Source organism: Nelumbo nucifera, chromosome 1 (assembly GCF_055504915.1).
Source record: "Nelumbo nucifera cultivar China Antique chromosome 1, China Antique-T2T, whole genome shotgun sequence".
In the NCBI taxonomy this organism is placed as follows: domain Eukaryota; kingdom Viridiplantae; phylum Streptophyta; class Magnoliopsida; order Proteales; family Nelumbonaceae; genus Nelumbo; species Nelumbo nucifera.
Window position 1 is genome coordinate 46025461 of NC_142649.1, and position 72089 is coordinate 46097549.

At 38.8% G+C, this 72089-nt stretch overlaps 2 protein-coding genes across 2 annotated transcripts; one reads left to right on the forward strand and one right to left on the reverse strand.

The window, feature by feature from the left end:
• The first annotated feature begins 35283 nt into the window (after positions 1–35283).
• On the forward strand, positions 35284–38881 carry LOC104589894 (transcription factor bHLH62). Its single transcript, XM_010248365.3, has 8 exons — positions 35284–36979; positions 37062–37298; positions 37386–37451; positions 37561–37629; positions 37721–37792; positions 37902–38126; positions 38217–38313; positions 38404–38881. Exons 1-8 carry the CDS (start codon positions 35966–35968, stop codon positions 38439–38441), a joined length of 1818 nt encoding a protein of 605 aa, XP_010246667.1. The 5' UTR covers positions 35284–35965; the 3' UTR covers positions 38442–38881.
• A 3425-nt stretch (positions 38882–42306) lies between these two features.
• On the reverse strand, positions 42307–54250 carry LOC104589895 (kinesin-like protein KIN-12B). The gene is made up of 16 exons (XM_010248366.2): positions 53796–54250; positions 53484–53621; positions 53262–53345; positions 53019–53144; positions 52886–52945; positions 52747–52800; positions 52533–52625; positions 50973–51068; positions 50622–50767; positions 50311–50460; positions 50097–50226; positions 48612–49979; positions 48425–48523; positions 48186–48338; positions 47213–48079; positions 42307–42880 (listed from the first exon to the last, which is right to left on the reverse strand). The coding sequence occupies exons 1-16, from the start codon at positions 54114–54116 to the stop codon at positions 42584–42586; spliced, it is 4182 nt and encodes a 1393-aa protein (XP_010246668.1). The 5' UTR covers positions 54117–54250; the 3' UTR covers positions 42307–42583.
• Positions 54251–72089: the final 17839 nt, after the last annotated feature.

Below are 72089 nucleotides of genomic sequence, written 5' to 3' on the forward strand. Positions count from 1 at the left end.
ACTATATTATTATATAAATAAATGCATTTATTTGTTTGGACTCCACTTTACATATAAAAAGGAATGAATCCCAAGGCCACAGCCACCATCTTCATAATATATATATTTTTTTGGTGGATTAAAATGGGTCAACATGTGGTTCCCCACATTTCAACTTTGGCTGCCAATGGGTCGGATTCGAATGGAATTTCATCTATCGGATTCGGATTCAAACTGGATTTGTGTTTGATTTGAATGTTGTATGTATGAACTAGAAATGGTTTTGGTATTGTATAAAAGTAATATATAATTTAAAGAACTTTTATGATACTTGAACTTCTGACTGCAAACAAATAACCCTCAAAATAAACTTATTTACAGCTAGATATTAATAGACTGAATTCCATACTTGCTCATTAATCAAATGGGAGTTTCATTTGGATTATCACCCTGTTTGGTTCGATCCTGACTAAAAGTTGTTTTATGAAAGATGGTACTTTTTTCAACCATTTTCAGCTCTCAATTTATCAAAATAATAAAATTTCAAGCTTGACAAGCATGAAATTCAAATTGAAGTATTCAATCCAGCTCTTCTCTAGGACACTGGACAATTAGGGACAATAGCCCTTAATTTATGTACCCAGGACACCTTCCTCGTAATGCCAGGCAGTAAAGTACCAAATTTGTGGTTGATATATGGAATCCTTTGGGCTGCCACCAAAGCTACCATTTTTATAATTCATGGCGGTTTATTATGTCCCCTTTGGACAAACTAATATTTAACAAAAGCTGTGTGAATGAGACTCAAACCATGGCTACGTACACTCAAGTATTGAATATTGATCAGTCTGCAACCTCTTTCCACATACAGATACAGAGGAACTGATTGAACTTGGGTATCCCATTTTTTTCCTCCATATATATAACTTCCTTCTGTCTCCTTGTTTAATTTACTTAATAAACAAAGTGTTTTGCGTGTCCGTACATAGGGCGGTGGGTTGGTGGGTCCCATCTAAAGGACCCTTTGCCCCATTGGGAGGCCGGGATGTTTGGACATAGGGCAATATATATTTGGCTTTTCTCTTTTGACATACTAGAGGAGTTCTTTTCTGTTGGTGGTAGACAAAGAGCATGAGTTTGCCACTCTGATCTCTCAATATGGGTGTTAATGAATTGGTTTTGGATTGGACCCAATTCAAATCAAAATCAATTTGAATGGATTAGACGGACCAACAAGATTATATATATTGAATTGGACCAGTCCAGATTTAATAGATTAAAGTATTTATTGGATTGGATTGGACCTGATTCATTTATACTGTGTTTATATTGGACTGAGTTGGATTGAGCCAATATCTGGTCTATTGGTAGAAGATATAAATATGTGTCAATCGATCAGGTTTGGATTAAACTTAATCTAGATTAAAACAAATTTGAATAGACTGGATGGTCCGACCAGTCCAAAATGATCAAGAAAATTCATTGGATTGGATTGGACCCAGTCCACTTATGGACTCACATTGGACTGAATCGGATTGGACCATTTGTTTCAATACAGAGAATTGGTTAACCCTTAATTTACATGAGTTTGAGTTCAAGAACATGGGTATTACTTGATGTAATGGTAAAATATCAGGCTATCAAGCATAAGAACAAAGGTTTGAGTTTGAGAATGGCGCCTGCTTTGTAGAAAAGTAATGTATTTTTTTTTGGTGAAATTAAAAAATAATGTCAAAGATTAGGACTATTCCAATTTACACCCCTCCCGAAACCCTGGATAGCTGAGACGAACATTGGGTGATGACCCTTTTTTATATTTTTGAAAATAAAAAATAATGATTTTTTTTTTTTTGATAATTTGGGAAGACAACACAAGACTACAAAACAAAACCAAGGGTTACACAACCCCAGAAGTCCATCAAAAAATTAGTTGGAATGTTGTAGGGGTCTAATGCAAAAAATTAAAAAAAAAAAAAAAAAAAAAAACAATGTTATTAAACTAAAGACTCTGCTCTTCAGGGAGGTATCAAGGGTCTCATATCATTATTTTTACTAAAACACAGCAATGATATCAGCCTCCAGCTCCATGCATGGTTTAATAAAAGTTAATATGCTTCATGGAATATTATCTAAAAAAACAAAAACAAAATGGAAAAGAAAGCAAAAAAAAAGAATATTATGTACATGGTGATGGTTTAGAGATCCCAGACTTACAAATTTGTTCACATTCAAGCCAAAACAGAAGAAGAAAGAAAGAAAGATATTGTTCATTCATGGTCTTGTAGTTCTATTAGATTCTGTTAGGAGACTGTATCAAATGAACAAAGTACAAACTGTAATAAATCAGGATAAAACACACTCACACAAAGTGGTTATAAAGATGAGGAATCTCCTTCTATGGAGATTTCCTTACTCGCTAACCTTTTTCTACAAGTACTGAATACTGATTAACTTCAATCAGTGATTAATTCTCAACGAAATTGGTACAAGCAATTTGAGGGTTGTTCTAGCAACATTAGAAACCATTGATTAGTAGCTAGTATGATGTATTGACAAAATATGTCGTTTCTTCTCTGTCATTTCCAGGAAACTCCTAGAAGAATATTGACAATCTACACATACATGAGAGAGAGAGATTGCTGCACAGGGAGCTTAATTTGGACATGAAGACCTCTGACATCCAAATTTCGTAGTGTAGTGAGAAAGTTGTCATTTTATTGATGATGATGTGGTAAATATCTCAACGTCGTAGACTAATCAAAACCCCAACTTGTGGAATCTTCAGTGTCTACCTATTAGAAATGGGCCCTGCCACACATGGGACACTGCTTTAGACATTACCATGAATGGATTTAAGAAATTTCATGGAAAATATTTCAAAAATTTGGTTTTGGGTATGTGAAAATCCCAACAAATTATGAAAACTTTCAAAGGATTTATTTTGATCCAAATTTTGAAAATAAAACCATAAACTTTGGGATTTTGTCGATTATAAAAATATTGCAGTGATTTCTTTTTCATAAAATAATGTTTTACGCAAGATTTCAAAATGCTAAAAAATTCCAATCTAGTTTCTGTCATGGTTCAAATTTCTGAAATTTAATACCTTAGAAATTTTATATTTTCATAAAAAAAATATATATTTATAATTCAAGGTGGCACCATAATAATACATCAAAGGCTTTGATTTTGTTGTTTCAGCCCAACGCTATGACAAGTGTCATAACAAACGCGATTTGATGGGTGATGCACCTTCATTGGATAAGTGAAATTCTGTGATTAGACAAGGTGAATAAAAGCCAGCTGGCATGTAATATAGTATAAGATATAACTAGTTTATGTGACACCTGGAGGGTGATATACCTCCTACATATAAAGAAACCCTATTTGTAGTGGATAATTTTGGGCTGTCCAAATCAATATGTTTGGAGATGTAGTTATCAATTTCTTCCATCCTTTTGCCATGGAAAGGATAGTAATAGGTGGAACATTTTTTTCTTCTTTCTTGCATAGCAATAGGCTATTAGAGGGAAAAGGCTTTAGGCAGACCATGTGTCCTTCCTATTTGGTTGATTGCAATTATTGAACCCACTAAATGAGAACTGACTCTCCCACATAGAAACCCTGTTAAGGGTGATCCCAATTCAATCTGTATGTTTATAATTGAATCAAATATATGGATTCACCCTATAGTTTTATTTTAACAAATATCTCTCCTGAACTTTTTAAGAAATTCAACAAAAAACCTTTCTTTTCTTATTATCCCAGACAGAAAACGTTAGATTAATGTATCAATTTTTTCCAAATATTTATTCTACCCTTTTATAATAATAACGTTTGTTGAATTTCTCAAAGTTGAGATAGGTTTCTATACTTTACCTTAATACAAAATGGTTTCAAAGAAGTTATTTTCGTTTCAATTTTGATAATACTAACAACAAGGACAATTTGACTAATTTTAGTTTAATGTATTAATGGTATTTAATGTCTAAGTTCAATTCAGATTCAAATATTAATGAATTAAGTTTGGATCTAGGTATTGTATTAATTCATTTGAACATTTTTTTTTTTGCAGCCTGATTGAAGAATAATAAAAGAAATGAAGTTGGTCGAGCCACCTAACATATGGTAGGCTACTTAACTATTTTGATGGTCCTCAGTCAAAAAGGTAGAACCTATGGTACGTACACTGATTTTCTATATTCAACACATGTTGCAACCATAGAAGCACCAAACAACTTTTGACACCGCTAGTTGTATGCAAGCTACTCAATCCCATGTTTGGTCTATCTCTACAATTATGGCACACCTCTTCTTAGCTTGTTCTTAGCTTGTGTTTGGTTAATTGCTTTTAACAGAAAATAAGAGAGGAATTGAAAGTTGATTTGAGAACACTACCAACCCAAACATAAAATTAATTATGGGTTTCTTACTAAGAAGAAAATTATGGGTTTCATTATTACTTCCCTTATTTATAGCTTCACTATCAACTGCATACCTACTTCAGTACAACTTTGTCTCTTCATAACACAGACTCAGAGAGAGAGAGAGAGGTAGGTTGAATTGGAAATGGCATAACTCCACAAGTTACTCTTCAATGTTTCTCTTCTGTCCAGCTTAATTAATCTTAATCTTCAGCTAACAACTTCACTTTTTATAATATAAACACGAATGTTAGTATGATAATTAAATCTATTTCAATCCTTCAGCATTCACTGTGGCCACCCCACGCTGTTTACTGATTAACACCAAATAAAAGGTTTGATTTTGCTGTTATATATAATATTATATTCTTATTATGGGAAGAAGAGAAAGAAGGGAAAACCCCAAAAGTCACTCCACCACCTTCAGTCTATCCATTTCATTTAATTCCCCCTACTTAAAGAAATCTGATCATTTAAAATATAGAATTGTTTATATTAATTTATACAATACTAATATATTATATATTATATTTCTTTTCTTTACAGTCATTCTCCATAAACTATGTGCTTTAATTTACTATTATACTTCACGGAATAGAGAACTGTAGATGAAAGAAGGCACAAAGACAAATGTACAACTGTTGAACAACCAAACAACTCCATTTTCAATTTTTTTTAATCCCTTTTCTTTAGATCTTTTAGATATTATAATTTTACAGGAACTAGTGTTTGCTATTGGATGAATTTTGAAGCTAATCACAGTAGCTAATAGGATGCTCTCACTAATTGAATCATCACTGACACAAACTGTCCATCAAATAAATCAAATTAAGGGATATAGGAATCTTCTATCTTGTGACAGCTCAAGAAAGGTTCCATTCATCCTATATGTTCTTTAATTTGCAATGTTTGTGTTTTCTCAACTCATAACTTAATAAACTTTCGGTTGTTAGGATATAAATGAAAAGCTGATGTGAAGCTAGGAATTATGAACATGTTGTCGCTGTAACTGGTCCCCAATCTCATAAATGGGGTGGATTGGCAAAAGTATCCTTTGGCATTGATGAAGTATGAAATGTGATTTGGAGGATAAATTCGGAAAAAAAAATTGTTTATAGTAAGTAATCAGGGAATTATGGTATATATACTTGGTGATATCATCAAATAAATGATTAAAATTATCAAGTTAGTAGGTTTTTCAATTCAATATTATCTTGTGATTTTGTAATGGTTTAAGTTTGGCAATAACAACAAAATGTCTGTGCTTCTGTTCAGATTATATATCTTAATTCAGACTAGTTCCCAATAGAAAAGAGGCCATGGCTGATGATTATATGAGACAAAAAAAAAAAAAAAAAAACTTCAATGTCATATAGTATTTGACATATCTTATAAGAGCTCTTTTTCTATGGAAGCAGTTACAAGTATTGGGGCTGTGGGAAAAGAAAATAGAAAAGGAAAAAAGAAATGAAAACGGTACGAAGAATTTTGAGAGAATGGAAAAGTATTATATTTCACTGTATGAGCAATCAAATATGTACAAAATATTTATATCAGTACAAAACATAACTGTACAAAAGAATTTTGAATAGGAAAGAATAGATGCGTGAGATATGTGTGTTATGGAGAGAATCAGGTTCCATGAGATCTTGTAGCAATGGTTTCATATTGGACTTAGTTGTGGGCTTTGTTGCTCTTTATCAGCCCCCCCTCCTCCACATACAAGTGAGCTTGTCTTGTAAGTTGTAAGGCTGTGAAATGAGGTCCTAGTAGTGGGTTTGGTAAAGATATCTTCAGACTGTTGAGCATGGCTGTCAATGGGTCAGGTCCGACTCAATGGATCCAAACCGATTGGTCTGACTCTAGGATTACTGATGGGTCAGTTTAGGTTCCTGATCTGTTGTCCTGATTATAATCGGTTTGAAACCAGATCTACCCAGTCTCGAACTGATCGTCCTGAGAATCATGTTTATTATAAACGGGTTCATTAGGTCAGAAACAATTGTCCCGAGGACCAATTAATCCAATTTTAGGTCTAAAATTACAAATCTTAGAGGGTTTGGTTCTATTCTGAATCCTTAATATTTTTTGTCGAATTGGTTTTGGTTCTACCCAAAACCGACCCGTTGATAGGAATACCAACGATTGAAAGCATTAAAAAATCTGAGACTTTGACAATTTGAGCTAGGGGTGAGCATGGGTCAGTTTCATGGCAGAACTTGGAACCTACTATCTTTAGAACGTTATTTGCCCCCACTTAGTTTCACTGAGTTTGCTGTTGGGTTACAGGTAAATTCGTTTCCAGGATACAACAGAGCCTTGGGCGAGAATCTTCAACCAACAAAATTGAAGAGTCTCCAAATAAACCTTCTATGAGACTATGAGTGCTTGGGTTCAAATCTTCGCATCCCCAAAAGTATTTTGGAATTTATTTTAAGGAAAATTCGGTTCCAAGGTAGGTGCCACTAAGGTTGATTCCACCAAGGCCAACCAAGGCTGGTTCATCTAGTCAGTTTGGGTAGGGTAAACCCCTAAACCCTAGAAATGGTCTGGGTGGAGGTCAATTCCAAGAATTTGGAACCAGATCCTACCTTGTAACAGGTCGATAGGGACGGTTCAAGGCTGGTTCAAGGTCAGTTCCATTCGGTTCTGGGTAGAACCTACCCATTTGCTCACCCATAATTTGAGAAATGGTAAAATCTTGTGGTAAAACTATAAAAGCCGAATTAGGGGAGTTTGTTAAAATGTATTTTGAAGTGTTGAATCTAAAAGCTGATACAAAATGACTTTTCCTAGTTTTGAGCCTAAAGGTTTATTAAAGAATGAAGGATGAAGCAATCCATCCAAAGATAATTCCAACCTTCTAGTTTAAATAGTAGTTGAAACAAAATAGGTATGATGGTGAATGTGTAGAAAATAAGATTCAGATCAGAGATAAATGAATTATTTTTTTTCATATAAAAGTTTGAGTTTCTAGTATGCACATATGATTGATCAATTTGAGTTGTATCATTATAATAATGTGCTCAAACGTAAATAAAAATTATATTGACGTGCAGAGTGGTGTGACTAGCATCGTTAAAATTGGCTATAGTGGTGTGACTGACACCATTTCAACTAGTTGTGTTTAGTTTGATTAGCACTGATTCAACTAGTTAGCTGCGAGCCCTTGAGTGAAAAGGGTGGTTCAGTGGTTGTGGTTGGGAGTCCTTGAATGAAGAAGACGAGTTAGTGGTGTGAAGGTTTAAGTAGTACCAGTGAAATTGGTTAGAAAGTAAAAAACCTCCCAGGGGTTTCTTTGAAGACTAGATGTAAGCCAAGCATGCCAAACGATTGTAAATTTTTGTGTATCTTGTGTTTGTTTGGTTCTTATCTTGTTTCCTATTATCTTACACTAAGATTATTCAGAATCAGGTAGGATAACTTTACAAACAAATATTCGTAAGGGACACATTGCTATAAGACTATATAACATTACCAACAAAGTATCCTAGATAATTCTGCTATCGATGAATACATTATTAATTGAAAAAGTTTCAGAAAGATCTCGGGGTGATTCATTAGTTTAAGTAATATTGTTCTTGAGAGCAGCTTGAATTAAACTCATGTACTTAAACTATCCTTGTTATTGTTAGGAATGTAGTGAATTAGTGGTTTATTTTGTAGCCAAAATGAATTAGTCCTAAAATGAAATCATAATTCGTTTACAATCAAATTCACCACCCTCTTGGGTTGTCTTAATAGGCAATAATTTCTCATAGTCAAGAGAAGACTTGGGATTTTACTTAATAGTTAGATCACCTAGTTTAGTGGTAATATTAAGGACAAAACTATCCTGTTGGGTTGTCTTATTGGGAAACATTTTCTCAAAGGTCAAGAGAAGACTTGGATTTCACTTGTACTTAGCTTACCAATTTTAATAGTTACAGTAAAGACAAAAGGATCATACTTAGGAGGCAGCCCTCTAAGAAAATAGTGAGCAAGATCATAATCTAAAACAAAATAGTCGGAGGCCATAAGAGCATTTGCAATACCTTTCGCATGTTGAATGTATTCGGTCATGGATAGGTTACCCTCTTTGCAAGGGCAAGTTTAAGCTTCCAATTCAATAAAGACGAGAGGTGATGAAGTTTTTCCTATAGAGACTAAACACATAAACAACCAACCACTTGAACCAAAATAGGTTTAGTAAGGGAAGATAGTAGCCAACTTGAGATGAATTGATTCTACTCTTGGAGAGAGAATAGGAAGGGTTGGCATTGCACTGTCCACTAGAACCAATGGTCTTAGCCTAGTGCAATTTGGTAGAGGCCTGTTTCGAGCCGATTAACTTGTTCTTTATGCTTTCTATAGGAATGGCTAGTGTGGCAAGTTTATTAGTTAAGATGTGAGCATGAAAGAGGACTGCCTTAGAATGGGATGTTGGTGCTTCAAGGGCTCAAATATAAGGCCTTGACAAAAGAGACCAATAAACGGTAGGCTCGACATGAATTAGTAAACACCAAACTAATCAGTTTTCCCTTTAATAGAGCCTATTGTGGTTCTAACTTGCTCATTGTTTATCGGGGGTTTGCATAGTGAACGTCCTGAGTAAGTAGTTCACCCTTTTGAAAGATATTTTGTTTACAAAAAATCATTAGAGCACCAGTTAGCCTCTCAGCGTTAAAGGTCGGAATAACACCCTTCCCCCAAATTTTCATGTGGAGTTATAAAAAACTCTAGTCTTAGCCCCCCCCCCCCCCCCCCCCTTTCATTTTAAGAGTTAGTAAAAAGCCCCTCCTAGATCCCTCCCCCACTCTTGTACCCACATAAACCCTCCTAAAACCCCCAAGTCAATCTACATAGCTCCCCTACTTTGCATTATAAAATGGGAAGAACTGTTCCCAAGGGAGGGTGCTACGACCAATCTCGAATTGAGGATTCAAAGAGGGAGAAGAAGAGTGAAGAGTAGAGAGGGAGAAAGGGATACAAAGAAAAGTTGAAATGAAGGAGAGAAGAACTCCATTTTCTTCATCATGGTTAGAATCCAATCACCAACTATGACATTCCCATCTCACCTTTTGGTCATTAACAAATTCCTCCTCGCCAAAATGACTATAACCGCCTAGGTAAGTGATGGAGGGTGATTTGACCCGATTTCTTAACTAAGGGATACGTGGCTATGACTCAATGTAAGTGACAGCTTAGAATGAAAGCTTGGCCACAACTCGGCGTAATGAGCTCACTGAAACTCCAACAGAACAGCTCGCCACAAGACAGTTCGCTATAGCTCACTACAAAACGGCTTGCTGCAAGGCAGCTCGCTATTGGAGCTCACTACGAGGGAGCTCGCTACAAAGGAGGTCGCTATTGAGTGACCCGAAGCCTTCAGGAAACTTCTTATCCGATAAGACCGTGCTTGTCATCCGGCCGTTTCCTTCGCTGCAGCAAATGCTGCACCAAGTTTCTCAGCATCACTATCAGCAGCAGTTTCCTTCGCTACCTCAAACCCAACAGCTCCTTCCTCCTCATCATCCGACCGCGCAACAAGTCCGTCATCGCCGTCAGAACGAGCGTCCTTCTCGCCAGGGAGAGACCTCTCAGACCCAGAATCCTCTCAAGAGTCAAGTCTCATCCCACGGGAGGAAGGAAAGACCAGTCACCCCTGCCTCGCCGCGCGCAGTCAGGTCGGGAGGGTCCCAACCTACCAGGCCCGTGTCTCCTCAGCTTTCCGAGTTCTTGGCCCCACTTGTGGAGAACCGGCTCGAGGTCTTGGCTGCAGACTCCAGGCAAGATCCCTCTATCCGCAGCCATCAACAGCAGTCTGTCCCCCTCCCTGCGAAAACTATGCCCGACAATACTGAGGCCAGCAGCACTAAGGTGGAGCCCGCAAAAAAGCAGCGGAGACGTCGCCGAGCTCACCGAACTGCAACGCACAACCTGCCCAAGCTCAAGGGTAGAAGAGGTAAGCTCAGGTGAAATAAAAGCCACTCTGCTCCTCTCTGTACCATCCCCTCTGTCTCCTGAACTCTTGGTCGTCCCAATGCCCAAGGACTTCAAACTACCTCCCCTGGACAAATATGACGGGTCGTTCGACCCGAATGACCATGTTGACGCCTTCCAATCAAAGATGCACTTGGCAAGGGCCAGTGTGTCCTGCATGTGTGTGGCTTTCTCCACCACTTTCAAAGGAGTGACCCGTACATGGTATAGGAACCTCGCACTCGGATCAATAAGAAGTTGGGCGCAATTCGTGCAAGTCTTCACTTCTCACTTCGTCACCAGCAAGTGGTGCCCGAGGACCCAGGAGAGCCTCCTTGGCATAGTCCAGAGGGAAGGAGAATCTATCCAAAGTTACATCAAGCGGTTCAATGACGCTTGTTTATACATACCCGACCTGGACCCCGCAGTTCAGCTTACCACGGCCAAGAGAGGCATCACGCACAAAGATTTCAAGTGGCACATGGTTGTTAATCGACCCAAGACGATAATGAGTTCCTCAAGCTCGTGGACCAGTTTATAGGGACAGAGGAGGAAATCAACCAGAAGGATGAGCAGATCCCTGAAAAAAGAAAACGAGAAGTCGAACCCTCAACCCAAGGGGACAGCAAGAAGAAGAAAGACCTAGCTCGAGGGGCAAGGCCAAGTCAGCCTTTCCGAGTTCCACTAGCAGAGAGGACAGACTACACACCCTTGAACGCGAAGCGGGCCGAGATCCTTAGGGCGATCAAGGAGGCCCCGTACATGAAGTGGCCACCCCGGATGAAAGGGGGCCCTAATGTAAGGAATAAAAATTTGTATTGTAGCTTCCATAAAGATCACAGTCATACTACCGAGACTTGTAAGAACCTCTGCGATGAGATAAAGTAGGTCGGCAGGGGGAGCAAAGCAAAGATGCTCCCGAATCCAGCTGGCAAGCAGAGTAGCCGCAGAGGTAGCCCCCGGAAGAGAGACCAGTTTGGGGGACTATCCATGTGATCGTTGGAGGATCGATCGTTGTGGGCTGCACCTCGGCTACAGCTCGGACATCAGCTCGCGAGGTCGAAAGGGAAGACCAGAACCCCCCAAAGTGGCCAAGGACGGAAGACCCAATCTTCTTCACAGATGATGACGTGCGTGGGGTCCACTACCCCCACGACGATGCTCTCGTCGTGAAGATAAGGATCAACGACTTCGAATTCAAGCGTGTCTTCGTCAATTCTGGCAGTTCAGCGGACATTCTTTTCAAAGCGGCGTTCGACAATCTTCAGCTCCAAGAAGGTGATCTCAAGCCCGCAAATACTCCCTTGATGGGCTTCAGCGGAGAGGAAGTAAGGCCCCTGGGGAGAATCACTGTAGCTGTTGAGGTCGGCACCTGGCATAGCATAGTAAGGTTCAACCAGGACTTCTTGGTGGTCACGACTCCCTCCCCGTACAACACCATAATAGGCCAGCCCATCACCCACGCCCTACGTGTGGTGGTCTCCACCTACTATCTAGCGATGAAGTTCCCTACGGACTTCGGAGTTGGGGTGGCATAAGGTGATCAACTTGAGTCTCACAAGTGCTACGTCGCTGCCCTCAAAGGGAAAGCCAAGGTGACAGACGACCTCGAGTTGGAGCGACCTGCGGAGCAGTGCGAGGAGTGAGTTGCACCCACAGAAGAGACCATCTCCGTCCCAACTTCAATAGAGGACCCAGCTCAGAAACTCTATATCGGCACTTCGATCGAGGAGCCTCTGCGATCCCAACTAGTAAGTTTTTTACTTGAAAATTTAGATGTTTTTGCATGGTCCGCGGCAGAGATGCCCGACATAGACCCTAGCATCATCGCTCACAAGCTGAATACTGATCCTGTAGTTTGGCCCGTTAGACAGAAGAAACACAACTTAGCCCCAGAGCGCTGGAGACCAGTTGACGAGGAGGTCGAGAAGCTCCTCGCAGCTGACTTTGTCAGGAAAGTCCATTACCCGAGTTGGGTGGCCAACCCCGTTCTGGTAAAAAAGGGTAACGGTAAATGGTGCATGTGCGTCGATTATACCGACCTGAACCAAGCTTGCCCAAAGGTTTGCTTCCCACTCCCCAAGATCGACCTTCTGGTGGACACGACCTCAGGGCATGAGTTGCTGAGTTTCTTAGACGCCTATTCGGGCTACAACCAAATCAGGATGGACCTTGCCGACGAAGAAAAGACAACCTTCATAACCAAGCTCGGCCTGTACTACTACAAGGTCATGCCCTTCGAACTGAAAAATGTCGGGGCAACATTCCAAAGACTTGTAAATAAATTATTTGAGCCATTAATTGGCAGAAAAGTAGAATGTTAGGTAGACGACATGGTCGTCAAGACTCAGTTTTCAAATGATTTAATACAGGACTTGCATTTTGCTTTTGAAATTTTGCGTAAATTTAATATGAAGTTAAACCTGAATAAGTATGTTTTCGGTGTCACCTCGGGTAAATTCCTAGGGTACATCGTTAACCAGCGCGGCATTGAGGCCAACCCGGATAAAATTAAGGCCATCCTAGATATGAGACCACCCCGGAAATTGAAGGAGGTTCAGAGGTTGAATGGCCGCATAGCCGCTCTGAGCCGCTTCATGTCCAAATCGACAAATCGCTGCCTGCCTTTCTTTTAGGCAATTAAAAGCAAAGGTTTTGAATGGATCGAAGAATACCAGGTCACGTTCGACGAGCTCAAAAAGTACCTCGCCAGTATCCTGGTCTTAACTTGACCCAAGTAGGGTGATGTTTTGGAGTTGCACCTCTCTGCAAGTGACAAGGTGGTCAGCTCGGTATTGATAAGAGAGGTAGATAGGGTCCAACGACCTATCTACTATGTTAGCAAAGTGTTGCAGGTAAACCTGTTCATGAGTCGGGTGGCCCGACGGGCGGGCTCGGCCCGGCACGGCCCCTGGACGGGCTTGAACAGGCTTTTTGGCCCATGAGCTTAACCTCGGGCCAAAAAGCCTAGCCCGCATAAAATTCGAGTCGGGCTCGGGCTTTGCCAAATTAGCCCGGCCCGACCTAAAGTTAAACCTAAGTAAAACCCTATGTGATGTCCATTTGAATAAATTTTTTGATTTAAGAAGGTTGTTGATTCACTTGTAGGCCCATTGTTCATTTAAATAGGGGAAAAAAACATCTGAATTAAAATAGATAATGTTCATTTGAATAGGGAAAAATTTGAATTTCTTTTATTAGGTCGGGCTTCAGGCTCGGGCTCAGGCTTCGGGCTTTTTATCAAGGCCAGGCTCGGGCCCAAGTTGTAGGCCCGTTGATTGGGCCGGGCTTGGGCTCGGGCCTAACATTTTTCTGTTAATAAAGAGTAAAAGCCCGGCCCGAGTCCGGCCCATGAACAGATCTACTTGCAAGGAGCAAAGATGAGATATGTAGAGATTGAAAAGTTGGCGTATGCGCTAGTCATTGCAGCTTGAAAGCTTCACCTGTATTTTCAAGCTCATACTGTCATCGTCATCACCAACAAGCCTCTGAGGCAAGTCTTACTCAAGCCCGAGGTCTCTGGTAGGTTGACAAAGTGGGCCATCGAACTCAGTAAGTATGACCTCCAGTACAAGCCACAAACTGCTATCAAGGCCCAAGCCTTACCCGACTTTATCGCAGAACGCACTTTCGGCACCGAAGTCCCCAGGCCGGTTGAGCCCGAGGTTCCTAGGCCGGTTGAGCTCGAGCACCGTGAGGTAGCAACCAGTGTGGCTTCTCTCCAAGTTAGATCGAACCTGAGCTAGGATGAGGAGCCCTGGATCCTTCACGTAGATGGCTCGTCCAACCAACAGGGCAGCGGAGCTGGAATCGTTCTGTATGGGCCAAGCGGGGTGAAACTGGAGTATGCGCTACGCTTTGACTTCGCGGCATCCAACAATGAAGCAGAGTACGAGGCATTACTAGCCGGGCTGGCTCTAGCAAGCGAAGTGAAAGCCAAACACATCGTCGTCTGCGGTGATTCTCAGCTCATGTCAACCAAGTTATAGGTGAATACGAAGCCCGCGAGCCAACCATGATCGCCTACTTAGCCAAAGTAAGAGAGGCTCTGCTCAACTTCCAATCACACTTCATCATGAAAATCCCGAGATCAGAGAACGCTGAGGCCGACGCCCTATCCCGGTTAGCCAGTACCAGTGATAATACCATGAGGACCATGTACATAGAGAACTTGCCTCGACCTAAAATTCTCGGGGGGACAGAGGAGGTCACTCCTGTCGTTCAAGTAGAGCCGAGCTAGATTGATCCACTCGTGAGCTTCCTGCTACACGGGACCCTCCCTGCAGATCGCAATGTCACCAGAAGGGTAGAGCATCAGGCAGCCAAATACGTCATGATAGATGAACGACTGTATCGAAGATCTTACACCCTCCCCTATCTGCGCTGCTTGTGACCTTCCGAAGCCAAGCTCGTGCTCTGCGACACTCATGAGGGCCTGTGTGGTGGACACTTGGGGGGCAGGGCTCTCGCTCAGAAAGCGCTACGACAAGGGTACTATTGGCCAACAATGAAGGCAGATGCGATCGAGCTTGTCAAAAGATGTGACAAGTGCCAGAAGCACGCCAACATCCACCACCAGCCTGTCGCCGACCTGAAGTATCTCACCAGCCTGTGGCCTTTCGCATAGTGGGGGATCGATATACTCGGACCATTTCTGCCAGCGACAGGGCAGAGGATGTTCTTAGTGGTGTCAGTTGATTATTTTACCAAGTGGGTAGAAGTCAAACATCTCACCATGATCACGGCCCGGAATGTACAGAACTTCTTCTAGAAGAGTATAGTGTGCCGTTTCGGACTACTCCGAGTACTAATCTCTAACAACGGTAAGTAGTTCGAGGATATTAAATTCTAGAACTAGTGCAAAGATATGGGAATTCAACAAAATTTCACCTCGGTAGCAGACCCTCAAGAAAACGGTCAAGCGGAGGTCACGAACAGAGTCATTCTCCATAGACTGAAGGCACGCCTTGACCGAGCTAAGGGACTCTGGGTAGATGAGCTACCCAGTGTACTATGGGCTTATCGGACCACGGTAAAGACCGCAACAGGCAAGACTCCCTTCAACCTCACTTATGGCACTGAAACAGTCATCCCAATCGAGATCGAAATTCACACGCTACGTCTAGAAGTGTATGATGACAAGGCAAATGAAGACGAGCTATGCACCAACCTCGACCTACTTGACGAAGTACGGGACCTCGCATACATTAGGACTGCGGCCTACCAGCAGAGAGTAGCTCAGTACTATAACGCCAAGGTCAAGAAGCGGAACCTCCGCGTCGGTGACCTGGTCCTTCGTAAAGTTATGGTGCATGAGCCCGGTGTTGGTAAGCTCAGGCCAAATTGGGAAGGACCCTACCGAGTAAAGCGGGTGCTCGGGGAAGGAACGTATGAGCTCGAAACCCTAGAAGGGAAACAAGTACCTTGGGCATGGAATATTGTCAACTTAAAGCAGTATTACCTATAATCGCCAAGCTGAGTGGACTGTAATCGCTCCTAGAGCCTAAGGGCCAATACGTCGAGCTAACAAAAGACCTCGGCACTATAAGACCCAGTCGCCTCTTCGGCATGGGTGAACTCCAAAAGAGGGGTGGAATGTAGTCGCTCCCAGAGCCTAAGGGCCAAAACGCCGAGCTAACGAAGACCTCGGCACTTTAAGACCCAGTCGCCTCTATGGCATGGGCGAACTCTCGGAGAGTGGACCATAAGTCACTCCCCTAGCCTAAGGGCTAAAACGCCGAGCTAACGAGGACCTCGGCACCGTATAAGGCCTAATTGCTTCATTGGCATACGCTAAGTATTAATGCCAAAGGCACACGCAGCTCGAGTGTGAATCCTATGATGCATAGCCTACCCCGATATACAAGTTGGACCCGCTAGGGACAACTGACTTCAACTTAAGCAACCTAGGTGCATACAGGTTGGGCATATGCTCACTATGTTGATCACCTCGGTGTAGATTATAAAATCATCCCTACTAAGTATGGGGAGATAGCTCAGGATGACGATAGTCGAGAAACCCCACTTCAGGTGCTTATCCCTAGCAGGTCGAGTGAAATAGTCACTTCGGCAAAAGAGTAAATAGCACAACACTTAACAGAAAAAAGGAACATTTTCATTACTAAAAAAGAAACCAGACCTAACAGCCTGGGAGAGTACATCAACAAAGCAGAAAGAAAAGAAAGAGAACCGGGCTCAGCCGCCCGGGAAAAACCACTTCAAAGTCATTTTTCAGAAGAAGAAAAAAAGAGAGCAACCAGCCTCAAGGCCCCACCTCCTCTACATCCTCGTCGCTCTCCTCCAGGAAATCGGGCTCCTCCTTCACAACGTCCACCATCTCTGGGGCTAGGTCTCTCATTGTTACGCCCTCAAGGTTAAGGCCGAAGAACTTCTTTCAAACTAGCCACCGGCAAAGCTTGAACCCCGAGTGGTAGGACTTCGAGTCGTATTCAACCTGGAGGTCGTGGAACTACTGGGACCCTCGAAGAAGCTCCCTCTCCGTCGTATTCAACCTGCTGGCAAAGAAGTTCCCTCTCCGCCGCCACCCTCGAAGACTCCTCCCTATAACGGGCGTTCTCCTCAGACAGTCGGGAGATTCGTGCTTCTTGGTCCCTAGCGAGTAGCTCCTGGGCCTCGCTCCCCTTCTGAGCCTGGAGAAATTCCTCACGGACCTGGTCGAGCTCGCGTTGGAGGCTCTGCACGTTCGACCTCTGATTGACGGTGTCCTGGGAGTGAATAGCAGTCTAATAGGCCATGGCGTGGATGATGGAGTTCAGCTGCCAATAGAAAGCCGAAGTAAGTAAGGGGGAAGAGAGAAAAGAGAAGGGAGGGAGAAAAGGAAGAAGTAGGCACTTACCACAATGCAGTGAGCCGAGGCCAGCTTGGCGAGCTCCCTATGGTGCATCCTGGCCCAGCTCGCGACCTCATCATCAGTGATCGCCCACCGGCTCCTCCGCGAGGCCACGAGGAAGTTGGTGAAGCTTTCGTCCTCCCCTCGGTAGGAAATCGTGGGAAGACGGTGGGGCCAGACTGCGTGGCTGAAGGGTACTGCTCCTAGGGTGGGACCTCTTCTTCTTCACCACCTCCCGCGGCTACTCCCTCAAAGGGCACAAGTGGGACCTCCGCCGGTGGAGCAAAAGCAGGGTCTACAGCCTCGAACTCGGCGGCCCCAAAAGTGGATGCCTGGTCGGGGCACAACCTCTTCGCCCTGCGCTTCTAGTTGCTCGACAAAAGGCGACGTGCATCAACACCAAACATTTCGGCTGCAAGAATCACAAGGCATTAGTCCAGCTCAAAAAAAAAAAGAGAATGTTTCTCGAACTTTCAGGTTCAGCTCAACGCCCGGATCCTGAACGGCGGCCCTCCAGTGGGTCGGGAAGGTTCACCCTCGGGATTGTGAACTACAAAATAACCCCACTTCCAGGCTGGGATCCTGTTTGGCAGATCATTGAGGAGCTTGAAGCCAGGATGAGGGGAAAAGTAATACGAACGCCTCTCTGGAGGGGCTTCGGGGGAGGCAATCTTAATTGAAAGGATAGTGGCAAAGATGTCAAGGGAAAGAGGAAGACAATACTCGAAAAACAGAGAAATTGTCCCAACCACATTCCGGATTCAGTTCGGATGGAGTTGGTCTATGGTGACATTAAAATGGGTGAGAACCTCCACTATCAAAGGATGTAGAGAGAGTCGGAGACCAGCCACGAGCTGCTCCTCAAAGACCACAATTTCGTCGTGGCCGTGTTCCCAGGGATAGTTATCGGATGGGAAGTTGTAGATGAGATCCTTGGAGAGGTTATAGTAAGAAACTAGAGGCCAAAGCCTCTCTATTGACATGGAGGAAGGGCCGAAACTATCAGGCTCCCGACCCTGGGAAGTGGAAGCTAAGTTACCAGAGGCCTCACGAACTTTCAGAGCCTGCCCTTCAGGGAACCCCCAAGCTCCCCCCGAGCTCGAGGGGACCTCGCCCTGATTACCGTCTCGGGAAAAGCTACCGTAGTACAGATACCCATACATTGTTTGGACAGAATAGAGGACTCACCAAAAAAATGAACTGAGAAAGCGAAAAAAATGGAGGGAGCTCGAGCAAACAAGGCAAAGGCGCGACCTCAAACTGAAAGCAAGGCAAGTTGGCGTAAAGGAAATGAGGCCTGGGGCCCTCCTATTTATAGCCACTGTGCCTGAAAAACCAATGGTCTTGATCAAAGTGGATCCAACGACTTGTAATAAAGCCGGTTGCACGTCCTCTGAGACTGAAATAACACTGACTACACGTCTTTCGAAACTGAAGGCAGTTTGGCACGTTTTTTGGCGCCCAAAAAATCCAGAAGTCGCCTGACATCCGCTTGCATAAAGTATGCGATTAGTCAACCAAGTTTAAATTATGGGTCAAATCCACCCATCACTTCATGAACTCCCCGAGCTAGGGTAAGACCCTTAGCCCGAGGAGTGGGGGGCAATTGATGGAGGGTGATTTGACCCGACCTCCTAACTAAGGGACACGTGGATATGACTCGATGTAAGTGACAGATCAGCATGACCGCTTGGCCACAACTCAGCGTAATGAGCTCGCTGAAACTCCAACAGAACAGCTCGCTATAGAACGGCCTGCTGCAAGGCAGCTCGCTAATGGAGCTCGCTACGAGGGAGCTCGCTATCGAGTGACCCGGAGCCTTCGGGAAACTTCTTATCCGACAAGACTGTGCTTGTCAGACTGCTCCCACGTCTCTTGTCCGGCGGCGCAGCACCTGCCAATCCAGAGGGTTGCGCCCACGCCTCACGTCCAGTGGCGTCGTACACGCCAGCTCTGCATAACGTCTCTCAAGTGACAGGACCATACCCTGTGACGGATACATGTGCCAATCAAATCAGCCTGATGAATAACGGTTGTAGCAGAGAATCAGAGGTGATTACACCCAATTTGGCAGCACATTAATATATAAGAGCTCCAACCCCCAAGAAAAAAGGTAATTGAATTTTTGGTAATCGAGTAGTGCGCATCTCCACTCTTAGCTCGTCATTACTCTCTAAGCTTCTCTCTTAGAGTTCTAACTTAAGTGTTCCCACCGGGCGAGCTCCCCGGGAATCCTTCATCTTCTCCTTCTTAGGTGTTGTCCGTTGCCAGGTAGGAGCGAAGCCCCTGCCAAGTAGGAGTGACCAGATTGCGCTACACCAGTAAGCTTCCCATTTAGCGACATTGATTTAGCTAAAGATTTGTGGTTCGATTTGATTCTTTGAAGGTGATGTATCATTCATTCATTTAACTTTCACTTTGAGCCCATCAATAGCATTCGACACTTGTTGGAAGGTTACATAGAGGTAAACTTATTACCTCACTCTCCTTCCTTGGATTATTTATAGACATACATTTTCTTTTTGTTCATTTTGATTTCCTAACTACTTTGACCAATTAACTAAGTCAAAAAGTGGGGATCCTAATAGAAAATTTTATTCTCCGGATAGGCACTCTGACACTCAAGTTAGTTGAATAGAAGGGTAGGTGGTTGGGCCAAACAAGTAAGAATAGTGTTGGTTCGGGCAAAAGAGATGGGTGCAAGAGCACTAAGTCCAAAAGTCCTTACTTTGAGCGGAGATTACCTATTTATAACTAGACATCTGTGTTTTAATCAGATGAGGCCTCCGGGGTTGTCAGGATGAGGTCCTCCGCCGAGGTCTTCGGGATGACTCCTTTTCCCCAGTAGAATAACTTCCTGGTCCGTGCAGGACACTCCTCCTTAATTATGATTACCCGTCGCGTGTGGTGCTGACATGGTTGGAGAGAGACGATGGCTGTGGCGGCCACCATGTGGAATTCTGATCCAACTCAACCATAACCCAAACAGAAACAAATGACTGAAATATCGTACAATAATTTAACTTGACATGCAACTTGGAGACAGTCTACCATACAGTAGAAGCGCCTAAGCTAAATTTTCTAAAATAAATGGATGATTTATTTAAGATCAGACATCTATACCTTTTTAAATTACATAATCATTATAATTGATGTTAACTTCTGACCAAGTATCACACAAAGTTTAAACTTCCAATATTGAAATTGAAATTAAGATTGGTATCTATTTTTCCAAATTCAAATTCGAACCCATTCTAATGAAGGAACTCGTAATTCGATTGGTTTTATAATTGCACTGAATTAATATGGATCAACTCTAATCCCATCCAATATGATCCAATCCAATCAGAAATATTTGAACATACACTTACATTTATGTTCAGATATAGATAAAAATGAATATGTATCTACTAGTAGAGTTGAATTAAATGCTGTTTATAACAATACAATATCAAATTAATTCTAGTAGCTTTATTAATAACATATAACATTCTAACAAATAAATTTTAATTTAATGTATTCAATCTCCAAAATGGTCCAATCTAAATCTGATAGGATATAAGATTGGATTTGAATTTGAACATTAACAAATCAAATTAATATGGATCGATCCTGCAGGTATATCCAAAATCCAATCCCATCCAGCTTTAAATTCTTATCTTATTTTCCATCATTTGGATGGTAAATTAAATTAAAGGAGCATCAAACAAAGGTTCTACAGCTGATAATCAACTGTACCACTAGGACTAAAAGTTATGTATATATATATATATATATATATATATACAGTCAACTAGTGTTGTAATCCACCCAAATGGAAGAAGCAAAAGTGTAAAAGGGAATTTTTATGTTTATAATATTCACAAAGTTACTACCTACCCATATATAATATAAACTCCATCTGCTCAAGTTTGTGCTTTCTACGCGATATCATCACTAACCATGGATTCTCTGGCCAAATTCACTTATCTGGCAAACATCTAAAATTAAAATTCTAAAATTTCCCGCCCACCCAAGACAAGCTAAACCAACCAAGTTTTGTATAAAATAAACAATCTAATTGGCCTTTAAATGAATAATAAATTAAGAGATCTGACAACAAAAATGTATTCTAAACTCTAAAGAGTAGAGGAAGTAGTTAGATAAATAAGCTTACTTATTCTAATCATTAACCTCCTGGCATCTATGATTCCCTCCAAGCATTGATTGGAGCAGAGTTGTTCATTGTTTTCAGTAAAAAGAGAGAGAAAGAAAGGAGTACTAGAGGCATATATCAGACCTGCAATGGTTAGTTTTATTTAATAATATTAATTCCTGAATTTAAAACTCTTCTCCTTGGGTTCTGTTCCCTCTGTATCCAGTAGGGAAGCTACAAGTGTCTATACACGTTCATGAAGAACTCTGGGTCAATGGAGAGGAAGATACATATATATTTCTGTGTTTCAATGATTGAATGTCACGTTAGATCAAGAGGTTTATATGAATTTGGTTGGTCCTTCTTTACCGACACCAGAGGCATCTTTGAACTTGAATATTAGAAAGAAAGAAAAGAAAAAGCTTTTTAATTTGCCTTCTGAAGAGGTAATGGCGCTTCTCTGAGAGAGAGATGGACGGTGGAGTGCCCTGTCAACCATGGAAGAGAAGTAGTAATGGAGAGAAGTGGTTGTTAGATCTTGACCAGCAGAATTGTATGGAATATGGATTCCTCCAACTACTTTCACTAGATCAATCAATGGGTAACCTTCTTTTTTTTATTTTTTTTTTATATATATTTCTGCATATGAAATTCTCATGTGACATACCAGTAGCAGTTTGTTGTTATTTTCTGTGTAACGTGCAGGTGATCCAGTGTTTCATGGTACCTACAGTATACTGATGATCTTCACCTAATCAAGGGTCAAAATTCAATGTTCATTTACTGATGTCTGATCATGTTTTGATGGCATTCTCTTTAATTGGCAGATTTCTTCCTTCTGTTTTAATTAATTTATTTCAATCGATCCTTTGATTTACTGCTCCGCAGCCATGAGGTCATGTGTTTGACCCAAATCAATCAGAAACTCCAAATTCTAATGGCTCCTATGCATTAGAATTTGAGCCATCCAAATTGGTGGTAGGGAGGATTATTTCATGCCAATCCAAGGTTGGCTATGAACTTCCCATAGATTCCAATCCGAAGTTAGAAAGCGACACCTCATGTGAGGGCATGCAGCTTAATTATATGAAATTAATAGAAAAGTAGATGAGAGGCTTTTAAATTAATATAACCCAGCAGAAATCTTTCATATGATAGCACAGTTGGGGAAGACAAGGGGGGGCTCACTCAGAATCAGTCCCTTGAAGCTTTCATTTAACTAATTGGTTAATACTTAACACTTGGAAATTAAAAGCTCTCAAATTAGAATAATTAATTTGAGTTATAAGGAAAGATGTTCAAATGTTGATTAGTAATTAAGGAAGTGAACACAGTGTGTGGAACCCATAAATGGCGGGACCCAACTCCCTACTACAGATGGACACGTGGCAACTTAAGGCTTAAGAGGGCAACCTCATTATTGTAATAGTTCCTAGATATATGATGATATGATCAGGCTAGCTTGTTGATCAGTACTATACTGATGATGGATATATTCATCAGGAGAGTGATGGCTTAATTAATTGTGCCACTGATCAGCTCTGCCGGGTCAGCCATGGAACTCCTTTGAATATAAACTTACTATTCAAAATGGAATTCCAAAGCTAGCCCCATCTCCATTAAACATGGAAAAGAAGGAGATCCACTCTTAGTAGGAAGAGATAAGGGAGGAGTAAGTTGAACCATAAATAAATGACAAAGAAATGTATATATCAACTTCATTTTCAGTCTCCTCCAACAGTTTTTCTTCTGAAAGATACAATTGATACCATATAATGCAAGCCACTTTGCTCTTTTACTGTTGCCTAATAGGAAGTTTTCTCTTGATTTTCTAAAACTTCTTCTCAGCCTACCTCTTGAAAGGGCTGGTTTTGATGCTGCAATCAACTTTCCAACTACTTAGACTGATTTGTGACTGTTTATAATATAATGTTGCATCAAATTAATAAATTACAAATCTCTTGTAATATTAAAGTGGGCAAATTTGGATTTGTATACTTTTAATTACTCCATTTTTGTGAATGTGAAGTAAGAAACTAATTGGGTCCAGACTCCAGAGGAAATTTTACAATGTAATTTATATATATATATATATATATATATATATATATATTGATTAGTTTAATCACTTTGGGAGTTTTATGAGGTAACAAGAATGAAAAACAAAACAAACATTAGATACAAATTAATTAGTTTCAAATGTGTTGTCATTGTTAATCTCAATTATTTGTCTAAGAAATCTTTTTATGCTTTATTTTCATTAGTTTTTTGTCTATTGTGTATGAGTAAGTGCTTGTTGTTGGTGATTTCTTTTGGTTTTTCTCTCTTTAAATGGAGAACAAAGAAAAGGAAAGAAAGAAACCCAAAAGTTCAGTGTAGTTGAAATCAAGTAGACATTGAAAAGGATTTGGGTTCAATAATGGCCTATTGACAAGGGCAGGACTGAACAACAAGAATAAAATATATATTCAGGAAAACATCAATGGAATAAACATATAAATTAAATTTTAAAAGAAATGGGACCAGTGAAAAGTTGGGGCTGTTGGCATGAAAAAACAAAAACCATAGACATTTAAGCAGTGTTATAAAATTAAAACCCAGACTTGAATCGATTTGAAAAGTTGGTTGAGTCCAGCTTATTAAAACACTCAACGAGTCAACTATCAGGTAATGAATAAATTATGACTAGGAATTAAAGCCATAAATACATTCAGTACTTGTATATAAACTTTTAAACTACTAACGTATATATATATATATATATATATATATATATATATATATATATATATATATATATCATAATATATGGTTGTAGGCTGTCACCCCTAAATTGAATCAATGATAATAAATTTACTTGGTTGAACTTTGAGAAAAAACCTGCAACTTCTTTACTGGGGATCTGAAAATTAATGTCTTTGTCTCAGTCACCCCTAAAGCAGTTTCTGGTCAATGAAAGCTGCTGCTTTCTATAAAAAACTACAGAAGAAAAAAAGAACATTGAATCAATGATAATGAATTTACTTGGTTGAACAACTTTGAGAAAAAACCCTGCAACTTCTTTACTGGGGATCTGAAAATTAGTCTCTGTCTTGCAAATTGAGCAATTTGCATGGTTAGGTGTCTACAGAATAAACATCCCCTTGGTTTTGTGTCCCACCATGTTAGTATAATTGCTTTCTAGTCATTTTCAACAGAAATGCTTTCTTGGGTTTTCAGAAGGCCTATGGATTGGCTTCTCTCTCTCTATATATATACTTTGTGACTTAAAAGACAATTAATAATTAATAATTCATTTTCAGTTCAGCCTCTTCAAATGTTACATGGAAATTTCTTTTGTGCTAAGGAAGCATATCTTTTTTTTTTTTTCAAATCCAGATGGCCCTACATGATCTTAATATACTATACCTATCTACTGAAGAAAGGTCTAAGATGTCATGAGTCCCACATTGTGGATTCTTCATGGAACATCAAAACCATCCAAAGCGTCCAACCCCAAAAGGAAAGCTTTGTACCTGCGTTGGGGTGTCAGTGGTTTCCAAAACTCCAAATTCGAATATGATATTTGACCTAAACAAATCTAATTTGAATATGACCTGATTCAATTCTATAAATATCTAAATCAATTATATTTATGTATGAATTAATAATTCATATATTTATATATTTTACATAAATAAAATACTTATATATTATTATTTAAAATAATTAATTGGTCAAATTCATATCTAATTGAATTCAAATTTAAATATTACTTATTTGATTTGAATTTGATCCGTTTATTACACCCTTAACTCTTAATGATGGGAACCATAGCTCCATGGCGAGGCATAGAGTTTACTTTTTAGGGCTAGTTGCATAGGCAGATTATTTTATAGATGCAAGGTAATAAGCATTACAATTTACAACCTTTCATTATTAGGGATGCGACTAGGGATGCTCACGGTTCGTGGGGCATATTTGGATTTCAACCGGTAGTACCAGTTTTCCAAAAACCGGTAACCGGAACTGAACCGAAGCCAGTCGATTGACTGGCTCAGTTAACTATCGGTTTTTTTATTTTTTAGTTTTTACAATATATTATAAAAATATATAATAAAAATTATAAATATATATAAAATATTATATTTTAAATAATAAATAATATGTAATATATTATAAATATATAAATTTATATATAATGCATATTTATTAATATATAATATATAAAATATATATAATATGCATAAATATTTATAAAATATATAGAAATATATGTATACCGGTCAGTTTGGTTAACTATCGGTTTTTTATATTGGTTAACCGGTTAACCGAAACCGAATTGGTACCTTCGGTTTTCTAAAAACGCATAACTGAAACCGAATCAACCGGTTCGGTTTCGATCAGTTTTTTGGTTTTTTTGCTCACCCCTAGATGCAACCTGGGCGGGCCCAACCTGAGCCCGAACCGACCTAGCTAGCCCAAAACTTTACATGGGCTGGGCTTGGATTTTTGCTCTTTTATTTTTTGGGTCAGGTCCTCCTTAGGTAGCCCATACCCGGCACGAGTCCGGCCCAACTATACACATTCATACATACATATGTATATATGTAAATTTTTGCATACATATTTTACATATATACATACATATTTGCATACATATTTGTATGTATACATATTTGCATAAATGCATACATACATGTATAATTTTGGAATGGGTTCATTGACCAACCTAAGCCCGGCTCGGATCCAAGCCCAACCCTAGTGGATCAAATTACTATGCAGGTTGGGCTCGGATTAGGAAGATTGGGCTTAACCTCATGCTTGACCATAAACACTACCCAACTCGCCCGACTTGCAGCCCTACTGATTAGGGGTGAGCATGTTGATTAATTTGGCTTGGTTCCATGGCACAACGTAGAACCTACCCTCTAGCAGTCAGTTCCAAGTTTTTGGAACCGGAACCTACCCTATGAAGGTTGGTTCTGCCCTTGGTGGTTCCAGGGTCTAAACGTGGAACCTGTTCTTTCTTTACTGTCCCCCCGCCCCCTAAAAAATGAATCATGTTCTTTAAAAACTTGACTTTCAATAAATATAATATATAGTTTAAAATTTATATTATCTTTTTTATCTAAGTTGAGCAACATAATATGTAGATTATCATTATATGTTCCAAAACTTATAATTCAAATTTAAATTTTATAAATATTACTTTTTACATTACTTATTTCAAAGCAGGATCAATTCCAAGACAGATTCCACCAAGGACAACTAAAACCAATTCATCGGATTAATTTAGATACCTACACCCAAAAACCAGCCTAAATGAAATCGATTCCAAGAATTTAGAACTAAACCCTACTTTATAACAAATTAAATAACATCAGTTCAACACCGGGTCGAGATCGGTTCCAATCGGTTTCAAATAGAATCTATCCATTTGCTTAATAACAATACTATATAAATCGTTAAGAGGGTCAAATGCTGCAACATTAATGTTGATTTTCAAAGACCCTATCAATTATGAAAGAGGGGGTCCACCCATGCTGATTTGGCAGGCAGTGATTTAATCTAATGATGGTAAGTTCATCAGTTCAAGGAATATGCTTCGATCTTGGGTGTTGCTTCAACTCCAAGCCATTAAGTAACTTTATTGTCAAGGAAGTGGTCCCAATTTTGAGAATCAATACCAAAAATTTTGGTAACTGTGCTTAGTAACTATTTTGGGCGTATTTTTATATTGAAAAAACAGAAAAACAAAAACACAAATATTGTTTTGATTGGTTTTGTTTTTGTGTATTTTTCTTAGAAGAAGGAAAAGGATATATATATCTTGACAAGCTAATGGATCAACCAGTCTAATGATCAGTTCAATTGCAAGTTCAAAACATTATATGAATTAAACTATTTCTCAAGAATCAGTGGAATGTTAAAGTCATACAAGTATTGAAAACAGACACATCGTCCATTTAGGGGAGTCCATGTTTACGTAATACCATTTTAAAGTTTTTGTATATATATATATATATATATATTTTTTAAATTGAGAGTGTTAATGTCAAACAAACAGGGTGAGCTTTGGTTGGATTTAGGCTTACACAATTTAGGAACATTTGATTACCAGGAATAGAGATCTAGAATTGGAATTGGAATGGGAATGATTCTCATTCCTGTTGAAATGGCATTCCAATTCGGAATCAAATCTTATTCCTGATGATTTCAATTTGCATTTTCCTTTTTGTCTGAACTAAATAGATTATGGGAGTGGATCATTCACATTTCGAAGGATTTTGATTTTAACTGCAAATCAAATGGATCTTTAGAGAAATTCAGGCCCAGTTGAGAATAAGGGTATGGAATCGGAATCGGAATAGCCCCAACTGTTTGGTTGAGCGGAATTGGAATCACATTTTCATTCCTATTGAAATAACATTCCCTTATTTGAGGGAATAGCCATTCTATACCCCTCCCTTGGAAATGAAATCCCATTTCTATTTATTTTAATTCCTATTCCCATTCTCAAGACCAAACGAATTATGAAAATAGACCATTCCATAATCCCGATTCCAAGAATTTCGATTCCAACTGCAAATCAAACGGACCCTCAAAGTTTATATGGAGTTGATAATTCATGATTTATAATGGGGTATTTCTGAGAGAGAGAAGGAATTGAAGCAATGATTTTGGCGTGAGAAGTGCCTATAATTGGTACAAATATGTCTCTTGTGCCCAAGGCTTGACATTATACCAGACATTGAGAAACAGCCTCCAACATTATAATCGTCTAGTCAAATGAAACTCATAATAATAATCTCCCCCTTCCCCTTCCCATTGGGCGCCATTGTGTGAATGCATGTCTGGTGTCTGCTCATACCGACAGTACTGTAGCTAGCTTTGCAACACATTCACCATCATGTACTGCTGCCATAATTTCCTAGGGAGTAATATGAGCTGTTTTCCTTTTGTGAGCTTTTCCGGAAACAAACTGAAACCAGCATTTGGTTTCAAAATAAATTGTTTTTTACAACAAAAACATGGAAAACATTTTTTTCAGTTGTTTCTTTGGTAAACATATATCAAAATAGAAAATGTATTTTTGATTGTTTGGTTTGAAAATTTTGTTTTTTTTTTTTTTTATCTCTTTTGAGGTTATACAACGGGAGTAGCCCATCCCTGACCCATAACCCTCCCAATCCTAATGCAGGTGGAATTCGATCCCAAGTCTCCACTACAACTAACAGAAACTTTACCAACCAGTTGGTTGGTACCTTGCAAAACATGTTTTTGTTTTAAACCATTCAATATCTGCACTGGGCCACTTGTTTTTGCTTTAAAAGCCACTATTTTGATGGTTTAATAAACAACTTATTGAACATACTTTTGTTTTTTTTTTCTTTTACTGATGTGGCAATTTCAAAATCAAATTAAATAAAGACAAGAATATTTTTGAACACCCCCTTGAAATGTTTGTTTTCTGCTCCTACATTCATATTAAGATCATCATGATAAGAGTTATGCATTAAATTTTTCAGCTACTTAATAAATGTACCAGCTCAATTTCATGTTAGATCGACTGATAGAATTCTACAGTATTTTTGACACCAGCTGATATTTTTGCGAAATTAGGATGGTTGTAAATCTTGACTGATAGATCGACTGATAGAATTCTAAATCTTGACAAACATATACTGTGCATATTATACTGTAGCAGATTCTTTCTCTCTCTCTCTATATATATACATAATCAAACTTTTGGTTCTCCATTTTCTTCTTTTTGCTGAAGAAAATTAGTTGTAATTTCTCAAAGAAAAAAGAAAATAAAGGTTGTAATATCACAATTTAGTTCTTGATTATAATTGATAATTTTATGTTGTATATTATTGTAGGATTAAGATGTGGTAAGCTGTGGACAGAATGATGGTAGGGAGAAGAGAGGATTGGTAAAAGGACTGTTGTGGCTTTTAGAGATATTTGGACAGTTCTTCTATCATATATATCCAATGAGTTTTGTGGAACTTTTCTTGATTAAAATATCCCTGATTTTGAATTTGGCTCTTCCTTGATAGTGAGGTCAGAAAACCTAATTTGAGCCAAACGGGTTTGATAGAGAGTGGATAGGAAAAGTAAGTAGGAAATTTGGGTTCAATTTGAACTAGTACATTTCAACTTCATTCAATTCCCTTTGATTAAATTTTATATTTAAGATATTTTTTTCTTCACAAATAAATTTTACTAATTAAATCTACAATGGTAATAATAGTTAAGAAAAAAGGTGTGATAAACAAGAATTATTCTTATTGGTGATGAAAATGAAAAATAAAATTTAAAACCAGTCTAAAAATGAAACAATTTTCCTATTTAGGTGGCAATCAGTTATTCGACCTTATGGGTCAAATGGGTCAACCCATGATATCATAATTAAAGAATAAAAAATAGAAAAGCTATAAAGAAATAAGATTATGAAAAATATAGAAATTGTGTAGGATATATTTTGGCACATCTCTAATATATATTATATATTCATTATATTAAACAAATATAAGTGTTATATATAGGAATTACTTTTATAATGATGGAAATGGAATACAAAATATAAAATCAACTTGAAAATAAAACTACTTTCCCATTCAAATGGTAGATCAGCAATCCAACCATTTAGGTCAAATGGTCCAACCAAGTCATTCCAATAATTAAATAATAAAAATTAAAAATAGATAGAAACACAGAAAAGTTACAAAAAATTCAAAAAAGGTTATAAAAATTGGACACATCTATTTATCATATTAAACAAACATAAGTGCGATAAAAATATGCTTTATAAATATAAAAACCAACAAAAAACAAAAAGATAATAACAAAAAAACATACAAAAATAAAAAATGGGCATGTCTGTAATATTATATAATTATCATATTAACAAAAATAAGTGTGATAAATAAAAAAATATTTTATTAATGATGAAAATGGAATAGAAAATTTAAAACTAACTCTGACCATGTAGTGGTAGGTTATAGTTTAAACGGATCAACCAATGATGTCATAATTAAATAAGAAATTAGAGATAGATAAAAGTGTAAAATTTTATAGAGAATACATAGATTTTGTAAGAAATAAGTTGAAATATAGAAAATATGAAATAATTGATAGAAATAAAAGAAATTATACACATATACAAAATGTTTATATAAAAATTTAGAGACATCTATAATATTATATATTGACCATGTTAAAAAATAAATGTGAAAAATAAGACTTATCTTTATTAATGATGTAATGTTTAAATTCATCAACATTTTATAAGCAAGTAGTTTAGTGGTAAAATGGAACCAAAGTAATAGTTCAATAAATAGTCAACTGGTCCAATTGGTAACTTTAACCATAGGATAAAGACAATGTTCTAAAACCCGACCGATTGGAACCACATCTACCATTAGGCTCAGTTTGGAAAGAGTATAAATGCAAATATGTACAGTACAAAATACATGTAAAATAATACAAAATATAAGGTTTTGCACTATACAAATTTGCATTTGTATTCCTTCCAAACTAAGATTTAGGTCAAACAAGTGAGCGCGGATTAGCTGGAGAGAAGATTGTACACACCGGGCTGGGCTACCTATCATGAGTGAACATGCCAGTGTTCACTGTGGGCCCCATCCCGATGTGTACAATCTTGTCTCCAGCTCATCCAGACTCCAAACAAGCTAACTTGCAATGTCATAAATTAAATAATAAAATATGAAATTCAAATGTATAGGAAATTTTATAAAACTTATAGAAAAATAAAACATTTTTTTAATACTATTTATTCATTATATTAAACAAAAATATGTGTGAAGATGAGAAAATTGCTATTGATGATGGAAATGGCTTGAAATATAAAAGAAAATTAATGGCTTATACATGGCTCATTGACTGGGTTAAATACTATTCAACCAAGCAAGTTGTTCATTCCAATTCCAATTGTTTGGTTGGGCGGAATCGGAATCTCATTCTCATTATGATGGAATGACATTCTCCCATTTTAGAGAATGACTATTCCCTCCCCTTCCCTTGGGAATAAAAATCCCATTCAAATTTATTCCAAGTCCCATTTCGATTTCTGACTGAACCAAACAGACTAAAAATAAATAGACCATTTCGATTCTGGTTCCAATTCCAACTGAAAACCAAATGGACTCTAGGAGAAAAACCTGTCCCTTAGACTTACATTAGCTCTATAATGTGGTAGAAGATTATGTTGCTCATGCATTACTTTGAATATATCATATAACATGTGGTTCATAAATTAAACTAATTAAATAATAGTGGGTTGTCAATTTGTCATCCAGATTTCTGTCAAGGTTTCGTAGCAACTTCAGTTTCTCTGAAGATAGGCTACGGTTGATGAGTTTCCTTGGCCTAATAATACTCTCAACTTGGTCTTAATAAAATAAGTTACTGTTTTGCTATAGTACAGACCCTAGCCTTTGGGGAAATGAAAGGCTGAGAATATATAACCTGTAAAATCCTCTTATCTTAATTACAGGATAGACTAATTCTCTCAACTTGTTCCAAATCTGAGTTACTGCTCTTCTATAGTAAATTATCTAGCCTTCGGGAAAGGCAAACTAAGAATATTCTCCCATAATCCTCTTTATCTTCTACCAAAAGACTTCTTTCAAGTAATGAGTTCACATCTCTGCCCCACAGCATATCTCCGCCTGGGAATATCTCCGGATGATAATACCATTCTTGATGATGTCATCATCGAGAGATGTTCCCAATACACGGCGGGAATGTACTGTGAGGCGTTGTAGAGCGGAAATGTGATCTTGACTAATTTCCAAACACATGAAAGATAGATCTTTCAAGCCGATATTTGACCAGACTCAGTGATTCTGTCTGATCTATGGGCTATTTTCTCAACCATGGATTTTTGTTTTTTTTTTCTTTTTGATTTTACCTCAAAAGAATGTTAGGTCATATGAATGGTTAGAATTATAATCTGGATACTGCTTTCTTAGTTTAGGAGAGAACCTAGTTGATTAGTTGTTTTCTCAACCATGGATTGTTTGTTCCTGATCTTTCCAAAGAATGTTAGGTCATATGAATGGTTAGAATTATAGTCTGAACACAGTTTCTTAGTTTAGGAGGGGCACCTAGTTGAATAGGTCTGATTCATTCCAACCCCTTTTCATGTCATAAAGGATGCCTTTGGCAAGAAAGCTAAGATGCCCTACTAAAGCTATGTTCATGTGAAAAAGTGATCATATTTTTCATTAATAAAAGGAAGAATTGAGAATGAAAATTCCTTAGAACAAAACTCTGCCCTCCCTGGACTGGATACCACAAGGTTCTGCCTGCCCACCTCCTTTGCCCAATGACTAAGGCTCTGTTTGGATAAGCTCTTGCTTTTGAACTTTGGGCTGTAAAAAAGAAAATGATGCAAAATGCATTTTGAGCATTTTGTAAGAATTTCCTTAAGAATGTTACAGTCAAAAAACTCAAGATTTAAAAGCACACAGCCTAAAAAATTGGGGCTTTGTGATTTAATTTTGGACTTTAAAAGCACAAATAAAATTTTCCAAACACAACCTAAATTAAAGCAGAAAGAGCTTCATTAGCTATCATGTTCCATTTCTACCCTGGAAGGGCACCAAACAATCCTTCTCTGATGAAGTGTAATCGTATAATAATTAATAAATTAATTAATTAGGAGCAACCATTTCCCTATACATATTAAGCTAGTTAAGCCCTCCATGTGCAAGCAGGTTGGGGTGTCCATTATATAGTCTTGACCACCAAACCGGACCAAACCAAACAAATATTGCTGTTTTGGTCTTGTCTGGTCTGAGAACTTCTTAGACAGTTTGAATTTCAGAAATCAAATCAAGCTGTGTAGCCAAACATGTGTAACTTGGCCACATGTTTTCCCAACTTGGCTTAATTTGAAAGGAGTAGAAATACAAATATAAATATGTAGAGAAATCCAAACAACCTTGTTGAGAAATCATGGAAATCTTTTTAATTCTTTTTTTTTTTCTTTTAAACCAGAGAAAGTCTTGGGTGATGTTTTTAATGAAGATGTTATTGAGTATTTAGGTACAATGGCCCAAATTTCCTAGCCCTAATACGATTCAAATTGGATGGGAAAAATCGTTAATTCGTTATAGATTATGATGCCGGAAAGACGTAATACTGAAAAAACTTATAAGGAGGTTGTAGTTTGTCAAAACCTTTCTAATATAATGTCTTTTCATCATTACAACTCGGGAACCATCTAAGCAATCAGTTTCATTTTATCACAAACTCAATCCTTGGCCAAAAACCCAGGTGATTGAATCGTTAACCCGTTTAACGATTTTTGACTTTTTTTTACTTTTATTTTTTTTTTGTTAGAATGAATTATTCGTTTGAATCGAATAGTCGAACCGTCAACCCAAAAACTGGTGACCAGAACGATTCTATTTCCGAATCGTTTTTTAAAGCCATATTTCTAAACCAAAGTAATGGATGATGTTGAATATTAGGAACAATGACCTAAAATTCCTAGCCCTAATAGGGTTTGGCTCTTCCCATCTTTGGGCATCTTCCCACTTGACCAACCCACCCACTCCCCCCCCCTCCAAAAAAAAGTAAAAAAATAAAACTCCAATAAATTTGAATAGGAGACAGTTTAGGCTAAGAAATTTGAATTCCTCTCGATGGCTCAGACATGCCCTAATCTATTATCCTCGTGGATTCATGTCCTGTTGAATCTAGACACAGTTTCCATTATCAACCTGAACAAGAAAGGAAAAGAAATCACAAATTGGGAGCCCTTCCATTCTTTGGACATTCCTACCCTAGGTAAACATACAACGGATCATTTGACTGAGAACCCAAATCTCGGTTAACAAATTGGACGGCCATGATCATCTTGTCGGTGCTACTCTTGGACTTTTTGGATGACCTAGATCAATTGGGACATTGATCCTCTTTGGGTAGGGACAAGGTATAGAAAGCCTACTTTGTACTAAACCACTATTCTAGTCTTACACAAGATTTGCAAATCCAATCATGAGTCTTAAAAGCACCACAAGCCCCCTTGCTGTATCCAATGGTGACAAACGTACATATGGTGTTGGGCCCATCCTACTACGATGCAATAGGCCACATGGTATTGTCTGTCTTGCTTCTCCTTCTTCCAGTCAGCAATTTATTAATTTCTCGGGAGGCGAGAAAATCACGAGTGACGAGAGATTGGGACGTTTTTGACTGCGATCTGAACCCGACCGGAACCGGATTAACCGGAGAGGATGGAATTTAATGCAATGATTGACTCGAACAAAACACGTTAATTAAAAAAAATTATTAAATTAATCAAGGTTTTTTTCAAAATTAACCCAACCAATAAGTTAAATTAATCAGGATTTACCTTTGACTTTTTTTACTTCTTCATCAAATCCCTTTGTTTTGACTCCAATCATCATGGCAAAACGCAAAACCACCCTCAACTTTTTACCCACCAAACGCAGTGAAAAAAGTTTAAAAACACTGGAGCTGGCCCACCTTGGAGTCTTGATCTCAACCCTTCAATCGGTGAAGTCCAACGAATTTGGTGTTTCTGATTAGCATCAAACTGAATTAGAAGCATTTTTATTAAGCTTAATTGCAGTTTTGCTCTGTGCCTTTGGAGTAATGATGAACACGTGGCAAATTTGATCCAATCAAAAAATTTTTGGGTTGATGGAAATTGGTGGGTGGGACCCAACTGCCAACTGGAAAGGGGGGAAGTGGGTTCTTTTGAAAATTGGAGCTTCATCTTTCAATGTTAACAATTTGGATATGCCACGTGGACACTTTTTGGCACTGTTGACCCTCTCCTTTTTCTTCTCTCTCTGCTTCCTTTCTCTTGAGAAAAAAATTGAGGCCAACCAAAAAGTAAAGAATAAATAAATAAACCCCACCGCTCTCACTTTCTCTATCTCTCTGCATTAATCATTGATGATTCAGTGACTCACCCCATTAACATTGTCAAACAGTTGTGTTTAGGGCCTGTAGAAGCAAAGTTAAAACCCAACCACACCCATCATTCAACTTTACTCTCTCTCTCTGAGAAAGAAGTAGGAAGAAAGAAAAAGCTTTTCATACCTCTCTCTTTCAGCTTTCATGGCCGAGGGACAGTGATAATTTCAAAAGAGGAGATATTAGCTGGGTTGACGTCCAAGGCCCGGCACCACCAGACCGTCGATTACGGAATTCTAGAGAGAGAAACAAACAGTGGAAGTAGAAACTCTGTTGCTGGTATTAAAAAGGTCAAACAAACAATTTCTTTTTTAGCTTCTTCAATTCTCTTCATTTCACCTCCTACCCTTCTCTCCTCTCCCTTTCTCCATCTTTTCTCTCTTAGCTTTCTCCTTCTCTTGCCTCCTTTATCCTCTCTGCTCACTCTCCGCAGTTTATCAACTCCAATTTGGTTTCGTTTTGGCTCCTCGTGGAGTCGTATCTGCTTTCCTGCACAAACCCATTTGGAAAGCGATCGAAAACAAGGAGAAAAGCTTTTTATCATTGGTTGTTTGACTGATTCTTCATCTGGGTCTTCAATTTTTTGGGATTCACGGCTTGTTTCTTTGATCCCACCTCCACTTTTTCTGTAATTCTGCTCAGTCTCCCATGGAAAAGGAGAAGCTTTTTATGAATTCTGGTAGCCCACCTCCTCTGAGCTATGCCGCCTCTTCTTCTTCGCCACCCCCAACCTGGCATTCTGCGTCTTCTGGCATGGACGTTCAAGTTGGAGAGCTGAATTGTTCTTCAGAGCAAATGCGCAATTGTTATGTCAACCTTAATTGGGAGAATTCAATGGATCAGAGCGGTGCATTCGAATCTTCCCTGAGCTCGATGGTCTCCTCCCCTGTGGCATCAAATGCTACCATCCATGGCGGCCCCCTCGCCCTCAGAGAACTGATTGGAAGATTGGGAAACATGGGGAACTCTGGCGACATCTCGCCGCAGTCTCAAACGTTAGGAGGAAGTGCAGTTTCTTATATTGGGGGGAATAACAGTACCAACACTTCCTGTTATAGCACCCCATTGAATTCACCACCCAAGCTTAACCTCTCCATGATGGATCAACAGCTCAGGGGAAATTTACCCATTTTGGGAAATTCAATGCCAACTCATCCCAGTTTAGTCCCATTCTCTACCGATCCCGGATTCGCCGAGAGGGCTGCCAGGTTCTCCTGCTTTGGCAATGGAAATTTCCGTGGTCTACCATGCCAATTCGGCTTTAATGAAAATGAATTCTCATACAGACCAGCACCAAGGCTGGAAAATGGGAAGCTTTCTAGAGTCTCCAGCAGCCAGTGTCTCAAGGCTGCTGGATCTCAGTTGGGTGGTCAGGAGAACAAGGAGGCCCAGTTGCAAGATGGGTCTGAGACGGAAATGAGATCTGCAGCTGCTGCTTCAGCTCTGGCTTCAGAGAGGAAATTCAGTAAACTACCTGGATCATCTACCCCAGAGAGTGCGGAATTCGCAAGTGCCCGAGAGGAATCATCAGCTTCCGAGCAGATCCCAGGTGGGGAGGCCGGCTTGAAAGGCTCCAACGATGCTAATACTAGAAAAAGAAAAGCAGCTCCAAGGGGGAAAGCAAAGGACCCATCATCATCTCCCTCCGGGAAGGATGAAAAGGTATGAATTCTGGTCAAATTTCTCAATTCAGTCCCTTAATTCTTGCAGAAATCATATAAATTATGAGAATTCTCTCTTACAGACTGCATTAGAGAAAGAGGACCAAAACGCAAAGAAATGCAAATCTTCTGACAGCACTGGAAATGAAAATAATGAGTCAAAGGCAAAGGCAGAACCTTGTGGGAGTAATAACACTGCAGGGGATGCGGATCAAAAACAATCTAAAGAAACCCCAAAGCCTCCAGAGCCTCCAAAGGACTACATACATGTTAGAGCAAGAAGAGGCCAAGCTACAGACAGCCATAGTCTTGCGGAAAGAGTAAGATTAGAAGCAATTTTCTAAGAACAATTCAAGTTAGCCATTATCATGGCATTAACTCAGTCTTCATGAATCTGTTTCTTACAGGTAAGGCGAGAGAAGATCAGTGAGCGGATGAAATTCCTTCAAGATCTTGTCCCAGGTTGCAATAAGGTGCGGAGAGCATGCTGAATTACAGTTCCTTCAGCAGATAAATTATAAGGAGCCTTATTGAAGATCTTATTGTGTTTCTAACAAATGTAACCTTGAATTTCTATTGCAGGTAACTGGCAAAGCAGTTATGCTAGATGAAATTATAAATTATGTTCAGTCACTGCAGCGCCAAGTCGAGGTAAATTCAGGATTAAACAACCTTCATTTGGAATCTTAATTTCACATTTGAGTGATGTCTGATTAACATCTATGTTCTTGTCAATTTGCAGTTCCTATCCATGAAGTTAGCCACTGTGAACCCCAGGCTGGACTTCAACATGGAATCTCTACTTTCAAAGGATGTAAGTTGGTGAATTGGGATATCTCTTAATATCCTCTCTATCGCTCTCTCTGCTGCCTGTCAGTTGGTAAATTATTCAACTGAGTTGTTGAATCATTTATGAAATGCAGATACTTCAATCACGGGGGTCTTTGCCACATACAGTATATCCATTAGATTCTTCGGCATCAACCTTTCCATATGCACAACATACCCAGCAAGGACTACCCCTACAGAGCAGCATTTCTAATGTAACAGAAACTCACTGCTCAGTGAACCCATTAGATGCCGCACTGCGTCAAAATGTAGGCATGCAGTTTCCTCCTGCTGATGGGTTTGGAGAATCTGCTCCTCGGGTAAATTATATTTTGTCAGGCCATTCTACAATGTCTTGCAACTGAAAATTTTGCCATGTTATCTCATTCTATCTGTAAATAAATTTTCAGGTTGGAACATTCTGGGAAGATGACCTCCAAAGTGTTGTTCAGATGGGTTTTGGACAGAACCAGAGTCAAGCAGTATTCCATCCTCAAAGTTTCCATGGTAAAGCTTAGAAAAATTCTTGGAAATCAAAATAACAGATACAGTGCAGCTTTTGATTTAATGATACTGACATGAAATTGGTTCTTGCAGGCTCATTGCCTACTGCCCACATGAAAATTGAGCTCTGATCACCATTGACTACTATTCAATTTGATCAGGCCCCAGTAAGAGACGCATTTGTATATACAGACAGAAGTTCATTCCAACCGGCCCATAAGATCCTGAACTATGTCAATCAATCATTAGGAACTAGCAAGAGAATATTTTCCTTTTTTCTTCCCTTTTCTTTTTGTTCATCTGCAACTCATTCTTTGGGGAATTCTTACAAGTATGATTGTAAAATTTTAGAACTAATTGCATCCTGTGGTGTAAATTATTGTAAGTAACACCACATGTAAGATGTAACGTGGTAAGAAAAAGGAAGAAGGGTGGGAGGGGAGGGAGGGAGGAATTTTGCCACCATCTTCCGATCCAACCTTGTTGGGCATATTACCTTACCATTCAGAAATATTACTATTAATTCATTGAGACTTTTTTTTTCTAATGATAATGTCTCTTTCTTCTTTCACTGTTACTGTTGTAATTAAACCAGAAATATAGAATATTGGTACCTCCATTGGATGATTGGAATGTCATTGTCGCGTAATTTATGGAATAACTAATTCTTACTTGTAACCAGCTGTTAAGTGGGGGCCTATGATGTCTTAAGTCTAGTGATGATTAGGATGTTGGCTATTTTTTGAGCTGGAGTCGACCATGAAATGAAGCTCCACCAGGACCATCTTGGGCACCTATACTTTTCAAAGACCAACCAACAATAGAAACTCTTGCTCTATTCTACTGTAGACAGAAATGAAGCACAGTATACATTTTTCTTTCCTTTTTTTAATGTAAAGGCATCATAGAAGCCCAGGTTGGCAATGGTGAGGTTCTGACTAGACCCATTGAATCTGAAAGATTTTACTGTAGCATCTACTTTAAAATATTTGGAAAGAAAGCATTTATAAATAAAGAATGTTAATATGGTGGTGTTACAGATTTAGAGGGATACTCTGCAGGATAGACTAACCTTTTATGAAAGGCTGTTAAAAAGACCAGTTTCCAGAAACCAACAAAAGAACTATGCGGCTTAGCCTTTCTTCCCAGTGGATGTTCTAACTATTCATGTAATTAATTAACATAAAGATGCCCTGAGAATGCTGTAGATTCACATTATTCAGAAAAGACACAAGATTGAAGTTTCACAAGGCAGATTGTTGGAGGAACTTGAATGATGATTTGGTCTAAGGTGAACCCATTTTGGATAAGTTTCTGTCTTTCCAGAGTTGGATGCATCGTATGACTAAATTAAAATTAATAGCTTAATTTTCTTAAACTGATACTTCTGTCCATACTACAAATATATAGGGAATATCATCTCTATGCAGTTGATACCAGATTTACAAAGATCCTGTATTCCCCTGTCACTTTCATCAGAGCGAAATTTACGCTTCTGGGCATAAACCCTGGACATTGTGAGCAAAGGAGCCCAATGGTGGGGACTTGTTAGGAGAGACTGATGGAGTGTTGCTGTTTGTGGGATATAATGATGAATTAGGGGGTCCATAAACCAGGCTGTCACTGTTTTTTATGCTTTTTTTTATCTCAACAAGCATTTGCTTTAACTTTGGGTTGGTATGATCACCAACCCAAGTCATCCCCCAAGAATTATTACATGCTCTCCAACTGTGTGTCACTGCATTCCAAAGGTTCAACATCAAAGCTAAAATTTCTCACTTTTTAATCATCTGTTTGGTAAGTAATTTATTCAACTCACTATCACAATTATCTCTAGAATTTTTCCATCTAGATGTCATTTTCAAATCCAAGTTCAAATCCAATTTTCTCTTGGATTTGTAATGGCTTTGGGGATATCTTTATTGTGAAGCATATTTCTCGTACTTTCATAAAAATAAAGAGATAAAATTTTTCCCTGCAAATGGGTGTAGATGGCTAGAGTATCTACAAGTCAGAGTGTATGATCCTGTTTTTTCCCTCTATCCCATTTCAGTTAGTTGTTTTTGGAGAGGAGATGGTCCACAGTTGCATTCATGACAAGAGAAGACAAAGCCACAAGCCTTTTGTTTTATGGTCCCATTGACATGATAGACTTCTCCTATGTTCAGTTCTTTTCCATGGAGAATGCCAAAGCAAGTTTTTGTGGACTGTCCGCTTTTGCCTCCCATGTACACTAGAGGCAAATGGACATACTTCTCTGATCCACTTGAAGATTGCCCCCCATCTTCTTGACACCAAAAGCACACAAATAAATGATTTAGGCTAGAAACCATCATTTTGAAATCTTTCTACAGGTCCAGTGGTTGTAAGTGGACCTGGCCCATCCATTCAATCCGAATCCATTATGATCATTTTAAATATTGAAGGAGAAGAAAAAATCTTGTAGCTTGGCTAGCATTTTTTTTCTTAATTTTCCCTTCTAAAAATATAGGGTTCGATTATGATACCTGAAAGATATCATACTGGAAAAACTTACAGCGAACCAACGGGTATACCAATCAGGTGGTATTCATCAAGTTCACGGGGTTTCATTGATCAAATCTCTTCTGGTATCATGTCTTTCTGGTATACATAAAAATTATAATCATGGTTCAAAGTATCGATACTTTGGATATGCAAAAATCACGTATTGAGAGTTTCAATTAATCGACAAAAATCACGTATCATGTCATCTTTTAACATTTGAACATATAAAATCACCTAACTCTTAGTATTTAGAGTGTCAATTACCCAGAAAGCCAATACATCACGATACTTTAAACCTTGGTCATGATAGAGAATGGAGAATTAATTTAACCCGCAGTTTTTGTAAATTTTGAAGCCATCATTTCATGAATAGAAAATCTCGAAGACACAAGTTCCTTGAAGCCCAATTGGCTAAGAAAATTAAGGCTACCAAAAAAATGACCCTTTCCAATTGAGTTGACAAAATCAATTCAATTCCCAATCTTCAATTACCAAAAAAAAAAAGAAAAGGATTCCCAAAAAACATTATACGCTCACCACAAAAAAAAAACAAAAAAGGATAAAAGAAAATATCAATACACTTCTCTTGTTGAAGTAGTGAGAAATCATAGGCCTCTCAAGCTCTATCAGGGATTATTTGGTCTTGCTAAATTTTATATACATATAAGGGTTATTGGGGATTTAGAAACACTTTACAGGTCATTTGGTGAGGTCCATCAACCTCATTGATTGGATTGACAAGGGGAGGTGAGTGGTCATTTTGACGAGGCACCATCAACCTCATTGATGTATTGACAATGGAAAGTGAAGTGTTTTGGAGATATAAGTTAGTGAAGTGTTTTGGAGACATGGAGGGTCAATGAAATTTACTCCAACAATAAAATAGTCTAGGGTCTTCTACAACAAGTAAAGGTGAAAAAGAATCCAAAATAGAATAACAATATTGGGTACCTCACATGGGGTTGAAGTATTCAAGCTGTGGATTGATATAAAATTGGACTTGTCAAGAGTACAGGATTACATGGTTCCATTCGTTTGTAATGGAGGCTATGAAGTTCAATCTGAATGAAAAGGTGGTTACTTCTTCCTAATTATAACAAAAGAACATTTTTAATACTTTTGATGAATAACGTAAAAGGATTCGACACCAAATCAAAGATGACGGCTTTGGTATTTCATATCTTGGGATCAGCCAACAATTCATGATAGTTTTTGGCTTTCATACTGTTTCAGGCTTTGAATTATTTATGGTTTCCCCCAACCCCACCCAGCCCTTTTACCGGCATTAAATTTCTGTTAAAAAAAAATAGAACTCTAACAAGAAAACAAGTGGTGAAAGATAAACGAAATAAATCACCACAAGAAAATGCTCAAAAGAATATATATTATTCTAAATGCTCAAAGTAGCTGGTATTACCAAAGGAAATGATCAATAATTGCTAGAAAAGTAGCTCTCATGTAAGGATCTCATTGGATCAAAATGCTCAAAAGAATATATATTATTCTAAATTGTTTCCAACTCTAGTAACAAGAAAACAAGTTGTGCTTTAACTTGAAAAGATAGAAAATGAAAGAATCATTCACTACACCATTTCCTCTGATCTACCCATTTCATTGGTCCTCACAATTGGTGAGAACAGATGCGTATCACCCAAAGGAATGATCAATAATTGCTACTACAGCCATTGATAGAAAACTATATAACAAACTATTACTATTACATACACAATTTGATCATACATTTCTTCTATATGTTGCATCGGTCGTATCCAGAGAACCATGGTTTTGAGAGTTCACCATCTTCTTCCTGGTAGAAATCAAACTCCTCCCTCCATCGTTGATCACCACCAATGCTGAGGCACTCACCTTCATCATATTTGACTATATTTGAATCATCATAAGTAGGTCTAAGTGCTTCTTTAGGTAGACGAGACTCTTCCAAGACCTGGTGCAGATTAGCAACTTCCTTTTCATGCTTTTTCTTCAATTTATCAATCTGTTTATAGGCCTTCTCGGCTTCTTGCTCTGCATCTTGAGCTTGCTTCTGTAACATGATAGAAGATGATAAAAAAAAGAATTAGTAATTGATACCATGCTGATGCAGTGAAAGTTAAGGATGACATTTCATGTGACTGAGGATAATTAAAGCCTCTAATCTTGGCGGATAAATCAATCCACTTTTAAGTATTACAGGAAGAGGATAATGAAGCAAAAGCATTAGAAATCTGAAATCTCAATGCTATCAAGAAAAAACTGCACAAGGAAAATATCACAATTATTCTTTTTCAGAAACATATTATGTAATTATTATTGCAAATTATGATATCAAGTAAATAAATCAAAATAGATATTACAAGGTTAGATTGTTGAAGTGAGATTAATCATGTTATGGAAGTTATCCAGTAATCATGTTAGACTTGTGTTATGTTTACCTAGGGAATAATTAGAACCTAACATAATTAGAATGAGCTTGGCAACAAAACCAGAAGCGTCGCATTTAAAGCTACTTTAAGAAGAAGAATAAAAAGAATATGGTAGAAGAGGAGATTGTGTGGTTATTGGATAGAGGGCCCTGTGGAGTTATACTCCCCCTTAGTGGTAAATTTTAATCTAAAACATGCCCACCAAAAAAGTGCTTATTCTGGCAAGAGGAACATGTGGGCCCCAACCATCTTACCATGTTTAGATCGGATTACTAAACCGCTTGACTAGGTTCCCCCCATATAAAAAAGTATACAGTATTTTTGTCTGTAGGATTTTCAGTATGATTCATGTATAAACTAAAACGTCATTTCGTTTCCAGGAGAAATCTACATCCTTTACTGGGTTTTTCTTTCCTAACAAGGAAAAATATTCTTTCCACTACACAAGAAGTTGCTGCTTCATTTAAATGGACCAACTAGCAGGCCTCTCATATGAAAAAAGTGCATAGTATTTCCTTCTTTGGGATTTTCAATATGCTCCATATATAAACTTCAAAAAAAATTGGGACTGTTTTAGTTTCCAAGGGTAAAAACTTCCCTTCCTAGCAGGGAAAAATACTTCTTTCAGGAGGAAAGAATACCAAAGTGCTGGCAGACTTTCAAGGATAAAACAGTCCTCCCACCCAACTAAATGGCAAATGGTTGTTTAGGAACTAAAATATCATGCAGCTTTTAATATCTTTTGAAATATCAGTTGGAGCTCTGTGCCAAGTTACAGATATGTTTTTAATGATAGCACACAGCAATGCCTGAGAACTCTAGCACCATGATGCAGATTTTATATTGATCAGCAGTAGCAAAGCAAAATCCCAGTTCTAACCACATGAAAGAAAGTTTCACACATTTGCCCACAGAAGCACAACATATCAGTAAGTGCATACATTTAGGATGGTGTGTTTGGTAGGTGCCATGGTGTTTAGAGATTCTGGCATGAAACATGGAGTACAATATTTTCATTATCGTTTCAAACACAGCCACCCACATAGAACAAATGATGCAGATTTTATATTGATCAGCAGTAGCAAAGCATAATCCCAGTTCTAACCACATGAAAGAAAGTTTCACACATTTGCCCACAGAAGCACAACATATCAATAAGTGCATACATTTAGGATGGTGTGTTTGGTAGGTGCCATGGTGTTTAGAGATTCTGGCATGAAACATGGAGTACAATATTTTCATTATCGTTTCAAACACAGCCACATAGAACAAATGAAGCAGGAATTCCCTTAAAAATGTAATTCCCACTTGTGTACAAATCCACTACAAAATGTAGTTCCCATTTCAAGTTGAATTCTCTACTAAATGTAGTTTTTGAATGTTAAATTTGAACTGCCTATATGACATTACAAATTTTATTACATATGTTTGTTCATCTCAGAATATAATATAATATAAATGAAACTGAAGAAGAATCAGTGTTTTAAAAGCGCAAGGCGCAAAAAAGGTGCAGGGGTCAATTTGCACCTGAGGCACAAGGCACAAGGCAAGAGGCACGTGCCTTTTTGAAGCAAGGTGAAAAAATACAAAAAAAAAAGCTAAAAAATCAAAAAAAATGTCAGAAAATTCAAAAACTGCCAAATTCAAAAAAAAAAAATCAAAAAATATTAAGCATAATATTACTAAAAAAAATAAAGTTAAATTTAAAAATAATGTTTTAAAAAACCTATTTTCTAAAATTAAAATACATAAAATAAGATGTATAGCATATTCAAATGAGAATTTAAAAATAAAATCAAACATATAAAACATTTTCAAGCATGTAAAACCTCTAATCTCTTTTTTCACTCAATTGCAGTACTTCACATAGCTAATGTAATGTAAAACATATTACATTACTGATTCTATGAGCCGCCTTTGTGCCACGCCCCTCAAGGCAAGCCCAAACAAGTCCACATTAGGTCTTAAAATCTTAGTTTTCACACAAAAAATAATGATTTTATAGTTTTAATTGCTTTTTAAGAAGACATTTTATTAGGATGAATGAATGAACTACATCACCAAATTGGGGGTTCTCAGAATATAATATAATAGTTTTTTTTCATACACTTTTGAAAAGTACAATTCTATTTGTATTTGATTTATAATGTGTGATTAGGAGAGTGAAGGAACTTATTGTCAAGACAAAATATAATATATTGGACTACACTACCAGAATCTCTATTCAGTTAAGTTCCTTCACTCTCCTATAACACTGAATAGAGTTTCTGGTAGTGTATTAGGATGAATGAACTACATTACCAAATTGGGGGTTCTCAGAATATAATATAATAGTTTTTTTTCATACACTTTTGAAAAGTACAATTCTATTTGTATTTGATTTATAATGTGTGATTAGGAGAGTGAAAGAACTTATTGTCAAGACAAAATATAATATATTGGACTACACTACCAGAATCTCTATTCAGTTAAGTTCCTTCACTCTCCTATAACACTGAATAGAGATTCTGGTAGTGTAGTCCAATTGTGTTTTGTCTTGACAATAAGTTCCTTCACTCTCCTAATCACACATTATAAATCAAATACAAAAGTGTATGAAAAAAAATATATTATTTGAGGCACAATCACTTGATTTGGAAGGGCCATATATGTTTTGTAGTGATCACCATGACTTATTATTTCACAATACAAGAGTGGGAGTAGTCCTCAACTCAGGAAAATCAAGGAATTGACTCAGGTCCAGTGTTTTAAAAGCGCGCAAGGCGCAAAAAAGGTGCAAGGGCCATTTTGGGCGCAAGGCGAGGCACACACCTTTTTGAGGCAAGGCGCACAGTTTAAAAAAAAATAGCTAAAAATTCAAAAAATGCAAAAAAAATCTAAAAAAATTATAAAACATAATATTAATAAAAATATAAACTTAAATTTTAAAATAAATGTTTTAAAAACCTATTATCTAAAATTAAAATACATAAACATAATATGTAAAGCATATTCAAATGAGAATTTAAAAATGAAATAAAACATATAAAACATTTTCAAGCATATAAAACCCACAATCTCTTTTTTTGTCAATTGCATCAAGTAGCTAATGTGACATATTACATTCCTAATTCTATGAGCCGCCTTCACTTGCTTCGCTCGCTCACCAAAGCTTCGAGAACCCCCTATTTGGTAATGTTGTCCATTCATTCATCCTAATAAAATATCTTCTTAAAAGCAATTAAAACTAAGAATTTAAGACCCTAACATGGACTTGTTTGGGCTGGCATTGAGGGGCGTGGCACGGGGATCCGAGGGCTCTGCCCCCGGCCCAGCCGCCAAACTCAAGAAAAGGAAAAAAGCAGCAAATTTTCAAAAGGGCCCAACCGCTAGACTCAAAAAAAGGAAAAAAGCAGCAAATTTTCAAAAGGCGCGCACACCTGGGCTAAGGCACAAGGTGCACACCAGGTGTGCACCTTTTAAATCGCTGCTCAGGTCAGGTATAAAGAACCATTAAAGGAAAACTTAAGCTTTGGTATTTGCAAGGATCAAAATTTCGATAACTACACCTTTCAGGCGTATCACCTATTTAACCCTCTTTCTTTAATGAATATAAACTAAAAAAATGCAAGGTTTTTAGTACCGATACACCTCTGCCGATACACGGGCGTATTGAAACTTTGAACCTTGGGTTTTTGGCTGCCAGGGCACCTAAATTGACATCCTTCGAAGGTTGGCTTGGGTGTACAAGGTTAGATTTGAAAATGTATGAGAAAATGAAAATTCAAACCTTGGGCATGCACAAATCAGAGATCTAAACTCCATATAACACAGAGAGCACACTTGGATGGTCATGTACACAGATCTAAACTCCATATAACACAGAGAGCACACTTGGATGGTCATGTACACACACACACAAGGAGAAATGGGAAAACAAAGAGATTAACAGAAACCAAATCCAATTTACACACCTGGGCAGTGGCTACTGCTTCTTCTGCTTCCTTAAGCCGCACAAGTAGTTCACCAGCAGCCTGTACAGCTTCAGCTGTATCCCTTAGTTGAGCTTGAAGGCCTTTATTCTCATCCCTTAAATACCGCCTCTCCTTTTCTCTTTCAACTTTTAGTGCTGAAATTTCTGCAGCAAGGGAGTTGATGAACTTAGATTCAGCACCCTTGACTCCAGCTTTTGCAGCTGCTTTTTTAACATCTTCTATTCCTTCTTGGATCATACGATGTCTTGCAAGCAATGCAAGATGCTTTTCTTGAAGTTCTGCATACTGTTCAAGAATACGTGCATGTCCCTGCATTGCCATCTGCATTGCTTCTTTCAGCTCTTCTGAGCATTTCTTCTCAGAATCAAGTTCCTGCTTCCTTTTCTCTGCAAGAGAGCGGCTAGCTTCCAGTTCCATCCGTAATTCTTCAGAAAGAGAAATCCATTTGCTCTCTGCCTCGGTCCAACGTTGTCTCTCTTGTTCAAATTTCTCCTCTGCACTTTCCTCATTGGACTGAGGAGTGCATGGAGGAGGATGAGTCCCCTGGTCAGATTTCTCACCAGCACTTTCTTCAATTGACTTGGGAATTGCACACAAAGGTGCTGAACTGGGCTCACATGAATAGGTCAACTGCAGCAAAGGACTTCGTTTTCGAGCTGATATGGATGACGATGAATCCAAATAGTATTGTAGCTGGCTTCTTAAATTTTGAATCTCTTCCAACAAGACATCCCTTTCACCCAAATCAAAGAAGTTTCTATACCCATCCAACTCTTCTTGAACCCTTTTTAACTCAATTTTTGCCCTCAAAACCTCAGGATGGTTTTCATATTTCTCTTGCAGAAGCTGTACATACCAAACAATAATAATATGAATAGGGCAATTAAATAGACATAAGGAGATAAGAATAGGATAAATATCAACACATATTAGTTGGAAAATCCTAACCTACCTTGTGCTCATGTGAAAGAGATACTAATTCTTCCTCCATGAACTCCTCAGTGGGTAAAATTCCATCCATGAGGCTCTCAAGGCGAAAAATCTTATCCTCCCGTGTTTGTTCTATGATGGCATTGCATTCCCTCTCATGCTTGTATTGCTGGACCTGTCAATGGAGACAAAACTAAAAGTCATATTGAAAGAAACAAATAGATATTTACCATCAAGAATTGAAATCTAAAATACACCAACCAGACGGTTCAGCTGCATAATTTCAGCAGTTTGCTTGGCACAATATTCTTCGAGTGCCATTTCTCGTCTGATTGCTCCAGCTAAGACCTTTTCCACTGCCTGCATCAAAACAGAAATATTAAAAACTCATATATAGATGATGAAACAACAATGAATACTCATATAATGCTGGCATTATTTGGCATACCTTAGGAACTTGCTTCTTAGATTTCTCATTGGACAGTGATCCATCAAATGGTACCAATTGCATATCTGAGAAATCATTGCCTTCTTTCAACTCCCCTTCATGTGTTCTTTTCTTGCACTTATTACATACAAATGACGGATCTTGTAGTGCCTCAGAATCTTGAGGTAGAGTTTGTATACCAGCATCAACCTTGTCAATTTGCAAAGAAGGCTTAAATGTAAACCTGAATGTGGAGTGCCTCAAAGCCGAACTCTGCCGGTGGCTATCAATAATTTCTAGACCACGTCGGAGACTTGCAGCCAAGTGTTCTGTTGGTGTAAGGGAATTCTTGCTTGTTTGAGTACTTGAAGAATTTACAGTATCACTTTTCAAGGAACGTGCAAAAGACAGATGTAGAGCCTTTGGACCAGAATTGCTTTCTTCTTGTATTTCTTTTTGAGATGCTGACAACATTGAAGATGTCCTAAGACTTTTCCTGCTGTTACTGATGACTCTTGGAGAGACACTCAAAGTGGGTGATTGAAGCACTGGAGACACATCATAAGGTACTATGCAAAGGTTAGAAGGAGGCACAGAATTTTGAGAGCTAGTGGAAGAATTATAATGCGGATCTGCAACTGTAATGCTCACTGAACCTTCACTATCTGGCAAAGCGGAGGGTTCAACTTCAACAGGTTTCTGTTGGGAACCTTCAGCAGGGGAATTATTGACTGAGGGCATAGGAAATTTCTCCTCAACGGGATTCTCTGAAGAGCTCACATCAACTAAGTTAGTATTTCTATCAACCATATTCCCTTCCTTGTCATTTTCCTCAGCATGATTTTGATGGTTTAGACCATCAGGACTAGAAAATTGTGGAGCATCAGGAACAGGTTCACCACCAAGAACATCAATACCTATTTCATTCTTACCAGTCTCTTCCAATGCTATTTCTTCAACATGACAGTCTTCCATGTTAACATCAGCTTCCTCAGATGCATGATCACTGACACATCCAGGTACTTCACTGGGCTGGATTTCTCTGCAAGCTTGTTCATCGGAAGATTCAAGTTGAGAATTTGACTGGATTTCTCTGCAAGCTTGTTCATCGGAAGATTCAAGTTGAGAATTTGACTGGAAAGTTTGCAGCTTCTTGTCTTGACTAATGTTTTCTTCACAACCTGCAGACTGAAGACCAACTTGAATGCAAAGTCTCTCAACAGCTTCCTCGTCAATCTCCATCTCCTCATCACTATCCTCTTCAACAGTCATTGGACGGTTAAGACTCAGTTTAAGGAGATTCAAGCTTCTACGGGCATTCCATCCCGTTGAATAAGCTCCATTAGGATTTGTTGAATTACCATTTGCTTTCATTCTAAGAAGTTCATCCTGTGAGAATACCAACCAAGGGGACCTTTCACATGTTTAAAAATTAAACTTGAAAATGAGAAAAAAAAATCTGTCCTAAAACAAAAAGAAAATTGGAAATAAGGGAAGAAGCAACACCTTCAGCTGGCGTATCACTTCTCTCAAGAAATTAACATCATCTTGCATCACTTCATTAACGACTGCCTTGTTTTTAATGGCCTTTGCACGCTGTGCAAACCTTAATGTACTAAGTGTTTCACTCTTACAGCTGTGAATTTTCAATGTACATGAGTTTCCAATACCACCAGAGAGAAAGAAATAGTGTGAATCCAGGCAAGTATCTGAAGATTACCTCTGTGCAGGAGATATTGCACAGATCATTGCAAGCTTTGCATTTCCACCTAAAGATTCCTGAAGTAAGAATGTCAATCTAGAATCCCTATAAGGGATATGTCTGTGTTTTCCTGTTTGTGAAACTTCTGCAAGAATATTTATCAAGTTCCTGAGATTCCAATCAGAAACATAGATCAGTACACAGCTGCTATGTTGTAATAAAAATTTCAATACAAACATTGAATAACGAAGTAAAGTAATATAGTTAGAGCAAGATTCGAGCAGAAAAGATTTCCATATAAGATAAGAGTACTGAGTAATATATCATACCCCAGCTGTGACAGAGATCGATTAATATTCCCTGCTTCTTTCAAGCGTTCACCTGCTGCACCTGTTAGCTTCTGTCTTTCTGATCCAGCGAGATCAACAAGATTTATTCTACTTGTCCTGAAGCTGCTCACACCATCTGACATGCTCTGTAAAGAAGAACCTTATGTTAGATTCAGTGTAACATAGTTTTTAACAGAAACAAAAATAGAGTCAATGCTTATGCATCGAACTTCATAAATCCATACTAATAATATACTGAGAACTAATGAAGTTAACTCTTGGATCTGAAAACTAACACTAGATGATTCAAATATTCTATTTTTAGAATAAGAGAATGGAGATTGAACTAACCTTGCATCGTGATTCAACAACGCAAGTAAATACACTATGTGAACGGGAGCTCTCTGCATTAATACTCGTTGCACCTGTTCTCCTGTTTGATATTCCCTGTACCAAAATGCGTGGTAAGCATTATTATATTTGGATAAATTTCACTCATTCGAAAGACATTGAACACAACCCATGCCATTAAAGAGTGCTCATGTTTCAAATGCCAAGACAACCTAGAGAAAGAGACCTAGTGACATGCCTTTTGTGCATATTCAGTCAATTCTGATAAAATAGTAAACATAGCATATAATTCAGTTAAAGCAATGGATTGCATGTAAAATAGGTGAAGTGGATAAAAGCTTTCAATATGTTGACCTTCTTTTTTTATCTAAACAGTCCTATCACCTCTTAAAAAACAGTATTAGAGGCTGGAAAGATCATAAGTTAATTTCAATTGATGATCTTTCAATCCAACACTTTTGGAGTCTATGAACTGAATTTTTTCAATGGATTGGACTAGTGTGCAGAGGTGGAAAAAAAATAACACTCATCACAGCCAGGAAAGATATATCCCCAAGGACATGCTAATAAAACAACTCTAGAAAGCGGCTGCTGGTCCTTTTTACAATGTCTGACTGCAGCTTCTATTCTTAGTCTCCCTCAAGTTTCTAGGCCCCCTCCCCAAATAATCAAAAGGGTTATTTCCCATCAGGTTGGCGCAGTAAGGAGACTTTGACACCAATCAATCAAAAGGGTTATTTTCCATCGGGAAGGAAGACCTCAACCAGCAAGAGCCATATCCTTCAGCTTCCCTCTCCTCAATATATCTTGATAAGCATGTACCTGGTGTTATCTTCTATACTCCTGGGTAACACCCCTGTGAAGAAAGGATTTCTACTCAGAATGTCCTCTTGTTTGAATTGACTAACCTCAAAAAGCTTAGATGTCTGTTTGACTGTAGAATTAATGAATCCATTGTTCACCTTGATGCAGCACCTATATAGTGTTTTGTTTCTCATGATCCATTGGATGAACCTTTTTCCTTGGTCCAATTAGAGGAGAAAAACTATCAGAATTGGAATTTGAAAATCATTCCTAAGATGATTGGCACAAGGTATTTCTCTCTTTGGCAGGAAAACAAAAGGATAAAGAAAGGTCCTAAAACTACTTTTAATCAAGTTACAGTAAACAAAAAAAAACACAAAAATATGTTGTACATACTAGTGTAAGAGCATGTTCCGTGTGAGTATACAAGTAAGTATTAACCACGTATGATATTTTTATGATATACATGAAACCCAAGGCCAGTGCCCACTTTATATAGTATAGATTACAGATACTTCTCCTCTTTTATTGTTTTACATACAATAAAATTCTGAAAACTAAAGAGAAGTTTCCACTAGTAAGCATTCTTATGGGAAAGAAAGTATAACTAGCAGAATAGCAGTAGGGGTATGGGCATATTTTGCAGGCAAACTTGTCCCTTGGTGACATTCATTGGAAATAATTCCAGGAAATAGACATGCATATGCATTCATGATCCATTTATAAGTCTGATATCACCAGAACCAAATTGCTCACCTTTATCAAAAGCTGACTAACATCCTTCATTGTAGATACATATTCCTCTGTCAGGTTTTCAACATAAACACCAGACTTGACGTCTTCCCTGATCTGGAATACAAAACAAATAAAATAAAATAACATTGATAATCCAATCATACTGGGAAAGCAGTTTAACAGAATAAACCAGGACAAGTAATAGACAAAATGTTCTCACAGAACACTCTTTTACCTGGAGGTTCTTTTGATTTGGGTCCAACAAATCAGTGATTTGTTCATTATAAATCTGCCATAGAAGTTACATGAATTACAAAACGGCAGAAAGCAAATATAGACAAAGCATATGTTCAGAAGTAGTCTCAATACATTACCTCAAGAAAAGAACACCGGCATTGATACTTGAGTTGCTTGTCAGCATGCTTAACTTGCTCCTGGAAAAGGAAATATGAGACACTCTATGGTGGTAATGCCACATGGTCAGAAATTAAAAAGAAAAATTATTACCTCATTTATGCGTGCAAATAGTTGCTCTAAGACTCGAGGTGTTAACCCCTTTTGGATGCTTGGGAAATTTTCATGCAGCAAGGCATTGGCAGGTCCCAACATTGTATAAGTTTTTCCACTACCCGTCTTGATTAAGATAAATATGAGAATTAGCCACACTTCATGCATGAACTAGATTGCTTGCAAGTAAAAGGTTTAAGATAATCAGAACAAAAATCAAGCAGTTACAAGTTGATAATATACCTGTCCATATGCAAATATGGAACTGTTAAATCCGGCCAGACAATTTTCCACAAGGGGGGTACCCACAAGCTGGAATATATCTTCCTGAAAAAAATAAATAAATTACAGGTAGGACTTTATTAACAAACAATTATTCCAACAGCATATTCTCTAAAACCAAGCTAAACTCTTTATCTCAAATATCATAATTTACAGGAGAGGTACAGTTCCAATCATTCTCACCTGTGTCGCATCTGATTCTGCAACAGAATCAAATGTGAAGGTCTGTCCAAGAATTGACAAGGATTCACCGGAGACTTTCTGTACTATCATTTCTCCCTCTTCCTCGTCCTTGTTCGGAGGCCTCACTCGTACAATTACCTGATTAGTGCAAAATAATTGCAATAATTCAAATAAATGAGTGTCAAAATTAGTTCTTGTAATAGCGCAGTAAAGAACCCTAAATTCAAAAACAAAAAAAAAGGCAAAAACAAGACCACCAAGCCTTCCGACTTCAAGATCCTCACTAACAGCAAAGCTGGAAAAGAGACATACCTTCACTCCAGAGTCAGATGACAACGGAACACTATTTTCCGGAACGGTTTCCATGCTGAGCTTCCTTTTAAGAGGGTTAGGGTTCGAAGAAGGAGGTCTAGGCGGAAGAGGGCTTCTGATCTTTCCGGAAGCGGATGCCGACTTCCCCGAAAGTGAAGGGGAAGCAGAATCTGGTAATGCATTTGGATCTGCAGGTGGAGCGTTCTCCTTTTGCCTCCGAGAAGGTCTCTGCTTCTGCGAATAAGGGTTTGGAGAAGACGGAGTTTCAGAGGATGGGTTCGCCCTCAAGACTCCACTCTTTGGTAGCATGAAGTGCTTCATCTTTTGCAGAGATCTAGAGATCTACAGAGAGGAAGAGGGAGAGAAAGAAGAGAGAGAAATCTTGGTTAAGACAGAAGAGTGAGAAGGGGAGAGAAAGAGGGGGCGGAAGGAGGAGAGAGAAATGTAGCCGTTATGTGGGACGAGGGCAAGAATTTGAATTGAATCATCGAAACGATTCAATTATTTATATTTATTTATTTCTTAACTTATTTTCCATAAAATCCAAATTTTTTGAATCGTTGGACTGTTGGAGTATGCAGCAGGAGCGGCACGGGCGCTAAGCCGCTAAGAACTAAGGTGGAAGTCCGGATCTGGTCCCCACTTAACATCCCAACACATTGTCCCTACAACCATATCAACTATGCATCGGGAACATCTCGCCATGACACGGCTGCAATGGTGTTGGAACCATTGGTGAAATTCGTGTTGGGAGTAAATCCGAATTAGTTCGGACGATTCGGACTATAAGTTTCATAGATCGTAACTACGATATAAAACCCCTGCACGGTCAGAGTCGTCTGACGGACTCTGTTGCATCTGCTGCCCCTACGGGTTGGAGGATCCAAACCCGGACCCACCGTTTGTGATCCAAACTCCAAACAGGAATATTCTCTGTGATGAATGATTATAATTTATAAGTACAGGGCATCAGGTCAGAAAATGACAAAGGACACGGAGTAGGACGTTAAATCCAAGGGATGTACTTGGGTTTTGTTATCCTTAAGCGAGGAGAACCATTGGATTGGGACCCAGAATACTTTTCCATGAATACAAGTCCCGAATCCACCATTTAATGGATCCGAACTTTCAAGTAACTATGAGAAGAATCAGAGTTATCAATGATTTTACCATTTGCTTTCTGAGTATAAATGTATAATCTAAAGAGATAACTTCAAAAGAAAATGAATGTTTTTTTTTTTTCATATTATGGATTTTGGGTCCAGGTCTAGGTGGTTTAGTAGGTTAAAGTATGAAATTTTTATGTGTTTATATGTTATTCTTAGATATTTCGGTTATAGATTTAATGGTATTAATGTATTTATTTAATTTATATGCATTTTTTAAGTGTATCAAATCATTAATGTTTGTGTATTTATATCCAAATTGACCGATATATTACTTGGTATCGATATTTTAATCCTTGCCCTATATGGGAAAAAGCATCTCATCTCTATTCCCATTCCATTTGAGGCAAGTCCTTGTCGGGATTGGGGAAATAGGAAAAATTGTCATCCCTAGTGAGTTCGGTGTTTCCGAGCTCTCAGTCGTCACAGTGGGGAGTTTAGTGGCACTTGGTCTTGTAGAGATTACGCTCTTCAATCGGGCTAGTTGTGGTCTTCGGCCAGTTTTGTCCCGACCTCAAGACGAGTAAGTGCTCGGGAGTCTTTTCAGTAGCCACCCTCTATTGTAGGGGTGTCAATTAGGACTAGATTTGGTCCAATCCAATCCAGTCCAATGTGAGTTCATTATAAATGGACCAAGTCCAATCCAATCCAATCCAATGAATGTTTTGGACCAGTCCAATTCAATGTTTGGACCATCCAATCTATTCAAATTCATTTAGGTTTAGATTGATTTCAACGCAAACACGGTTCATTGACACATATATTCTTATCTTATATCGATGGACCAGATATTGGCTTAATCCAACCCAATCCAATATAAATTTGTTACGGACGAACCAATCCAATTCAATCTAATAAATATTTTGGACCAGATTGGTCCAATCCAATATGTTTTGTTGGTCCGTCCAAATTAATTTTGGACTAGGCGGGATCCAATTAAAAACCGGTCCATTGACACCCTTATCGGTATGTGAGTGATGTGATCCTAGGTCCTCCGCCATGGGCCGATCTGTGATGTGTGGTCCTAGGTCCTCAGCCATTGGAGGTCGGTCGGATCAATGCGCATAGTGCGACTCTTGGTCTTCAACCGTTAGAGGTCAGCTGGATTGGTGTGCATGGTGTTTGGTTGATTGGTTGAGAAGGAAGTAATTCTTTATTTATCTCGTAAATGCCCATAATACCCTTTTATAGTCAGAGATGCCCCTTGGTTTCCTAAAACCCTAGGCCATCGAAGACCAAAGCTTTCTTTAAGGCTCAATACAGAAGTGAAACTAAGAGTGTCTATGTTCAATGTTTCAAAATAAGCAGGTGCAATGGTGAAAATAATAGCAAATGAGCCATTTAACTCTTTGTTGTATAAATGTACATATCTAGCATATCGATATCTCAGGTTGCACTGCAGCAAGCTTTCTAGATGGTCTAGAACTAGAAGGCCCACTACCGACCAGATGTGTTGTTACTATAACCAAAGACCAAAAACCAAATTGATGTTTTCAAACCATCACCGATTGCTTTTTCTTGGTTTCTCAAATTTTAGCCAGTAGGTCAGCAGAAGATAAAACCTTACCTGCAGATGATCCAGCTATAAAATCTCTCAAGATGACAACAACAATAAATAGTCGTTGTGCAAAGTTTAAACCTTTATATTTTCCACAAACAACACTCTCTCAAGATAACAAAGCCTAGAACTAAAATTAATGGTTGATCCTTGTATATGCCCTCATACATGCAGCGAAATTATGGGTAGAACTGAAACTTAATGCAACCAAAATTTGAAGTTTGGAACATGAACCGGGACCCCAATTTAATGTCTGTTCGACACATTGAGGCAACCCATTTGAGGTTAAGGCCTGAAAAGTTTTACTTTCCCTTGATGTTCATGTAACTTTTCTTTGGGATTGACAACTATTAAACGTCAAGCAGAGAGGACCATGGGGACTAACAAAGCAAAAATATTTTGGTGGGGGAACCACAATGATTTCTGACGATCTATTCCATTATAGATAACAGTGATAATCCACGAAACGAGAAGACAATTTCTAATTCTATTGCAATATGGTAACAAATCAGGAATACTTTATGAGAAGAAGACATGCAAAAGAATAACTACAAGAAAAAAAAATAAAAGTAATTGCATGGGTTTGTATCTCAAGAATTTTCAAACAAAATTTTGCTCAGAATATGAAAATGAATGTAGACCTCTTTAACAAAATTAATAAAACCCTAAACAACGTAATGGTGTTAATTATAATTTAAAATCAATAGAAACAACTTCCCTCCATTCGGCAATTTATCTAAAAAGATGACCAGAACGGCAATTGACAAACATTGATTCTATGAAATAGGAGAGTTATAGGAGTATGGCAGGAGATGTAGCCCCAATATTTTTACATGGGAAAGAATTGAACCTGGCACAAATTTTGTATCAGATAAAAATATAAATTATAATAACAAACAAACGTAAGTAGACCTCTTTAACAAAATTAATAAAATCCTAAATGAATGTAGACCTCTTTAACAAATTTTGCTCAGAATATGAAAATGAATGTAGACCTCTTTAACAAAATTGATAAAACCCTAAAGAACGTAATGGTGTTAATTATAATTTAAAAATCAATAGAAACAACATCCCTCCATTCGCCAATTTATCTAGCAAAATAACGAGAATGGAAATTGACAAACACTGTGGTGAGAACGTAAGAAAGTGATTAATAGCAATTATAAATGTAGAAGAAGAAACCCTATGAAAAAGAAAAATGGTACGATTTACCCTCTTTAACTCCTTTCCGTTTCAATGGATGAAAAAAATATTAACTTCGGTCACTTGGTGGAGCAGCGGCAACAAGTGAGAATGATGAGGGCAGATTTAGCTCACAATCTAATATGAGAGACTTGCAGGTCTCTAAAGAACTACGAAACTCAACAATCAATCCAGCTCGGCACTCTGATCAGCTAGGCACCTAATAGGCAGCTCGGCCCTCTAGTTAGCTCGACACCTAATAGGCTGCTCGACACTTTGGTCAGCACGTCACCTAACCTGCCTATCTCGGCCCAATCAGCTCGTCACCTAACCTGCCTAGGTCGGACCAGTGAGTATGGCACCTAACCTACCCAGCTCGGCACAGTTAACTCGGCACCTAATCTGCCCTCAGTTCGGCCTAGTCAACTCGGCATCCAGGTCATCCAGCAAAAGTTCTCCACTTCGGCCTCTGAGTCATCGGCCACTTGGAAGCATACCAAATGACGAGGTACTTGGCACAAAAAATTGACACTTCACAAAAAATTGATTCATCAGAAAAACATTATCAGAAGAAGACATGCAAAAGAATAACTATAAGAAAAAAAAAAGTAATTGCAGGGGTTTGTATCTCAAGAATTTTCAAACAAAATTTTGCTTAGAAAATGAAAATGAATGAAAGCCTCTTTAACAAAATTAATAAAACCCTAAAGAACGTAGTGGTGTTAATTATAATTTAAAATCAATAGAAACAACATTCCTCCATTCGGCAATTTATCTAGCAAAATGATGAGAATGGCAATTGACAAACACTAATTCAGTGAAATAATCATTTGCAATACAAAACAAATCACAGAATTCATTTTACAAGTGGTGAGAACGTAATAGAGGGATTAATAGAAATTAAAAATGTAGAAGAACAAACCCTATGTAAAAGAAAAATGGTGCAATTTACCCTCTTTAACTCCTTACCGTTTCAATGGATGAAAAAACTATTAACTTCGGTCACTTATGGAGCAGCGACAACAAGTGAGAATGATGAGGGCAGATTTGGCCCTCCAATGATATTGTGACACATGGCACATTGGAATAACTAGATGACACCCAGAACCACTTAGGCAACAAGTTGCCTTAGCCAAGTTGGTGGTGTCCAATCTGACGGCCTGGCCTAGGCGCGACCTGGCAGCCTGCCACAGGCTCTGACCTGGCGACCTATGAGACATGCTCACCAACAAATTCGACATGCATATCCTATCACTCCTACGACCCTTGGAAGTTGGCTCACGTGCCGAACAATCCAAAGGGTGGTCAATGTGCATGGCGGTTGCCTCAAGGAATCTCGGACCACTTAGACGACCTCGCAGAAATCTCGGATGCGATGCGTGAAGCCCACGCCAAACAATGCCTATATAAAGGCACCAACCCCAATGGCATAGGGGGCGCAAATAAACATATTCTAGCTCTCATACTTTGTGATTTTTAGCTCGCATTCTAATATGAGAGTACTGACTTAAGCATCGAAGCGACCTTACCGGGTTAGCCACCCTGGGTCCTCTGACATTGATTCCTTTCAGGTTTCTAAAGAACTACGAAGCTCAACAATCAATCCAGCTCGCCACCAGCCAGCTCGGCACTCTGATCAACTCGGCACCTAATAGGCAGCTCGGCCCTCTGGTTAGCTCGGCACTTTGGTCAGCTCGTCACCTAACCAGCCTAGCTAGGCCCAGTCAGCTCATCACCAAACCTGCCTATCTCGCCCAATCAATTCGTTACCAAACTCGCCCAGCTCGGCCAAGTTAACATGGCACCTAATCTGCCCTCAGTTCGGCCTGGTCAGCTTGGCATCCAGGTCATCCAGCAAAAGTTCTCTACTTTGGCCTCTGAGTCATCGACCACTTGGAAACAGACCAAATGACGAGGTACTTAGCACAAAAAATTGACACTTCACCAAAAAATGATTCATCAGAAAAACTTTATCAGAAATACACATGCAAAAGCATAACTACAAGAAAAAAAGTAATTGCATGGGTTTGTATCTCAAGAATGTTCAAACAAAATTTTGCTCAGAATATGAAAATGAATGTAGACCTCTTTAACAAAATTAATAAAACCCTAAAGAATGTAATGGTGTTATTATAATTTAAAATCAATACAAACAACTTCCCTCCGTTCGGAAATTTATCTTACAAAATGACGAGAATGGCAATTGACAAACACTGATTCTGTGAAATAATCATTTGCAATACAAAACAAATCACATAATTCATTTTACAAGTGTAGAGAACGTAATAAAGTGATTAATAGAAATTAAAAATGTAGAAGAACAAACCCTATGCAAAAGAAAAATGGTGCAATTTACCCTCTTTAACTCCTTACCGTTTCAATGGATGAAAAAACTATTAACTTCGGTCACTTGGTGGAGCAGCGACAACAAGTGAGAATGATGAGGGCGGATTTGGCCCTCCAATGATATTGTGACACATGGCACATTGGAATAACTAGATGACACCCAGAACCACTTAGGCAACAAGTTGCCTTAGCCAAGTTGGTGGTGTCCGATCTGACGGCCTGGCCTAGGCGCGACCTGGCAGCCTGCCACAGGCTCTGACCTGGCGACCTATGAGACGTGCTCACCAACAAATTCGACATGCATATCCTATCACTCCTACGATCCTTGGAAGTTGGCTCACGTACTGAACAATCCAGAGGGTGGTCAATGTGCATGGCGGTTGCCTCAAGGAATCTCGGACCACTTAGACTACCTTGCGGAAATCTCGAATGCGGTGCGTGAAGCCCACGCCAAACAATGCCTATATAAAGGCACCAACCCCAATGGCATAGGAAGGGCAAATAAACATATTCTAGCTCTCATACTTTGTGATTTTTAGCTCGCATTCTAATATGAGAGTACTGACTTAAGCATCGAAACGACCTTACCGGGTTAGCTACCCTGGGTCCTCTGACATTGATTCCTTTCAGGTCTCTAAAGAACTATGAAGCTCAACAATCAATCCAGCTCGCCACCAGCCAGCTCGGCACTCAGATCAGCTCGACACCTAATAGGCAGTTTGGCCCTCTGGTTAGCTCGGCACTTTGGTCAGCTCGTCACCTAACCTGCCTAGCTAGGCCCAGTTAGCTCGTCACCTAACCTGCCTATCTCGCCCAGTCAATTCGGCACCAAACTTGCCCAGCTCGGCCCAGTTAACTTGGCACCTAATCTGCCCTCAGTTCGGCCTGGTCAGCTCGGCATCCCGGTCATCCAGCAAAAGTTCTCTACTTCGGCCTCTGAGTCATCGACCACTTGGAAGCAGACCAAATGACGAGGTACTTAGCACAAAAAATTGACACTTCACCAAAAATTGATTCATCAGAAAAACTTTATCAGAAATAGACATGCAAAAGCATAACTACAAGAAAAAAAGTAATTGCATGGGTTTGTATCTCAAGAATGTTCAAACAAAATTTTGCTCAAAATATGAAAATGAATATAGACCTCTTTAACAAAATTAATAAAACCCTAAAGAATGTAATGGTGTTAATTATAATTTAAAATCAATACAAACAACTTCCCTCCGTTCGGCAATTTATCTTGCAAAATGACGAGAATGGCAATTGACAAACACTGATTCTATGAAATTATCATTTGCAATACAAAACAAATCACATAATTCATTTTACAAGTGTAGAGAACGTAATAAAGTGATTAATAGCAATTAAAAATGTAGAAGAAGAAACCCTATGAAAAAGAAAAATGGTGCGATTTAACCTCTTAAACTCCTTTCCGTTTCAATGGATCAAAAAAATATTAACTTCGGTCACTTGGTGGAGCAGCGGCAACAAGTGAGAATGATGAAGGCGGATTTGGCCCTCCAATGATATTGTGACACATGGCACTTTGGAATAACTAGATGACAACCAGAACCACATAGGCAACAAGTTGCCTTAGCCACTTTGGTGGTGTCCGATCTGACGGCCTGGCCTAGGCGCGACCTGGCAGCCTGCCACAGGCTCTGACCTAGCAACCTATGAGACGTGCTCGCCAACAAATTCAACATGCAATTCCTAACACTCCCACGATCCTTGAAAGTTGGTCCACGTGCCGAACGACTCGGAGGGTGGTCAACATGCATGGCGGTTGCCTAAGGGAATCTCGGACCACTTAGATGACCTCGCGGAAATCTCGGATGCGGTGCGTGAAACCCACGCCAAACAATGCCTATACAAAGGTACCAACTCCAATGTCAAGGGGGGGCGGGCAAATAAGCATATTCTAGCTCTCATAATTTGTGATTTTTAGCTCATAGTCTAATATGAGAATACTGACATAAGCATCGGAGCGACCTCTTCAGGTTAGCCACCCTGGGTACTCTGACATTGATTCCTTTCAGGTTTCAAAAGAACTACAAAGCTCAACAATCAATCCAGCTCGCTACCAGCCAGCTCGGCACTCTGATCAGCTCGGCCCTTTATTTAGCTCGGCACCTAATAGGCTGCTCGGCACTTTAGTCAGCACATCACCTAACCTGCCTAGTTCGGTCCAGTCAATTCGTCACCTAACCTGCCTAGCTCGGACAAGATAGTTTGGCACCTAACATGCCCAGCTCGGCTCAGTTAACTCGGCACCTAATCTGCCCTCAGTTCGGCCTGGTCAGCTCGGCATCCAGGTCATCTAGCAAAAGTTCTCCACTTCGGCCACTGAGTCATCGGCCACTTGGAAGCAGACCAAATGACGAGGTACTTAGCACAAAAAATTGACACTTCACAAAAAATTGATTCATCAGAAAAACATTATCACAAGAAGAGATGAAAAAGAATAACTACAAGAAAAAAAAGTAATTGCATGGGTTTGTATCTCAAGAATTTTCAAACAAAATTTTGCTTAGATAATGAAAATGAATGTAAACCTCTTTAACAAAATTAATAAAACCCTAAAGAACGTAATGGTGTTAATTATAATTTAAAATCAATAGAAACAACATCCCTCCATTCGGCAATTTATCTAGCAAGATGACGAGAATGGCAATTGACAAACACTAATTCTGTGAAATAATCATTTGCAATACAAAACAAATCACAGAATTCATTTTACAAGTGGTGAGAACATAATATAGTGATTAATAGCAATTATAAATGTAGAAGAAGAAACCCTATGAAAAAGAAAAATGGTGCGATTTACCCTCTTTAACTCCTTACCGTTTCAATGGATGAAAAAACTATTAACTTCGGTCACTTGGTGGAGTAGCGACAACAAGTGAGAATGATGAGGGTGGATTTGGTCATCCAATGATATTGTGACACACGGCACATCGGAACTACTAGATGACAGACGGACCCACTTAGGCAACAAGTGGCCTTAGCCAAGTTGGTGGTGTCCGACCTGGCGGCCTGGTCTAGGCGCGACGTGGCAGCCTAGCAAAAGCTCCGACCTGGTGACCTGCGAGACGTGCTTGCCGACAAATTCGACATGCATATCATAACACTCCCACGATCCTTGGATGTTGGACCACGTGCCGATAGATTCAGAGGGTGGTCAATGTGCATGGCGGTTCCCTCAGGGAATCTCGGACCACTTAGACGACTTCGGGAAATCTCGGATGCGGTGCGTGAAACCCACGCCAAAGAATGCCTATATGAAGGCACCAACCCCAATTGCATTGGGGGCAAATAAGCATATTCTAGATCTCATACTTTGTGAATTTTAGCTCGCAATCTAATATGAGAGTACTGACTTAAGCACCAAAGCGACCTCACCGCGTTAGCCACCCTAGGTCCTCTGATATTGATTCCTTGCAAGTCTCTAAAGAACTACGAATCTCAACAATCAATCCAGCTCGACACTCTGATTAGCTCGGCACCTAATAGGCAACTCAGCCCTTTAGTCAGCTCGGCACCTAATAGGTTGCTCTGCGCTCTGGTCAGCTCGTCACCTAACCAGCCAAGCTCGGCCTAGTTAACTCGTCACCTTACCTGCCTAGCTCGGCCCAGTCAATTCGGCACCTAACCTGCCCAGCTCGGCCCTGTTAACTCGGCTCCTAATCTGCCCTCAAAATAGCATGGTCAGCTCAGTATCCTGGTCATCCAACAAAAGTTTACCACTTCGGCCTCTGAGTCATTGACCACTTGGAAGCAGACCAAATGACGAGGTACTTAGCACCAAAAATTGGCAGTTCACCAAAAATTGATTCATCAGTAAAATTTTATCAGAAGAAGACATGCAAATGAATAACTACAAAGAAAAAAAATGTAATTGCATGGGTTTGTATCTCAAGAATATTCACACAAAATTTTGCTTAGAATATGAAAATGAATGTAGACCTCTTTAACAAAATTAATAAAACCCTAAAAAACGTAATGGTGTTAATTATAATTTAAAATCAATAGAAACAACTTACCTCTATTCGGCAATTTATCTTGCAAGATGATGAGAATGTCAAATGACAAACACTGATTTTGTGAAATAATCATTTGCAATACAAAACAAATCACATAATTCATTTTACAAGTGGTGAGAACATAATAATGTGACTAATAGCAATTATAAATGTAGAAGAAGAAACCCTATGAAAAAAGAAAAATGGTGTGATTTACCCTCTTTAACTCCTTTCTGTTTCAATGGATGAAAATAAATATTAACTTCGGTCACTTGGTGGAGCAGCGACAACAAGTGAGAATGATGAGGGCGGATTTGGCCATCCAATGATATTGTGACACATGGCACCTCGGAACAAATAGATGACACCCGTAACCACTTTGGCAACAAGTTGCCTTAGCCAAGTTGGTGGTGTCTGACCTGGCGGCTTGGCCTAGGCGCGACCTAGCAGCCTGGCAAAGGCTTTGACATGGCGACCTATGAAACGTGCTCGCGGACAAATTCAACATGCATATGCTAACACTCCCACCATCTTTGAAAATTGGCCCACGTGCCGAACGATTCGGAGGGTGGTCAACGTCCCTGGCGGTTGCCTCAGGAAATCTTGGACCACTTAGACGACCTCACGGAAATCTTGGATGCGGTGTGTGAAGCCCACGCAAAATAATGCCTATATAAAGGCACCCACCCCAATGTCTGGGGGGGGCAAGTAAGCATATTCTAGCTCTCGTACTTTGTTATTTTTAGCTCGCATTCTAATATGAGAGTACTGACTAAAGCACCGAAGCGACCTCCACGGTTAGCCACCCTGGGTCCCCTGACATTGATTCCTTGCAGGTCTCTAAAGAACTACGAAGCTCAACAATCAATCCAGTTCGCCACCAGCCAGCTCGGCACTCTGATTAGCTCGGCCCTCTAGTCAGCTCGGCACGTAATAGGCTACTCGACACTCTGGTAAGCTCGTCACCTAACCAGCCTAGCTCGGCCCAGTCAACTCGTCAGCTTACCTGCCTAGCTCGGACCAGTCAGCTCGGCACCTAATTGCATGGGTTTGTACTTGAGAATGTTCATACAAAATTTTGCTCAAAATATGAAAATGAATGTAGACCTCTTTAACAAAATTAATAAAACTCTAAAGAACGTAATGGTGTTAATTATAATTTAAAATCAATAGAAACAACTTCCCTCCGTTCGGCAATTTATCTTGCAAAATGACGAGAATGGGAATTGACAAACACTGATTCTGTGAAATAATCATTTGCATCACAAAACAAATCACATAATTCATTTTACAAGTGCTGAGAACGTAATAAAGTGATTAATAACAACTATAAATGTAGAAGAAGAAACCCTATGAAAAAGAAAAATGGTGCGATTTACCTTGTTTAACTCCTTTCCGTTTCAATGGATGAAAAAAATATTAACTTCGGTCACTTGGTGGAGCAGCGACAACAAGTGAGAATGATGAGGGCGGATTTGGCCCTCCAATGATATTGTGACACATGGCACATCGGAATAACTAGATGACACCCAGAACCACTTAGGCAACAAGTTGCCTTAGCCAAGTTGGTGGTGTCCGATCTGACAGCCTGGCCTAGGCGCGACCTGGCAGCCTGGCACAGGCTCCGACCTGGCGACCTATGAGACGTGCTCGCGACAAATTCAACATGCATTTCCTAACACTCCCACGATCCTTGAAAGTTGGCCCACGTGCCGAACGACTCGGAGGGTGGTCAATGTGCATGGCGGTTGCCTAAGGGAATCTTGGACCACTTAGACGACCTCGCGGTAATCTCGGATGCGGTGTGTGAAGCCCACGCCAAACAATGCCTATATAAATCACCAACCCCAATGTCAGGGAGGGCAAGTAAGCATATTCTAGCTCTCATACTTTGTGATTTTTAGCTCACAGTCTAATATGAGAGTATTTATATAAGCATCGGAGTGACCTCACCGGGTTAGCCACCCTGGGTACTCTGACATTGATTCCTTACAGGTCTCTAAAGAACTACGAAGCTCAACATTCAATTCAGCTCGCTACCAACCAGCTTGGCACTCTGATCAGCTCGGCACCTAATAGGCAGCTCGGCCCTCTAGTTAGCTCAGCACCTAATAGGCTGCTCGACACTTTGGTCAGCTCGTCACCTAACCTGCCTAGCTCGGCGCAGTCAGCTCGTCACCTAACCTGCCTAGCTCAGCCCAGTCAGTTCGGCACCAAACCTACCTAGCTCGGCCCAGTTAACACGGCACCTAATCAGCCCTCAGTTCGGCCTGGTCAGCTCGGCATCCAGGTCATCCAGCAAAAGTTCTCCACTTCGGCCTCTGAGTCATCGGCCACTTGGAAGCAGACCAATTGACGAGGTATTTAGCACAAAAAATTGACACTTCCCCAAAAATTGATTCATCAGAAAAACTTTATCAGAAGAAGACATGCAAAAGAACAACTACAAGAAAAAAAAAGTAATTGCATGGGTTTGTATCTCAAGAATTTTCAAACAAAATTTTGCTCAGAATATGAAAATGAATGTAGACCTCTTTAACAAAATTAATAAAACCCTAAAGAATGTAGTGGTGTGAATTATAATTTAACATCAATAAAAACAACATCCCTCCATTCGGCAATTTATCTAGCAAGATGACGAGACTGGCAATTGACAAACACTAATTCTGTGAATTAATCATTTGCAATACATAACAAATCACATAATTCATTTTACAAGTGGTGAGTACGTAATAAAGTGATTAATAGCAATTTTAAATGTAGAGGAAGAAACCCTATGAAAAAGAAAATGGTGCGATTTACCCTCTTTAACTCCTTATCGTTTCAATGGATGAAAAAACTATTAACTTCGGTCACTTGGTGGAACAATGACAACAAGTGAGAATGATGAGGGCGGATTTGGCCCTCCAATGATATTGTGACACATGGCACATCGGGACTATTAAATGACACCCAGAACCACTTAGGCAATAAGTTGCCTTAGCCATGTTGGTGGTGTCCGACCTGGCGGCCTGGCCTAGGCGCGACCTGGCAGACTGGCAAAGGCTCCGACCTGGCGACCTGTGAGACATGCTCGCCGACAAATTCGACATGCATATCCTAACAATCCCATGATCCTTGGAAGTTGGCCCATGTGCCGAACGATCTGGAGGGTAGTCAACGTGCATGGCGGTTGCCTCAGGGAATCTCGAACCACTTAGACGACCTCGCGAAAATCTCGGATGTGGTGCTTGAAGCCCACACCAAACAATGCCTATATAAAGGCACCAACCCCAATGTCAGGGTGGGGGGGCAAATAAGCATATTCTAGCTCTCATACTTTGTGATTTTTAGCTCACAGTCTAATATGAGAGTACTGACTTAAGCATCGGAGCGACCTCACCGGGTTAGCCCCCCAGGGTCCTCTGACATTGATTCCTTGTAGGTCTCTAAAGAACTACGAAACTCCACAATCAATCCAGTTCGCCACCAGCCAGCTCGGCATTCTGATTAGCTCGACACTTAATAGGCAGCTCGACCCTCTAGTCAACTCGACACCTAATAGGCTGCTCGGCACTCTGTTCAGCTCGTCACCTAACCTGCCTAGCTCAGCCCAGTCAACTATTCACCTAACTTGCCTAGCTCGGCCCAGTCAGTTCGGCACCTAACCTGCCCAACTTGGCCCAGTTAACTCGGCACCTAATCTGCCCTCAGTTTAGCCTGGTCAGCTCGACATCCAGGTCATCCAGCAAAAGTTCTCCACTTTGGCCTCTGAGTCATCGGCCACTTGGAAGCAGACCAATTGACGAGGTACTTAGCACAAAAAATTGACACTTCACCAAAAATTGATTCATCAAAAAAACTTTATCAGAAGAAGACATGCAAAAGAATAACTACAAGAAAAAAAATGTAATTGCATGGGTTTGTATCTCAAGAATTTTCAAACAAAATTTTGCTCAGAATATGAAAATGAATGTAGACCTCTTTAACAAAATTAATAAAACCCTAAGGAACGTAATGGTGTTAATTTTAATTTAAAATCAATAGAAACAATATCCCTCCATTCGGCAATTTATCTAGCAAGATGATGAGAATGGCAATTGACAAACGCTGATTATGTGAAATAATCATTTGCAATACAAAATAAATCACATAATTCATTTTACAAGTGGTGAGAACGTAATAAAGGGATTAATAGCAATTATAAATGTAGAAGAAGAAACCCTGTGAAAAAGAAAAATGGTGCGATTTACCCTCTTTTTCTCCTTACCGTTTCAATGTATGAAAAAAATATTAACGACGATCACTTGGTGGAGCAGTGGCAACAAGTGAGAGTATCATCACCGACGACAGAAGAATGGTGAACATGAGGGAGAAACTCTTCAAGGGAAATTTTGACATTTTAACCCTTTTTCATTTACCTTTCACTTGGGAAACCAAACTTACCCGACTGTGAGAAGGGTATTATTTACCCAGGTAACTGATACCCGGGAAAATGAAATTTACCGTGGGTCCCACTTATTTTTGAAATCCGAACGTAGGTAAATTAGTCAATGGTATTGTAAATCCCATTCACCACCAGCTCCACTCTCTCCACAAAGATGGGGATACCTTTTAAGAATGTTTGTCCCCTTCATGCCCTCACCACTCACCAAGAGCAACAACCAAACTATGGCTGGTGGCGACGAATCCCATGTTTGTTGGAAATAAAGGTGTCAATGGACCGTTTTTGGATTAGATCCCGTCCAGTCCAAAATCAATTTGGACGGATTGAATGGACCAACAAAACATATTGGATTGGACTGGTCCATCCGTAACAAATTTATATTGGATTGGGTTGGATTAAGGCAATATCTGGTCCATCAATATAAGATAAGAATGTGTGTCAATGGGCCGGGTTTGAGTTAAAATCAATCTAAACCAAAATGAATTTGAATAGATTGGATGGTCCAAACATTGAATTGAATTGGATTGGACCTGATCCATTTATAATGAACTCACATTTGGACTGGATTGGATTGGACCAAATCCAGTCCAATTGACACCCCTAGTTGGAAATGGCTCCACCAGCTTCATTGGCCCCAAGATGATCCTCTCATTTTGAGAAGGAAATTCATCGTCAGAACCAAAACACAAAAGCCAAAAATATGAACCTAGGGGATTGAAATAGATGGGTTTGAATTCTTGTGGACGTTAAAGCTCTATTATTGTGGCCATTTTCCCATTGGTTTTCCTCTAAACAACTGAACCAGACCCCATTGTATGAGATTCTATGAAATGCTCTTGTTAGCATCCAAATTAAACCATATCCTGCCTACCGTCGGTTCTGTTATGCTTACTCCTCTGTCATCTCCATCTTAATTTCTCCTAATCAATCTTTCATCTCTCTCTTAGCTACTTTTTAACTTACCCCCAACATATAACAAAGCTGAAGTTAATGCTTTCTGAATCATCTTTATTTGTAGGAACATTTGAAATTTTAATAACAAATGTTATTTCCTCTTTATTTACTATATTTTTCATAAATGCTACTTAACACATCAAATAATACCCCTATATATTTTGACCAAATATAGGGTCCAACTTTCAACCACATTGTGCATCTTTCATAGAGTGATTGTTACTTTTGGGTGCAAAAGAATAAGTAGTTTTGAAGCCTAAGGTTGCATGGTAGAACCAAAGTGGAAGGAGCTCTGCCGGGGATGGAACTCTTGTTAAGTTGATTGTGCATCCCTATATTTGAAATCTATGGAAAAATATTCTAATAATACTATTGGGTGATCACTACACTAGTGAACAGAGAACTTGGAGAACAACTTTAAGCTCTGAATTCCATTTAACTGCCTTAGATTAGGAAGATCACAGGCATGATTGATTTTTTAGAAGGTGGAGAGAGAAATGAAGAAGAATTAGTTTTATAAGATAAAAAGAAAGAGAGAAGCGGTAGGTGGATAAATGGACACTGGTGGCAAGAGAGAGAGAGAGAAGAGGGGGATGGAGGGAGGGAGATTATAGTGTCGACGTTGTGAATAACAACAGTAAGAAGAAAGACTAGCAGGGAAGGACATCAATGGGTTTAGGCCTAAAGGAAAAAAGAGAAAGTAAGAATTATAATTATTTATCTTTTTAAAATAAAAAAGACATTTTTTTTTTATTGTAATCAGGTGGGAATGAAGGTTGTCATCTTGTTTTGTTGCAAATGAAAATAATGGGGTTGCTACTAGTTGTGCTTTCTCAACGATTCCTGCTATAGAGAAGATAAACAAGATTGTTATAGGTTAGTCAACATATAGGAAGAACCTTTTATAGGTGATAAACATGTTGAGCGCATAAGAAGGATTTGATGTGTTGTTTATTTAAATGTTATCATTTCAAACATTTAAAGGAAAAGAAAGGTAAAATAATCTTTTCAATCTTTTTGTTAAGGGTGGCTAACGATTGTCAATTGTCATAAAACTTAGGGGGGTAGAATAAGTCTATTTCCTAAAACTTAGGGATAGTTTAAGAGATTTTCCCTTACTTCAAAACTTAGCTTTAAAATGACCAAAATGACCTTATTAAGGAGTTGTAGTTGAAAGATTATGAGATAACTAGAGAGCACTTGATGAACAAAAGAAAAGAGAAGGTATTAAAAAAAACATGGGGTGTTTACTTATCCCATTATCTTGTGCAAGGTTGGAGCCTAGGATTGTTCAAAGTACTTGTAAGCACCTTGGGCATGATAAGAGATGTCAAGGCCCCCTCATATCGGTGGTATTTGGAACTGATATTGTTTTCCCAAAAAATGACAACACATTCTCTATTTGGTTGGCATTTTCCTAGAAAATACTGAAAAAATGACCATGCCTTGAAAATCAAAAAGACATGGTTTGAGAAAACACTAAAACAAGGCATTTTCTCATTCTTATACTGTTGCAACAATGGGTATTGATGTGGCACTGAAAAATGCTAAGGTGGCAATAATGGAACCAAACAAAGAATATTAGCATTTTCTACGAAAACGGCACACCATTACATCATTATTTTCTTAGATAATGGTACTAAAGAAACGACATCGGTTCCAAACACCACCATAGTAAAATATACTTAATCTATTATGCATAAAATTTGATTTTAAATGTTAACTAATGTAGGAGAAATGCTTCTACTGCCTCATGATGTGCATATAGACCTAGGCCAATGGCACCAAGAAGGGGTGCTTCATTAACTATAGATGGCCATCTTTTAACCCATTGATATCATCTATTATCTATCCTCTCTTGATGCATCATTTACAAGTTACCCATAGATAGTAATACACATGAAAAGGTATAATTTCTTAAACTACAACCTAATAGTGAACTTGTTTTTTTAAAATGTAGGTTATTGTAATCCATCCTAAAACCCATTAGCATTATCAAAATGGTGAACAATATAGTTAGGATATAAGTGTTATCTATGAATTTATAGTAGTACGTGTGTGATAACTATTTGATTTATATTAAGTTCTAAATCATTTAATTAGCCTTGAATAATGTATCTAGCTAGCTTATTTGCATTCTCTTTATCATATTATTTCATTCAAAAGAAAAGACATCTTTACATGACTTCAAACAAGGCATAACTAGAAAAATCATACTTGTTTGGTTTAGTTTAGGTGTTAGTTGCTCTAAATGACATAGAAGTTTAACTTTAGCTAAAGTAATAAATTTGCTTCTATTACAGTTTAACTTTGAACCAAGGTAATAAAAACAAAAGTGAGATTCTTAGCACCATATAATGAAGTCACAAAATAAGAAAAATCCACAAATCAAATTACTAAAAAATATTATTTGTTTTCCTCTACAAATCAAATTATTTATATAGGTTTTCTTCCATTTTTATTAAGCTGAACGTAAGAGATAAAGAAGGGTCTTAATTTTCTTAGATAGGTTTCATAGATGCAAATCAACAATTGAGTGGATGGCATTCCTCTTTTATGGCATATTAATTTTTACTAACTTGCAATAGCAGGATGCATGGGATTTGATAGTTTGCTTGCTTTTTATGGGATTAGAAACAA

Coding starts and splice junctions, on each gene's coding strand:
- LOC104589894 (XM_010248365.3), top strand. CDS start 35,966: ATGGAAAAGGAGAAGCTTTTTATGAATTCTGGTAGCCCACCTCCTCTG. Junction 38,127..38,216: donor TTGGAGAATCTGCTCCTCGG/GTAAATTATATT, acceptor ATAAATTTTCAG/GTTGGAACATTCTGGGAAGA. Junction 38,314..38,403: donor CCATCCTCAAAGTTTCCATG/GTAAAGCTTAGA, acceptor TGGTTCTTGCAG/GCTCATTGCCTACTGCCCAC.
- LOC104589895 (XM_010248366.2), bottom strand. CDS start 54,116: ATGAAGCACTTCATGCTACCAAAGAGTGGAGTCTTGAGGGCGAACCCA. Junction 49,980..50,096: donor AAGTGATACGCCAGCTGAAG/GTGTTGCTTCTT, acceptor GTATTCTCACAG/GATGAACTTCTTAGAATGAA. Junction 42,881..47,212: donor AAGCAGTAGCCACTGCCCAG/GTGTGTAAATTG, acceptor ATCATGTTACAG/AAGCAAGCTCAAGATGCAGA.